This window comes from Sus scrofa, chromosome 1 (assembly GCF_000003025.6).
Source record: "Sus scrofa isolate TJ Tabasco breed Duroc chromosome 1, Sscrofa11.1, whole genome shotgun sequence".
Classification (NCBI taxonomy): domain Eukaryota; kingdom Metazoa; phylum Chordata; class Mammalia; order Artiodactyla; family Suidae; genus Sus; species Sus scrofa.
In genome coordinates, this window is record NC_010443.5 from 164927251 (window position 1) to 164988198 (window position 60948).

Consider the following 60948-nt stretch of genomic DNA (forward strand, 5'->3'; position numbering starts at 1 on the left):
AATGGCATCTGGGCTCAATGACCTCCTACCTGTGTGATGTTGGGCGAATTACAACCTCACTGTGGCTCAGTTTCCTTATCTGTAGACCAATGATTATAATAATTTCCTTGCTAGGTGGTTTTGAAAATTAGAGGTAATATATTTAGAGTCTGAGCTAAATGCCTGGCAGTAAACAGTTTTATTTATTCAGAAAAGCCCCACATATTAAAGATAGACAGGTAATATATTAATATATAGCTATTATATATATAATAGACAACCAACAAAGACCCTCTGTATAACACTATATTCAGTATCTTGTGATAACCTATAATGGAAAAGAATCTGAAAAAGAATATATATATGTATGTATGTGTGTGTGTATATATATATATATATCTATGTATATATATATATATCTATCTATGTATATATAACTAAATCACTTTGCTGTATACCTGAAACATTATAAAGCAACTATACTTTAATTTAAAAAAGGAAAGAAATTATAGGGAGTTCCCATGAACCTGACTAGTATCCATGAGGATGCAGGTTCGATCCCTGGCCTCGCTCAGTGGGTTGAGGATCTGGTGTTGCAGTGAGCTATGGTGTGGGTCACAGACATGGCTCGGATTCTGCGTGGCTGTGGCTGTGGCTGTGGCTGTGATACAGGCCAGTGGTACAGCTCCGATTCGACCCCTAGCCTGGGAACTTCTGTATGTCACAGGGGAGGCCCTAAAAAAAAAAAGGAGAGAAAGTATAGAATGGTCCAGACTTATGCTGGGGCCGAGGGGGCTACACAGGCCCTGTACTCAGGGAAGATAGAGTTGAGAGGTTCTATAAATCACAGCTCTCCGTAGTAATCACACTCCTGCTACTACTGCTAATAATAACCCAAATGCTAAGAAATTCTCTAGCCAGAGTGAATGAGCCAAGCCCCATGGAAGCCCGCCTGGGAAAACCAGGATATGAGAGAAGGGAACAGGGTGTGAAGAAAAAATACAGGAGTGACTGTGTGGTTTACTATAAACCGTCCTTTGATCTTTCTTTCATAGTTGGCTTAGATTTTTCCATTTAGCAGAATTCAAGAATTCTGTGACTAAAGTATTCATTCACTGAATGGGGAATTATTTGTGTGTGCGTGTGCGTGTGCACACACGTGTATTTACGTATATAAATTCAGGAGGGAGAGGTTCAGAGGTGAATTCGAGCCTCTGCCCTCAAGCAGCTTACAGGGAAATAAGATAACATACGAAAAATCCCATCACAAGGCAAACTTAACAGAGACACAGATGAAGGACAATGGGGATTCAGAGACAGAGCAGTAGGCTTCAGGGGGAGGTGGCATTTGAACAAACTGAAGGACATTTGAGTGAGAGAAGGAGGGAAGGAGTTTGATACCAGGAGAAAAGTATGAGCATGTAGTCAGACCATCTGTTTCCAGTCCCTGGCTTACAATTTGCACCTAGAAAAGTCAGTTTTCTCTGAGCCTTAGTTTTCTCATCTATAAAATGGGGATAGTACCTCTGCATTATTGTGATTATATGGTGTGGTCATCTTTACCGCTTCCTCCCCCCACCGGCCCTGTTCCCCCCACACAGAGGTTTCCAGGGAAAGGTCAGAGCCACAGGCCTGAAAAATACCTTCTGAGGTTCTGGTGAGCTCCCTTGCTAGCTCACCCTCACCACTGTCTTCCTTGCAGGGGGAAACTAGATTCCTTAGGCCTGGAGGGCATGTGGCTAATGATGGTGTTTGGTCAAAGTGGTGATGGCAGCAGTACCACATCCTGCCTGGCTTACTGGTCCACACCCTTCCACTTAATCCATCCGAGATAGAAATGGCACTTCCCAAAATCCCAGCTCACTCCCATTCCCAGTCACAGGACTTTTAGGAACCCTAGGCTGGGCCTAGCATCCAAGCCAGCATGAGCCAAGAGTCCAGGTTGCCAAAGATGCCAATAGGCTGAAGTCAGGCATGGCAGAGACTAGCTGTTCACCCACCCCACTTCCACGTTTTTCCTGGGCTCACAGCTGGACTTCATCCTTGTAGCTGGGCGAGGCCATGAAATGTAGTTCAAATCAATGAAAAGTGATAGATGTGTGCTCTTTCCAGGCCTGACCAATAAAACCCTTTCCTACTTTCTCTTGGTCAACTGATGGTGATCCTCTAGCATGAATTTGGAAGCTGGTTTTTTTGTTTGTTTGTTTTGTTTTTATTTATTTTTCTTAGGGCTGCCCCCTTGACATATGGAGGTTCACAGGCTAGGGGCCAAATCGGAGCTATAGCCGCTGGCCTACACCACACGCACAGCAATACCGATCCTTAACCCACTGATTGAGGCCAGGGATCGAACCTGTGTCCTCATGGATGCTAGTAGATTCGTTTCCACTGAGCCATGATGGGAACTCCTAGAAGCTGTTTTAAAGATGGCATGGCTGCCATCAGCCAGAGACTCTAACTGCAGTGGAGAAGGATGGTCCCCTTCCCCAGTCACCACCCTTGAACTCCAATCCAGGACTGCCCTGGACTCTTAGACATGAAATAAACTTCCTGTATGTTTATCTATTCTATGTTTGGGCCTGTTTTTACAGCAAAAATACTTAACTAATATAACAGCATAGGGCTATCCCACCCAAGGGGCCCGAAGCAGGATGGCCAAAGGAGCAGTTCTAAATCTTCCTTGTAGAATACAAGATGTTGTGATCAAGGTACATAACTATGAAATACAAGCTCTGTGGGGTGTGAATGGAGGGTTAGGAGCTTGGTAAAGTAAGGTCAGAAATAGAGGGAGATGGGTCACAGGGGACATTGAAAGCAGTGCACGGGGCCTCACTTGTTCTCATGAGTTGAGCCGACTTGAAGGTTGTAGCCATTGCTCTTGTAGCTGGGCCTGCCTCACACTTGGCTTTTACTTCCTGCTCTCGACCCAACCCCTGCCTCAAGCCCACAGCTTGGTAACTGGGATCCCCCTGGGCTCTGGGCCCTGACTGGTCCTCCCTATGCAGCCTGATGGCCCAATCTGTTTTGCACAGGAGGAAAAGCAGACCCAGAAAAATGAAGGGACTAATTCATAAAGCCCAAATTGATCTTTCCACCTGGTCTTGGCCAGGGAGCACAATTTCCAGCAAAGCCCTGCCTCTTGAATGCCCTGGCCAAAGCCTCCCCAAAGGACTGCTTCTGGCAAGCTAGATGTCCAAGCCTGGCCATTGAGAATGAAAAGAAGCTGGTGTCTTCTGGTCCCAAAGATAAACAAGCTAGTCAATTTTTTGTTGGTCCCAAGGCAGCTCTTCACTACCCTGGAGCCAAGCAGACACTAGGCAGTCTGTGTGCAGGGCTGAGGCTGCAGCACCCACAGGCTGTAATGGCTTCTTGGCTTCTCGACTTCTTGGAGGGAGCTGGCCTCAGCTCAGACGACTCGGTGGTGGGGAGAGGAAGCTGAAGACAACTGCGCTTCTTGTAAAGGTCTCGTCCTAAAAATAAAGATAGAGTTAACATAGTGAGTGTCTGTAGGGATGCTGGCCTGAATAGAGGAGTGGATTCGTCTGGATTCTCTAGATTAGTGGAACTAATAGAATATATATATATTAAATATATAATAGAATACATTATTATAGAATAATAGAATATGTTCTATTATTATACATGTTCTAATATATCCAATATATGTTACAGACTATATAGAATACATAATATATGGTCTAATATATATAGTCTATATAGAATATATTGTTATTTCTGTTTATATACATATATCTATATGTATGTGTTATAAATAATATACATATATATGCACTTATAACACATATGTATGGATATATTAGATATGTATATATATAACATGTAGCTCTAGAAGATGTGTATATATGGATATATGTTATATATGTACACACAGATGCATATATATAATAAGGGGTTGATTCACCTGGTGTGGAAGCTGAGAAGTCCCTTGAGCTGCATTCAGCAACCTGGACACCCCAGACAGCTTATGACACAATTCCAGTCCAAGGCCAAAGGCTTGAGAAGTGGGGGAGCCAGTGGTTTAAGCTCCAATTTGAGTCTGGGTCCAAAGGCAGGAGAAGACCAATGTCCCCCTTAAAGACAGGCAGAGAGAGCAAATTAGCCTCCTTTTTGTTCTGATCAGACCTCCAGTGGATTAGATGAGGTCCCCACATATCACATCAGGGAGGGCAGTCTCCTTTACTTGGTGTCTTGATTCAGATATTAATCTCATCTGGAAATATCTGCACGGAATAATGTTTAACCAAATAACTGGGCACCCCATGGCTGAGTCAAGTTGACACATAAAATTAACATCAGAGAAAGGGATGGAGTCACACTGAGGTTCCTGACCAGGGCAGCCAGACTGAGGAAAGAGTGCAAAGCAAGCCTTCTCCTAATATGATCTGCATCCTAAAGAGCTTCTGATCAGTCTGTTAGGTTAAGGAAGGTTCTAAGGAACTGAAAACTAGTCTCAAATCTAGTTAAACAATAAGAAGAATGTATCGGTTCTCCTACCTGAAAATTTGAGAACTATGAACTTCAGATAAAGCTTGATCCAGTGGCTCAAATATGTCACCAAGAATCCAATTTCTTTCTGTCTTTCCTCTCTCCCTTCCATGGAATCATTGGGTTGTCTGAGTTAGCAAGAAAAAAAAAATGCAGCCTGTCTAGCTAAATTTGAATTTCAGATTAACAAATTTTTTTTAGTATAAATATGTCTCGTGCAACATTTGGGACCTATTTATACAAAAAAATTATTTATTGTTTATCTGAAATTCAAATTCCTCAGGATGTCTTCTATTTTACCAGACAAACTGTCCTAAGCCTGGCCCTCTCTCTCTACTTGATAGCTTTTATAGATGATGCAGGGTGGGTATTCTATAGATGATGTGGGAGTTCTTTTCCAGAACTTCAAGCACACACCTCCTCCCTGTATCTTCTTGGCCTGAAATGCCTGTTTCTGTACCAGTTTCCTGGCTGGGGAATAAGATGACATGATTGGCTTAGCAAGGAGGCCAGAGGCCTTTTGGGAAAGGAGAAGAGGGAAAATGGATATTTGAGTGGCACCCAATAGACCTCTACTACAGTGGACTTTCCAATATCAGTCACAGAATCCAAGCTCCTCAAAGTTGGCTGAATCCTCCCCTCATATCCTCGTTTTTATGTTCATATCTCTATTGACAGAGAACTCACTTTGCTCCGAGAACTTCATTCCACCCATAGCTTTGACAGTTGAAAAATTCTAGGTAAAATCTTTCTTTTCTTGTATCTTCCATTCATTGGTGCCAGTGCTAACTAGAGTTACCTACAGGGCAGTTTCTAAACCACCTTGGGATGAAAGAGTACCTGGAATGCACCATGCACTTGGCTGTGTGCTTTTTCATGTCATCTCATTTCATCCGCTCACTACCCTGTGAAATAAGCTTGTCCCTTCTGATGGATACAGCAACTTGGGAGTTAAGCCCCCGGTTCTCATTACACAGCTAGTGGCCAAGCTGGATCCGAGCACATGTTGGTCTTGGTGTCCCACCCTCCCTGCCCTCTCCCACGCCTTGATGAGGAACCCACAGCCTTTCAAATATTTGATGACAGTGTCCCAGCTCCTTTGTTCTCTTAGGACCTCACTCTCAGGGGCCTTCACTCCATAAAGTTGGTATCCCAGACAGAACATGCTGCTCAGATGTGGTCAAGGGTGAAAGAATTGCGGAGGAGGAAAAGCAAGCGGTTCCAAGAGCTTCGTATACTAATCACTCAGCAGTTGATTTCATTCCCTTGTCAACAGAAATGGAGACACCATGGGAGTCCCTGAGGATGAGGACAGAAAGAGGGAGAGTGGGGGAGACAGAAAGCAAGAGAGAAGATAGAGTCTGTAGCAGGAAGGAACTAATGGCTCAGAAGGGAAAACAGATGAGAAATCAACAATTACAGTAGAATGTGATACATACATACTTGAATATATCGGCATGGACAGCATGATGTGAGTCTGGTCAAGGGGAGAAGCGCGCTCTGGGTGGGAAGAACAGCCTGGCAGAGTACAGAGTGGTGAGTTGCTGTATTCAGAGGATTGATGGAGAGCCTCGGTGGGAAGGTGCTTGGTTGAAAGATGGCTGTATACGTGTCCCAGTGGGATTCTAAAGACACGAAGGGATTTCCCATCGTGGTCCAGTGTTTAACAAATCCGACTAGGAACCATGAGGTTGCAGGTTTGATCCCTGGCCTTGCTCAGTGGATTAAGGATCCAGCATTGCCGTGAGCTGTGGTCTAGGTCGCAGACTCGGCTTGGATCCCACATTGCTGTGGCTGTGGTGTAGGCCGGCAGCTACAGCTTCAATTCGACCCCTAGCCTAGGAACCTCCATATGCCTCGGGTACAGCCCTAGAAAAGACAAAAATAAAAAAATAAATAAAGACACAAAGGATTTCTGCTTCCCAAGGCACTCCTGGCCTGGACCTTTCTTCTTGGAACCCCATAATACTGTTTCTGCTGAAATCACTCTCCATACATTTTAACAAATTGGAGATTTATTCCCACAGGGGAAACTGGTTTTTGGCATTGAAAAGCATCATAAATGGGCCAAGGACACAGGCAGTTCACACGAAAGGAAATATGGCTAGTAAACAAACAGGAGGAAACACAGTCCACCTGGCCAGTAGTCAAAGAAATGCAAATGGAACGACTGAGGTGCACATTTCCACCTATTAAATTAACAGCCATGACAAAAAAAGTTTTGGTGGTTTATACTCCATTCTGGTGAGTTCTAGGGGAAAGGACTGGCTTCTCCATTGTGGGATGCAGGACCAGCTACAAGATCTGCAGGGCTCCGTGCAGACCGAAAAGGCAGGGTCTCTTGTCCAAAAATTATTGAAAAGTTTGGGAGTTACCATTGTGGCTCAGTAGGTTATGAACCTGACTAGCATCTATGAGAACAAGGGTTCGATCCCTGGCCTCACTCAGTGGGTTAAGGATCCAGTGTTGCCGTGAGCTGTGATTGTGGTTGTAGACGCGGCTCAGACCCCATGTTGCTGTGGCTCTAGCTGTGGCTGGCAGCTGTAGCTCCAATTTGACCACTAGCCTGGGAACTTCCATATGCCATGGGTGTGGCCCTAAAAAGCCAAAAAAAAAAAAAGTCAAGAAGAAAAAAAATTAGTAATAATTTTAAGACAGCAACACCAGAACATTCAACCAAATGCTAGATTCTTTTAAGTCCTTTTTGGATCAATATCTAATGTGGTGTCCCTTGGTGTCCCTTCTCCCACCCAAAGTCAATCCTTTTACTTGTATTTCCAACCCCATCCCTTGCTTAGGGACTTTATTATCTGTTGTCACCCCTCTCTTCGAAGTCATTCTCTTGCTCACGATCAAGTTTTCCCACCAGCATTCAACATGCACCTAAGTCCTCCTTTTTGAAAAACAAAACCAAACAAAATCCAAAACACTTCCTTAAGTTTTCACCCTACCTTGTCCAGCTACTCTCCCAGTTCCCCATCCCAGCCATACTTCTGGAAAGCTCTGTATAGACATACTATCCCTGTGTCCTTATTTCCCATTCATTTATCTAGGCTGCTTCTCCCTCCACTACAGTTCTTGCCAAGGTCACCATCAACCTCAGTTCATTTGTTGGGACCTTTTGGTAGCATTAGACACTGGTGACACTCTCCTTCCTCTTTCACTCTTCCCTGGGCTTCTGTGACATCCAGTCTTCCCGGCTTTCCTCTTTCAGTCTCCTTGGCCAACTGTCTCCCTCCACCTGAAAGTGAAAGTTTCACCATCACCTGGTCTAGACTCTGCTCCCCCTCAGCTTTTCTCCTTAGACAAACTCATCCATGCCGGTGGCTTTAGTCACCATCTGCATATGGATGACTTCTAAGTTCCTGGCTGTAACCCAAGCTCTGGTCTGAGTTTCAGACCCACAGTCAAACTCCTCCCTTGAAAGCTCCTCTTGCCTATCTCAAAAACATCTTGACCTCCTTATGGTCAAAGTCACCCCAATACTGGTCCTCTTCCATCATTCTCTGGATCTGTGAAGGGCACCACTCTTCATCATTACAGCAGAAGTCTAGCAGTTGCCCTTCATACACCCTTGTCTTTCCTCTTTCCCCACATAACTGAAGTCAAATCTGATACCAAGACTTGTCAATTTTACTTCCTCAGTGTTTCCTAAGTGAGTCCACTTACCTCCATTTCTATCCCTACTCATGGCAATGAAGGAACTATCATTTTTCATCCTGACCACCATGACAGCTGCCCATTGGTACCCCCATCCCTTCTCAAATGCCCTCCCCTACATACTGTGGCCAGAGTGAGTGTTTCAAAGCCTGCAATCAGTGCAGGAGGGTCCCACTGCTCTCAGAATGAAGACCAACACCCGGAGTTCCTGTCGTGGCGCAGTGGTTAACAAATCCGACTAGGAACCATGAGGTTGCGGGTTCAATCCCTGCTCCTGTGGCTCTGGTGTAGGCTGGCAGCTACAGCTCCGATTAGACCCCTAGCCTGGGAAACTCCATATGCCGCGGAAGCGGCCCAAAGAAATAGCAAAAAGACAAAAAAAAAAAAGACCAACACCCTTCTCATGGTCCACGGGCCCTGCCTGCTCTTGCCTCATGATCTTCCAGTGACTTGTGCTATTGTGGTCTCCTTAGCTCTGCCGAAGGGCATTTGTAAATGCTGCTCCCTCTCTCTAGAATGCAGTTCTTTCCTCCCTTTGGGTCTAGTTAGCTCCTTGTCACCCTTATTCCACAGCTCAATCACTTTTTCCTTAGGAAATCCTTCCATTAACCACCAAGAAAAGCAGGGTTCCACCATGAAATGCGTTTTAGCTTCATGTCTCTCTCCTTAGTAATGCTTAGCATAGTTATAATGTTATCCATCTTTGCAATGACCTGACCGAGTCCATCTCCCCAACTAGAGGGTAGGGCCGGTGAACGTAGACTGTTTTTCCTCACCATTGTAACCGCAATGTTTAATCAGTGTCTGGCAAGAAGAAAGTGCTCACTAAATATTTGGTGAATGAATGAATGGAAATCTGTTTAATAATATATTTGGAGAGCTGTGGAAATGTTCATATGTTTTGATCCAGTAATCCCACTTCTAGGAATTTATCCCAAGGATATAATCCAAAAAAAGAGACCATTTTTAATACATGAAGATATTAGCGACATTCTTTTCTTAAGAGAACATCTTAAAAAGTCCTAGATGTCTGGCAATAAAGGCTGTGTTAAAGAGTAGTAGATCCACAAAGTAAACAACACGGTCATTTAAAAATAATTGTGAAGACTAGGTAGCATTATGGAAAACAGTTTATAATACTACAATTGTTTTTCAAAAGCAGAATGCAAAATTGGAGTGTTACAACTATGTAAAAATGTTTTATGCATGCAGACATGTACCAGATGGGAACAAGGAAAAATAAATGAGTTGATTTGTCAGAAAAAGTGGATCATGATTGAATTTTCTGTTTCATTTTGATTTCTCTTAGTGTAGTTATATTGTTTTTGCTCAAATAATACTTTAATGTATTCTGTCAGTTTTATGTACAATCATAGGCTGAATAAAACGGCCATGTTAAGCTGAGGATCCATCAAAGCACAAATGCTTAATAAATAGTGTTATTTTAGAACAACCTATTAGCCACATTTAAAATAGATCCCATGATAGTTATGCTTTATGTTTATAATATTTTATGGGTAGAAATATGCTTTTGTTTCCCTTGGGTAAATACTTAAAAGTAGATGAGATGCACTATGTGGTACGTGTATGTTTAACTTTTATTTTCCCCATTTCGTTGTGAACCAATTGTTGTTAGTATTACTCTTTGATTTTAAAATAACAGTTGTATATATGTAGGTGTACAACATGATTTGATATACATATACATACTAAAATGATGACTGCAGTCAAACTAAGTAACATGTCATCTCCTCACATAATTACCTTTTTTTTTTTTTGGTGGTTAAGAGCACATGAAATCTACTTTCTTGGCAAACCTCCAGTGTTCAATACAGTGTCAATGATACTCATTATCATGCTGTCCATTAGGTCTCTTAGGCTTATTCATCCTACATAAGTACAACTTTGTATCCTTTGACCATCTCACCATTTCCCTCTACACACCTACCCTGTCCCTGATAACCATTGTTTTACTGTCTGCTTCTATAAGTTTGACTTTTTAAGATCCCACATGTAAGTGAGATCCTTCAGTGTTTGTCTTTCTATGCCTTACTTATTTTCCGTACTTATTTTCCTTAGCATAATGTCCTCCAGGTTTATCCATGTTGTCACAAATGACAGTATTTCCTTCTTTTTTAAGGCTGAATAGTATTCCTATGTATGTGTGATCTTTATCCATTCCTCTGTTGATGGGCACTTATGTTGATTTCATGTCTTGGCTATTGTAAATAATGCTGCAGTGAACATGGGGGTGCAGATATCTTTTCGAGGTACTGATTTAATTTCCTTTGGTTATATACCCAGCAGTGGGATTGGTGGATCATAGTAGTTCTATTTGTTTGTTTGTTTGTCTTTTGTCTTTTTAGGGCCACACCTGCTGCATATGGAGGTTCCCAGCCTAGGCGTCAAATCAGAGCTGTAGCTGCTGGCCTATATGCCACAACCACAAGCAACGCCAGGTCTGAGTCATGTCTGTGACCTACCCAACAGATCACAACCCACTGAGCAAGGCCAGGGATTGAACCCGTGTCCTCATGGATACTAGTCAGATTTGTTTCCACGGAGCCATGACAGGAACTCTGGTAGCTCTATTTTTAATTTGGGGGAAACTTCCATGCTGTTTCCCATAGCTTACATTCCCACCAACAGTGTATTTTCCACATCTTCACCAACATTTGTTATCTTTATTTTTTTGATAATGGACATCTTGATAGTGATGAAGTGATAGCTCACTGTGGTTTTGACTTGCATTTCCCTGATGATTGGTGATGTTGAATATCTTTTCATGTACGTGTTGGCCATTTGTATGTCTTATTTTGAGAAATGTCTATTCAGATTCTTTGCTCATTTTAAAATCAGGATTTTTTTTTTTTTTTTTTTTTTTTTGCTATTGAGTTGACTGAGTTTGTTGTATATTTTGGATATTAACCTCTTAACAGATGTAGGGTTTGCAAAATTTTTTTCCATCATATAGGTTGTCTCTTTGCACTATTGGTTGTTTCATTTTCTGTGCTTAAGCTTTTTAGTTTAATGTAACCCCATTTGCCTCTTTTTCTTTTGTTTCCTGTGCTTTTGAAGTCATAACCAAAAAATCATTGTCCAGACCAATATCAGAAAATTTTTTCCCTTTATTTCTTTCTAGTAGTTTTATAGTTTCAGGTCTTACATATAAGTCTTTAATCCAGTTTGAGTTGATTTTTGTATATGGAGTGAGACAGTAAAATAGGGACAATTTAATTCTTTCACATATGGATAATCAGCTTTCCAATACTGTTTCTTGAAGAAACTGTCCTTTTCTCATGGTGTGTTCTTGCTATCTTTGTCAGTGCCTATTGACCATAAATATATGGATTTATTTCTGGGCTCCCTAGTATGTTCTGTTGATCTATATATCTCTTTCTGTCTGTTTTGATTGCTATAGTGTTGTATTATATTTTGAAACAGGCAGTGTGATGCCTCCAGCTTTGTTCTTTTTTGCTCAGGGTTGCTTTGGCTATTCACAGTCTTTTGTGCTTCCATATTAATTTTAGATTATTTTTTCCATTTTATGAAAAATGCCATTGAAATTATGATTAAATTACATTGATTCTGTAGATTGGTTTGGGTAATGTGAACATTTTAACAGTATTAGTTCTAATCCATGAACATGGGATGTCATAGAATTTATTTTTGTATTATTCAATTTCTTCCTTCCTTCCTTCCTTCCTCCCTCCCTCTCTCCCTCCTTCCCTCCTTCCTTCCCTCCTTTCTTCTCTCCCTTCTTTCCCTTTCTTTCTATGGCAGCATCTGCAGCATATGGAAATTCCCGGACCAGGGATGGAATTGAAGCTGCAGCTATGGCCTATAACACAGCTACAGCAATATTGGATCCAAGCCGCATCTATGACCTACGCCCCAGCTTGCAGCAATGCCGGATCCTTAACCCAGTGAGCAAGGAATTGAACCCACATCTTCACAGAGATAGTGTCAGGTCCTTAACCCATTGAGACACAACAGGAGCTCCTTACTCAATTTCTTTTATCAATGTCCTATAATTTTAATTGTATAACTCTTTCACCTCCTTGGTTAAATTTACTCTAAAGTATTTTCAATGCTATTGTAAATTGGATTGTTTTTTAATTTCTTTTTTGAAATGTCCCTTATTAGTATATAGAAACACAACTGATTTTTGTATGTTGATTTTATATCCTGCAATTTTACTGAATTCATTTCTTAGTTTGAGCAGTTGTTTTTGGTGAAGTCTTTAAACTTTTCTATATATAACATCATGTCATCTTGCAAACAGAGACAAATTTATTTCTTCCTTTACAATTTGGACGCCTTTAATTTTTTTTGCTTGCCTAATTGCTTTGGCTAGGCCTTCCAGTATTATGTTAAATAGAAGTGGCAGGAATGAGCATCTTGTCTTGTTCTTGCTCTTATAAGAAAAGCTCTCAGCTTTTTGCAATTGATTATGATTTTAGATGTGGGTTTGTCATACATGACACTTATTATGTTGAAGTATATTCCTTCTATACATAATTTCTTTTTTTTAAATTGAAGTGTAGTTGATTTACAATGTTGTGTTAATTTCTGCTATATAACAAAGTGATTCAGTTATGCATATATATTTTTAATATGCTTTTCCATTATGGCTTATCACAGGATATTTAATCCCTGTGCTGTACAGTAAGACTTCGTTGTTTATCCATCCTATACATAATAGTTTACATCTGCCAGCCCCAAACTCCCAATCCATCCCTTCCCCACTCTCTCCCCCATGGCAACCACAAGTCTGTTCCCTATGTCTGTGAGTCTGTTTCTGTTTCATAGATAAGCTCATTTGTGTCATATTTTAAATTCCACATGTAAATGATATCATATCACTTTCTCTCTCTGACTTATTTCACTTATTATAATCTTTAAGTCCATCCATGTTGCTGCAAATGGCATTATTTCATCCTTTTTTTATGGCTGAGTAGTATTGTTTATATGTACCCCATCTTCTTTATTCATTCATCCGTAAATGGATGTTTAGGTTGTTTCCATTCTTGGCTGTTGTGAATAGTGCTGCTATGAACATAGGGGTGCATTATCTTTTTGAATTATAGTTTTGTCTGGATATTTGCCCAGAAGTGGGATTGCCGGCACATATGGCAACTCTATTTTTAGTTTTTTGAGGAACCTCTGTACTGTTTTCCATAGTGGCTGCACCAACATACATTTCCATCAGCAGTATAGGAGGGTTCCCTTTTCTCCATATCCTTTCCAGCATTTGTTATTTGTAGACTTTAATGATGACCATTCTGACTGGCGTGAGGTAGTACCTCACTGTAGTTTTGATTTGCATTTCTCTAATAATTAGCAATGTTGAGCATTTTTCATATGCCTATTGGCCATCTGTATGTCCTCCTTGGGGAAAATCTCTGTTTGGATCTGCCCATTTATCCATTGAGTTGTGTGGGGTTTTGTTGTTGTTGTTGTTGTCATTGTTATTGAATTGTATGAGCTATTTATATATTTTGGAAATTAAGCCCTTGTCAGTCGCATCTTTTGCAAATATTTTCTTCCATTCTGGAGGTTGTCTTTTTATTTCATTTATGGTTTCCTTTGCTATGCAAAAGCTTAGAAGTTTGATTAGGTCCTGTTTGTTTATTATTGGTCTGATTTCTATTGCCTTGGGAGACTGACCTAAGAAAGCATTTTATACCTAATTTCTTGACCAAAAAAAAATTTTTTTTCTTTTTGGCTGTGCCTGGGGCATGTGGAAGTTCCTAGGTCAGGGATCAAACCCTCGCCACAGCTATGACCCCAGCCACTGAAGTGACAATGCTGGATGCTTAACTTCCTGAACGTTATGGGAGTGAATTGAAATTTCGAACATTTGACAATTGAAAATTTTTTCATAAAATAATGTTGAATTTTTTTTGGCTGAGCCCATAACATGTGGAAGTTCCTGGGTCAGGGATGGAACCCACACCCCAGCAGTGACCCAAGCCACAGTAGTTAACAGCACAGGATCCTTAACCCATTGAGCCACCAGGGAACGCCAAGAATGTTGAATTTTATCAGATGCCTTTCCTTGCATCTACTGAGAGATTTTATGCATTTTATCCTTTATTTGGTTATTGTGGTATATCACATCTGTTGATTTGCATATGTTGAAACATCCTTGCATTGCAGGGATAAATCCCACTTGATCATGGTGCATTATCCTTTTAATGTGATATTTAATCTAGTTTGCTCATCTTTTGTTGAAGATTTTTGCATCTATGTTCATCAGGGATATTGGCCTATAATTTTCTTTCCTTGTGATGTCCTTGTCTGGTTTTGGTGTATCGGTAATGCTGATCTCACAAGGAGGAAGTTTTTCTTCCTTTTCAATAGTTTGGAAGATTTTGAGAAGAACTGGCATTAATTCTTCTTTAAACGTTTGATAGAATTCACCAATGAAGCCATCTGGTCCTGAGCTTTTTTTGTTGGAAGGTTTTTGATTACTGATTCAATCTCTGTACTCATTGTTAATCTTTTCAGATTTTCTGTTTCTTCATGATTCAGTCTTGGCAGGTTATTTGTTTCTAGGAATTTATCTACATCTAGGTTATCCAAATTTTTGTTGTAAAAGTGTTCATAGTAGTGATTACTTTTTAAGTAACTGTCAAACTGTTTTCCAAAGTGATTTACCATATTATGTTCCTACAAACAGGGTATGAAGGTCGGTGGAATGTAAATGTTCCACATTTTTGGCAACACCTGGTGTGATCAGTCTTTTTAATTTTAGTCAATCTAATGAGTGTGTAGTAGTATCTCATTATGCTTTGAATATCCATTTCTCTAATGATCAGAGATGCTTAGTTGATATCTGTATATAACTTTGGTGATGTGTCTGTTCAGATCTTTGCCATTTTAAAAATTGAGTTGTTTTTCTTTCTTTCTTTTTTCTTTCTTTTGCTTTTTAGGGCCGCACTTGTGGCATATAGAAGTTCCCAGGCTAGGGGTTGAATCAGAGCTGCAGCCTCCAGCCTACGCCACAGCCACAGCAATGCAGGATTTGAGCCGCCTCTGTGACCTACACCACAGCTCAAGGCAACACCGGATCTTTAACCCAAGAGCGAGGCCAGGGATTGAAACTGTGTCCTCATACATACTAGTCTGATTCGTTACTGCTGAGCCACAATGGGAACTCCCTGTTTTTCTTTTTAATGTTGAATTATAAGTGCTATTTATATGTTCTGAATAAAAGTCTCTTATCAGATATATTTTGCAAATATTTTCTCCCAGTCCATAGTTTGCCTTTTTACTTTCTTAGCATAACATAGTAATTTGGGGAATTTTAAAAATTTTTGATGAAGCTCAATTCATCAATTTTGACTTTTATCACTTGTGTTTTCATAACTTAAGGCCACTATGATTTTTTTTCCCCTTCTATTTTATAGAATTTTTCTAGTTCTAGCTCTTACATTTAGGTTTATGGCCCATTTAGAGTCAGGTTTTGTATTTGGTATGATATAAGGGCCAAGGCTACTTTTTTTTTTCAAATGGATATTCAGTTGTTCCAACACTATTTATTGGATCTATCCATTCCTCACTGAACTGCCTTTGGCATCTTTGTAAAAAAATCAGTTGAGGAGTTCCCGTCGTGGCGCAGTGGCTAACGAATCCGACTAGGAACCATGAGATTGCGGGTTCGGTCCCTCCCCTTGCTCAGTGGGTTAATGAGCCGGTGTTTTCGTGAGCCGTGGTGTAGGTTGCAGACGTGGCTCGGATCCCGCGTTGCTGTGGCTCCGGCGTAGGCTGGTGGCTACAGCTCCGATTGGACCCCTAGCCTGGGAACCTCCATATGCCGCTGGAGCGACCCAAAGAAATAGCAAAAAGACAAAAAAAAAAAAAAAAAAAAAAATCAATTGACTTATTAGAGAAAGAATAGTTTTTTAAAAAACAAATAGTATTGGGACAACTAAATATCCACATGCAAAAGAATGAAGTTGGACCCACACTTATATGGTTCCAATAATATATATATACTATGTATATATATAAAACCATACGTATATATATTACGTAGAATATATATGGAAAAATATATGGACGAGCTAAAGCTTTAAAACTCCTAGAAGACAGCATAGCAATAAATCCTCATTACCTTTGGCTAGGTGATAGTTTCTTAGATACAAAAACTAAATCATAAGCAACAAAAGGAAAAAAAAAATAGATAAATTTGACCTTGTCAAAATTTAAACATTTTAGGAATTCCCGTCGTGGCACAGCAGAAATGAATCCGACTAGGAACATGAGGTTGCAGGTTTGATCCCTGGCCTTGCTCAGTGGGTTAAGGATCCGGCATTGCTGTGCGCTGTGGTGTAGGTTGCAGACGTGGCTTGGATCTGTCGTTGCTGTGGCTCTGGCACAGAAGCTCTAGGCCAGAAGCTATAGCTCTGATTGGACCCCTAGCCTGGGCACCTCCATATGCCACAGGTAAGGCCCTAAGAAGACAAAAGACAAAACAAAAACAAAACAAAACAAATTGAAACATTTTATGCTGCAAATGATAGCATCCAGATAATGAAAAGACAATTCACAGAATGGGAGAAAACATTTACAAATCACTTGTGTGATGAGGGTTTTATATCCAAAATACATTTTAAAATGCTTACAATTAAATAGTAAAAAAATTAATAACTGAATCAAAAAATAGGCAAAGGATTTGCAGACATTTCTGCTGAGAAGATATATAAATACCCATAAAGAACATAAAAGGATATCCAGTATCATTAGTCATTAAGGAAATGCAAATCAAACCACAGTAAGATACCACTTCACACATACTAGGATGGCTGCAATAAAAAAGATGGATCATAGGAAGTGCTGGTGAAAGTGGAGAAAGTGGAACTCTCATGCATTCCTGGTGGAAGTGGAAAATGGTGCAGCTGCTTTAGAAAACAGTTTGGGAGTTCCCGTCGTGGCTCAGTGGTAACAAATTTGACTAGTAACCATGAGGATGTGGGTTAGATCCCTTGTCTCACTCAGTGGGTTAAGGATCCAGTGTTGCCATGAGCTGTGGTATAGGTCACAGACACGGCTTTGATCCCGAGTTGCCATGGCTGTGGTGTAGGCTGGCAGCTGCAGCTCCAATTCAGTCCCTGGTCTGGGACCTTCCACACGCCTTGAGTGCAGCCCTAAAAAGAAAAAGAAAGGAAAGGAAAGAAAAGGAAGGAAGAAAACAGTTTGGCACTTTTTCAACAAGTTAAACATAGAGTTATCATATGACTCAGAAATTCTATTCCTAGGTGTAGGAGATGCTATAACAAGCTATCTGGGCATGGAGGTAACCCAGGTGCCAGTGTGAGACAAGGTCCTAGAGCTGTTAATTTGCGAGTGTCAAACCAGTGATACAAAGAGCTGAGAAGTGAAAAGGAGAGAGAGAGATTGCTATGGACTGAGAACACTTAAGAATTGAATAATTAAAATTAGAAGGGGTTTTTATGATCTTGTCCCATATCATCAACTTTGTTAGAGGAAGAAGCATGGAGAGGAAGCCACACAACTCATAGTGGCAGAGCTGGAGCCAGCACGGAAGTCTTCTGGTTCTTCCAACACAGAGTGGGTATGAGTACCTGCCCTCTGTGTACCAGCCTGGGCAGGGCCTGGTCAAAAGTAACTGGCATACTAATACTGTCAGAGAAGGGCTGAAACAATAATAAATGTTAATTCTATTTTTACACTTTTAGTTAGCATTTATTAAGCACTTACTATATGCTAGTCACAATTGTATGAAAGTCAGCCGTTTCTGACTAATGAAATTTTTGACAATTTCATGTAAATCAACCTAATACATTACTTTATTTAGTCACAATAAAACTCTGTGAAGTATATACTGTTCTTAGCCTGATTTTTAAAAAATTTATTGAAATATACTGGATTTACAATGTTATGTTAGATACAGGTGTACAGTAAAGTGATTCAGTTGTACATACATATATATATTCTTTTATATATATATATATTCCTTTATAATATTCTCTTCCACTGTAGATTATTACAAGATGTTGAGTATAGTTCCCTGTGCTATAAGTATGTCCTTATTGGTTATCTAGTTTATATACAGTAGTATGTATATTTTCACCCAAATCTCCTGATTTATCCCTCTGCCTGCCTCCCCTTTGGTAACCATAGTTTGTTTGCTATGTCTGTGAATCTGTTTCTGTTTTGTATATAAGTTTATTTGTATCCTTTTAAAAAATTCTGCATGTAAGTGGTCTTATATGATATTTGTCTTTCTCTGTCTGACTTCATTTAGTATGTAATCTCTAGGTCCATCAAAGTTGCTGCAAATGGTATTATTTCATTCTTTTTTATGGCTGAGTAATAGTCCATTACTTTATGGACTATTTATCCATTCCTCTGTTGATGGACGCTTGGGTTGCTTCCATGTCTTGGCTGTTGTAAATTGTGCTGCTATGAACATAGAGGTACATTTGTCTTTTTGAATTATAATTTTCTCTGATATATGCTCAGGAGTTAGATTTCAGGATCATATGGTAAGTTCTATTTTTAATTTTTTAAAGGAAACCTCATACCATTCTCCATAGTGGTTGTACCAACTTATATTCCCACCTGCAGTGTAGGAGGGTTACTTTTTCTCTCCACCCTCTCCAGCATTTATTGTTTGCAGACTTTTTGATGATGGACTTTCTGACCAGTGTGAGGTGGTACCTCATTGTACTTTTGATTTGTATTTCTCTAATAATTAGTGGTGTTGATCATCTTTTCATGTGCTTTTTGTCAATCTATATGTCTTCTTTGGAGAAATTTCTCTTTAGATCTTCTGGATTGGGTTGTGGGTGTTTTTTTATGCTGAGCTGCATGAGCTATTTTTATATTTTGAAGATTAATCCCTTGTCAGTCACATTGTTTAAAAATATTTTCCCACATTCTGTAGGACTGTCTTTTTGTTTTGTTTATGGTTTCCTTTGCTATGAAAAACTTTCAAGTTTAATTAGATCCCATTTGTTTTTGTTGTCCCCCCCCCCATTTCTTTAAGTAATGGATCCAAAAAGATATTGCTGCAGTTTATGTCAAAGAGTGTTCTACCTGTGTTTTCCTCTAGGAGTTTTATAGTATCTGGTCTTTAATCCATTTTGGATTTATTTTTGTGTATGGTGTTAGTGAATGACCTAATTTCATTCTTTTATATGTAGCTGTCCAGTTATCCCAGGACCACTTATTGAAGAGATTTTCTTTTCTCCAATGTGTATTCTTGCCTCCTCTGTGGTAGATTAATTGACCATAGATGCATGGGTTTATTTCTGGGCTTTCTATCCTGTTTCATTTATCTCTATTTGTTTTTGTGTCAGTACCATACTGTTTTGACTTTGAAGTAGTGTCTGAAGTCAGAGGGCCTGATTCCTCCAACTCCATTTTTATTTTTCTGGATCGCTTTGGCTATTTGGGGTCTTTTCATGTTTTCATCAAAATTTTAAGATGCTTTGTTCTAGGTAAAACAATGGTATATATACGCACTCAACATTGGAGCACCTCGGAGTTCCTGTCATGGCTCAGTGGTTAACAAACCCGACTAGTAACCATGAGGTTGTGGGTTTGATCCCTGGCCTTGCTCAGTGGGTTAAGGATCCAGCATTGCTGTGCACTGTAGTGTAGGTCACAGACATGGCTTGGATCTGTTGTTGCTGTGGCTCTGGCATAGGCCAGAAACTATAGCTCCGATCGAACCCTTAGCCTGGGAACCTCCGTATGCTGCAGTTATGGCCCTAAAAAGACAAAAAAAAATTTTTTTTAAACTAAAAAACATTGGAGCACCTCAAACTGTAAGGCAAATGTTGACAGACAAAAAAAAGAGAAAATGTCAGTAACACTATAATAGTGGGGGACTTTAACACCCCACTTATGACAATGGTGAGCTCATCCAAACAGAAAATCAATGAGGAAACACAGGCATTAAGTGACTCATTAGACCAGATGGACTTAAGTGATATTTATAGGGCATTTCATCCAAAAGCAGCAGAATACACATTCTTTTCAAAGTACACATGGAACATTCTCCAGAATAGATCACATGCTAAGCCTCAGTAAATTTAAGAAAATTGAAATCATATCAAGCATCTTTTCCACTACAATGCTATGAGATTAGGAATCAACTATAAGAAAAAAGTTGCAAAAAACACAAACACGTAGAGGCTAAACAATATGCTACTAAACAGCCAATGGATAGCTGAATAATTCAAAAAGGAAATAAAAGAATATCTAGAGACAAATGAAAGCAAAAACATGATGATCCAAAACCACTGAGATGCAGCAAAAGCAGTTCTAGGGTGGAAGTTTAAGGCAATACGAGGAAACAAGAAAAAGTCTAAAACAACCTATCATTACACCTAAAGCAACTAGAGAAAGAAGAACAAGCAAAACCTAAAGTTAGTAGGAGAGAAATTATAAGGATCAGGCAGAAATAAATGAAATAGAGACTTTAAAGGCAATAGAAAAGATCAATGAAATTGAAAGCTGGTTCTTTGACAAGATAAACAAGATTGATAAATCTTTAGCCAGATTCATCAAGAAAAAAAAGAGAGAGGGCACAAATCAATAAAATTGGAAGTGAAAAAAGAGAAATCACAACCGACAGCACAGAAATGCAAAGAGTCATAAGAGATTACTACAAGCAACTATATGCCAATAAAATGGACAACCTAGAAGAAATGGACAAATTGTTAAAAAGCTATCGTCTTCCAAGACAGAATGAAGAATAAATAGAAAATATGAACAAACCAATCACAAGCACTGAAATTGGAATTGTGATTAAAAAACCCCCAACAGGAGTTCCCATCGTGGGTCAGCGGAAGTGAATCTGACTAGTATCCATAAGTATTCAGGTTCGATCGATCCCTGGCCTCGCTCAAGAGGTTAAGGATCCAGCATTGCTGTGAGCTGTAGTGTAGGTTGCAGACATGGCTTGGATCTCACATTGCTGTGGCTCTGGTGTAGACCAGTGTTACAGCTCCACTTTGACCCCTAGCCTGCAGCTCTGAAAAGCAATACATACATACATACACACTCCCAACAAAGTCCAGAACCAGTTGGCTTCACAGGCAAATTCTAATAAACATTTAAAGTTAACACCTATCCTTCTGAAGCTGTTCCAAACAATTGTAGAAGGAAGACTTCCAAACTCATGCTGTGAGGCCAGCATCATCCTGTTAGCAAAACCAGACAAAGATACCACAAAAAAATGAAAATTACAGGTCAATATCACTGATGAACATAGACACAAAAATCCTCAGCATAATACTAGCCAACTGAATCCAACAATACATTCAAAGGATCATACACCATAATCAAGTAGGATTGATCCCAGGGATTTTTCAACATCTACAAATCAATCAGTGTGATATACCATATTAACAACTTGAAGAATTAAAACAATATGATCATCTCAATAGATGCAGAAAAACTTTTGACAAAATTAAACATACTATTTATGACAAAAAAAAAAAAACCTCTCCAGAAAGTGGACATAGAGGAAACCTATCTCAACATGAGAAAGGCCATATATGACAGTCTCATACTATACTCAATAGTGAAAGCAGAAAGCATTTCCTCTAAGATCAGGAACAAAACAAGGGTGCCTATTCTTGCCACTTTTATTCAACATAGTTTTGGAAATCCTAGCTATGGCAATCAGAGAAGAAAAAGAAATAAAAGTATTCCATATTAGAAAAGAAGAAATAAAACTGTCACTGTTTGCAGGTGACATGATACTATACCTAGAAAATCCTAAAGTCACAGCCAGAAAACTACTAGAGATCATCAATGAATTCGGTAAAGTTGCAGGATACAAAATTAATACACAGCAATCTGTTGCATTTTTAGACACAAACAATGAAAGATCAGAAAGAGGAACTGAGACAGTCCCGTTTACCATCAGAAAGAATAAAATACCTAAGAATAAAACTCGATAAGGAGGCAAAAGACCTGAACTCTGAAAACTATAAGAGGCTGATGAAAGAAAATGAAAATGACATAAATGGAATGATACACAGTATTCTTGGATTGGAAGAATCTATATTGTCAAAGTGACTATACTACCAGGCAAGCTGCAGATTCAATGTAATTCCTATAAAATTACCAATGGCATTGTTAAATAGAACTAGAAAAAAAATTCAAAATTCGTATAGCCTGATTTTACAGGTGAGGAGACAAAGGCACAGAAATTAAGTGACTTATCTAAAATCACATAGGTGGTAAGTGATAGAGCCAGTTTACAAATCCAGGAGGTCTGATTTCAGAGCCCATACTTGTCAATTCCTTTCTCCAGATACCAACATGAATGTGCCTGCAGTCTCAGGGGGCTGGTCCTGGTACCTGGACCCATTGATGACCCCCAGAGTCAGGGAACCAGCTACTCTTGGGGAATTAGATCAGCCCAACCTCCTGGGGCCTTATCAGAGAGAGCATGTGTTGGGCCAACCCTGTGATCTCACCCTGGCAGGGCTTCGAGACAATGGGACAACTTAGCATCACCGTGGAGACAATGTTCTTCTCCAAACACCAACCCCTAGAATAACAAACACTGCTGACTTCCACGGTACCGAGGTCTAAATATTGAAGTGGAGCATCCGTGCCTCACCACGTGCAATGATCTCTCAGTGGAAAAAAAAAAGTCAGCAGTTGCTATTGTCTGGATTCCCCAGGGGGAAGATCTGAAGCTGTTTCTCTAGTTCTGCAAGACTTTAGCCACCTCTCTTGTGCCCCTAGTCTGAAAGAGGGCTTGTTTGATGTGAGCCAGACTGAGGGACCCCCACCCATCATCCCACTGTGATCTAGAGCAAAACAAGCAAATGAGAACAATATGGAGAGCTTTTCCTAAAGGTTAAAGTCTTCCACTTTCAGAACCCTATTGCTGCACAGCATCCTTTCCCCATCTCCCATGCTCTCTACAGTGCCATCCTCCTCCCTGAGCTTTCCAGCTTCTCCTTCTAGTGCATACTCTGCAGTGCACAAGGCGCTAATGGTGCCTTCTCCAGGCCCAACTTGGCTTCATGACGTATCAGTCTCAGTTTCCCCTGCTCACTATCTCATCATCTTAATATTTCTTTCCTCACGTTTTCTAAAGAGAATCTGATTGATCTAACCTGCTTCTTTTACACCATTACACCAGACCATGTCATGTTCTGCTTGCTGGCCAACCCATTAGCTAGCTGCCTTTGGACCAAGTGGCTGACACTGGTTCAACCAACTGGCATGGCCTAAAACACAATTGCTCTTTGAGTAGATAGCAATAGTGGCCTGGTTCCCCTTGAAAGGTACTTAAAGGCAGGTGCTATGATTGATATGGCTGGCACAAAAGTCCAATTTGGAGATTTCACACCAAAATTGAATTTGCAATTCTCAGTTTAGGAAGGCTTCAGAATCATGACATGGAAAGGTCTACCTGAGACATGCAAAGGGTACCAGAGCAGTTAGCCAAGGGAAGTCTCACAACAAATGGGCAGAGTTCAACCCAAGGAGGTGGTTGCTGAGGCAGAGAGGAAGACAGAGATTCAGACATAGTTTGGAAGAAAACCTGTAAGCCTTGGTGAAAAAAATGGATATAAGGAATGAACTAGAAGGAGGTGAGATGGTGGCATCGTCTATGAGAACAAACGTAAAAGAACGAGTTTGAGAGGTGAAGGAGGAGTGGCCAGTTCCAGTCTGACAGGTTGAGATGTGAGACAACCTGCTAGATTTACCAATGAGAAGTTTGCTGTTCAAGTGCAACATTTAGGAGGGAAGTCTGGGTTGGAAGGGTAGATGTGCGCAGCTTCAGCATGTTGCTGGTTGAAACCAGGAAGAGGATGATTTCACCCTGGGAGAAGTGGAATGCATAATGGACACTTGACAAATGCTTGTTAGATGGGTGAATGAATGAGTGAATGAAGGAATGACTTGGCCACACCTTGGAATTTGCTCATGTTTCGCTCCTTCCCAAGTCACAAAGCCACTAGTTGAGAATTTGCCCTATGAAAAAACAGAATGCTGAATGGAAAGAATGAGGGCTTTGAGGGTAATACCAAGTTCAATGGCAGGGTCTGAAACTTACTAGCTGTGTGCCTTTGGGCTTAACCTCTTGCAGCCTTAGTTTCCTCATCTCAAAATGGGTGTAATGATATTTACCTCATCAGGCTGTTGTGAGTATTAAACGAGATAGACTAGAGCTTCAAGCATGGGGTTTGGTATATAGGGTAGGCGTTCAACAGAAATTACAGACTCCTGCCTCCCCTTGAAACAAGCTCTGAGTTACTGGAGAGCATTTTGGGTAAGAGCCTAACAGAGATTCTGAGAATGTCATACTCTTGGCCATTGGCATCTCAAAAGGAGCCATGATAAAGTAACTAATCTCATCTGGAGCTAATGTCAAGAGTCTACAGCCTGGAGCAAAGAACCCTCCTGCTTCCCACTCCTACCTCTTGCATGGGCTGTTTGTGCCAGGCCATGCCCATTCACATGCCCCAGCGGATGCCTCCCTCTTGCAGGACTCCCACGGGCCCCCAGAATCTGCCCCACCCACCCCCACGCCAGGAATCTTCCTCCCACTACCTGTAGCTGTCCCCACACCTGCCACACTCCAGCATGAGGGCCTGGTTTGCAGGTCATTGAAACCTTCCCAGCAGCCACAAGCTCCCATTCTGGCACATGCACCAGGCCTACACAGATGGCAATTACACAGAAAGGGTGTTCCCTTCATTTAACGTCGAGTATTCAGGACTTGGACATTAGTTTCCTTCAAGTCATAAGACTTCTTCTAAGAAGGTTATGGAACCCTATTGGGAGAAATAAAACAAGATCAAAATTAATAGAAAGCCCGCCTACTCCAGGCTAGAAGATGAAAGAGAGCAAAGGCAACAATTTTCCTTGGGTTTCTATATAGATTTAGTGCACTACATATTAAGGCTCCCAAAGGATACTTCCTAAGAGCTTGAGAAACACATAGTGATCAGTTCCTAGATTAAATGGTTAACAGGACTAAAGCTTCTTTTTAAAGGGTACAATAGTAAATTTAACTTACCAGATTTCACAACATATTACAAAGAGACAATTATCCAAACCATATGGCAGCAATGGGGGAAAAAAATTAGTGAAAGAGATTAAACCATCCAAAATTAACTCAGCACATAGTAAAACTAGAAATAATCCAACAATGAGGAAATTAGTATATAATATACATTTGGGAGAGAACCACAGGTAACAAAGAGAAAAGTTATACCTTATACAACTTTCTGCAAAAAGTTGCAGATGAGATTTTGTACACATCTAAAAAACAAACCATAAAAAAGACAAAGTGCGATTCCATGTTTATCATATTCAAAGAGAATCTATCACCAGAGACAAAAAAGATTTTCAAATTTAAAAATGGGAACCTTTGATTGAAGAAAATATAGGACAATTAATTACAAGAGGAAACTAATAGCCTGGAAAAAATAAACCATCAATCCATTTAAAATACATTAATTTTTGCTTTTTCACCAATAGCTAAAATCAGTGCCCAGATTCCACTCAGTAAGCAACAAAAGAGATGAACAGACAGTTTACACAGGAAGTACAGATGGTAAATCAAAACATGAAAAAGTACATAATTCTACCAGAAATGAGAGAAATGCAAACAAACCATCCATGAGGTATCAGCACATGCTTATCAAACTAGTCAAAATTAAATAAAATGGCAAAACCCTGTGTTGGTAGAGCTATGGGAAACAGGCAAGATAGTGTACAGATGTTCAGGGCATGGACTCTAGAATCAGTCTGCTATGTTAAATACTGGCTCCATCGTGGGCCACTTCTGAGACTGCCGCAAGTGGCTTAATCTCCCTGTGCCTTTGTTTCCTTGTTTGTCAGATGAGGTTTAAATTTTACATTATATATATGGCTTGGAACAATGCCAGTGACATAGCAAGTGCTACCTATGTGTTACCTGTAATTATTTGTAAATGGGGTGCCTTCCCCATCATTTTCTCTCAATAGTAGTAGAGAGGGCATGGACTTTGGAGCCAAAAAGATCATTTATTCAACCAATATTTACTGAATGCCAGATCCAGCTGCAGATCCCAGTTCCATTAATGATTAGTGATGTCACCTTGTGAACATTGCTTAGTGATATGGAATCTCAGTTTCTTCCACCTGTAAAATGGAATAACAAAATCTATTGCTTAGCCTGGCTTAGGGGGGGAATGAGATACTGCGAAAGAAAATACTTAGGTGGAAGAGTACTTAGAAGTCCTTAATCCACCTTTGATTGCTCACTTCTCCTCCTAGAACTTCCGCTCAGGTCACGTGCCTAGAACATATCTGTGGTCCTGGAATTTGCTCTCAGCTGCCTGCCAGTTAGACTAGATTAAGATCTTCAGATGGCCTCAACCCCTTAAGTTCACCATGCCACCTACCTCTAAAATGTGAATCAGCATAACATCTCCAACCCATAAAATAAAAGTTTGGTGTTCGAAGTGATACAACACTCATATGCTGCAAAGACAATCACGTATTTCTGTATTTTCTCTCTCATTCTTGCTTACTTTTTTGGTTCCCGATTGCTACTTGTCTCTCTCCTGTGGTTTAGCCAGCTTGGCGGGTAATCCTAGCCTGCTGCCAAATCATCCCTATGACATCAGGCCATAACGACTTCAGATTTCTCCCTCCCTGGGGGTATTTGCATTTTAGGTAGTGGGGAGCAAGAGCTCATGGGGACTGAAAGCTGGCACAGAAGGGGCACTCCATAAATATTTGTGGAATGAAAGGATGCATGGATATGCAAGATCTCTGGATGTTGGAATTTCAGCTGTGACAGGAGGCAGAGGAGGAGGTTCTGTTTAATGGATAGACAGTGACCAGAATTCCTCAGGTTGCCCTAGGCAGGCGCAGGGCTGATACTCAAAATATCTAGGAGTTCCCATCGTGGCCCAGCAGAAGTGAATCTGACTAGCATCCATGAGGATGCAGGTTCTATCCCTGGCCTGGCTCAGTGGGTTAAGGATCCGGCGTTGCAGTGAGCTGTGGTGTAGTTCGCAGATGCAGCTCAGATCTGGTGTTGTTGTGGCTGTGGTGTAGGCCTGCAGCTAGAGTTCCAATCGACCCCTAGCCTGGGAACCTCAATATGCCATGGGTGAGTCCCTAAAAAAGACCAAATAATAATAATAATAATAATAATAATAATAATAATGAGACAGGCAGAGCAGAATAAGTACTGACAGTGCACGTGGAGACCCCTGCTGGGCTAAGCATCACTTCTTTGCTCTGGGTAATGGGAGGCCAGGGGTCCCAAAGGGAAGGGCTGGGGAAAGAGGGGGTATCTAGGGGCTCCCAGCAGCTGTTATCCACCAATGGGTATGAAAGTAGTTCCGTGTTGCAACAACCAGCATGGCCATGTCACACACACACAGGGATAGAATGCCAGGCCCAGTTAGGAGGTTGCACAGGAATCAAGAGACTTCTGCCAGCTCCTTCCCTAGGCCCCAATTTTCCATCTATAAAGCAAAGAAGTCTGATTTTCTGATCTTTCTGATCCACTCCAACTCGATGGCCTGCAATTTCAACGTAATAGTACTACCAATTTTTAAAAGGCAGTGGTATAGTAAACACATGGTCTGAAGCTGGAAAACCCAGTTAGTTCAGATCCCAGCTATTTCTTACTGGGTGACTTGAGTCCAAATCAATTAACTTCTCTGAACCTCCACTTTTCATTAATTCAACAGCTACTGACTGAGCACTCTTTATGTGCCATATCCAGGGGAACACACTGGTGAACAAGACCTGGTCACTGCCATCATGGAATTCACTGTCTACTTAAACTTCCTTGGATGGAGGAGCCAGAAACAGAAACTGAGTCAAGCCAGCTTAGGCAAAACTAGATGCCTTATAAGGATGTAGGCAAATCTGGGGGCCACAGGGTGGGAAGCACCACCAGCCACTCTCCTGCCCCCAGCATACCTGATGCACCATTCATCTTCTTTTTCTTCTCCTTCTGGGTTTGATTCCTAGGAGCCTCAGTTAATAGGATGCCCCAATTCCAAATCTTAAAAAGGAGAATCTGCTTGTCCCAGCTTGGGTCATGTGTCTACTCCTAATCCAGTCATCTGTAACCATGGAGCAGGGCTGAGGTACAAATAGGGTCTCAGGGACTTGCTTATGTACATGAGGAACAGGTCCAGGCCCCAAAGAAAGAGGGGTTTGTGGATCCTGGTGTCCACTCCACAACCTCATAGGGTGGTTGTGAAATTAAACAAAATGCCATGGAAAGTGGCAGGTGCATAGCCTGGGCGTAAAGGGAGCCCTGTGACACCAGGCCATGTTCTGTTCCTAGCTGGTGCTTGACCACGAGGAATTACTTGTTTACAACAGTGTCTTTCATGTCTCTGGCTGCTTTGAGTCCATTTTCTCAGTGACTTCTTCCTTTTGCTTTGATCGTAGGCCCCACCTGACTGAGCTGACGTGTAAGTTAGCTGGGCGCAGGGGGTCCTCAGGCTGGCTCCACCCACTGCTCAACACCTGGCCCATACACCTGCTGGGTATCTGATATGCTACATGAATACATGAATGAATGTTCTCCCAGGCAGCCCTCAGTGCTCCACTGGGACAGGTGGCCAGCCAGGGAAAGGTGTGGGGGCTGGTCTTTGGATTTGGTCACCTTTCCACTCAGGTGTTTGTTGGAAGACGTTTCTTTCTCCCTTTGTTTATTATCCAAAGGGCCAGGAGCTCAGCATCTCTCATGAATTCTAGGAGGGATCAAGGACTGTGTTCAAGTCCTCCCACCTGAGTCTAGCTTGCCATTGACTTCACCTCTCTGGGCCTCGGTTTCTCCAGCAGTAAAAGGTATAGCTGTGGATTGGAGGACTGGCAGAGGTCAGAGATGGGAAATGGCTTTGACAAGCCCAGGCCAAGGCTTGGGCCCCCCTGCGGACTGGAGGGGAAGAGAGGCGAGGCCTTCCGCCCAGCTGCTCCTTGCCCTCGGGAGCACCCCTGCCGCCTGGCCCAGGACCGATGACTTCACCGGCTGTGTGGCTGAAACCTGAGCCCTCTCGTTAGGGGCTGAGCAGGAAGTTTTTTTCCTGCGGTGGGAGCTTTTGTTCTGTAAGCCTTGATCGCAGGGCAGAGGAATTTCCAGCCAGCTGACGTCAGCCCAGACTCGGGCCAAGCCCAGCAGACCTGCAGGGGGCCTGAGGGAGGGCTGTGGGCAGGTCAGAAGGTGCAGGGTTTCAGGCACTCAGAGGCTGTCCTCCTTCTTCTTCCTCCCCACTATCCAGCTGTGGCCTGGGGTCTGCTCCCAGCCATCAGTCAGGAGGAAACCCCAGGGGAAGCCCATTCACTTTGAAAGTAGAAAGAAAGGTGAGCGGAAAGTGGATTCTCATTCTGGTCCAGCCACTTACTGTTAGCTGAGTTCCCTGGCCCTTCAACTTCCTCATCTATCATACTGCCTCAGACCTCCTGGTTGGTGGTACTCAGTGTGAGGCACTAAAACTACTTGATACGTACAGTAATTTTGTTGTTATTATTGTCCAGTAAAGGAGAAAGGAGATGCCCTGTGGAGACAGCTAGCAAAGGGTGCAGCTCAAAAACAGGAAAACAGAGGCTCCCATACTCAGAAATCATTCTTCTTTTCTGCCACACGAATCTGGCTGTGCTTTCCTTCCCAGGACCACAAACTTCCACAAAGGAGACTAGGTTAGTTTCCAGGACAGAAGCATATGCTCACATCATTCTGGAGGCTAGAAGTCTGAAATCCAGATGTCACCAGGATCGGCTGTGAGGGGAGGGTCTGTTCAAGCCTCTGGGCTCTTTTTTTCCTGTTGTCTCTTCCGCGTCTTCTCTTTATGTGTATCTCTGTGTCCAAACCCCTTTTATCAGGATGCCAGTCATGTTGGACGTGTATCCACCTCCAAAGTCCTCATTTTAATGATTGCTCCTGTAAAGACCCGCCCTGTCTCCAAATGAGGTCACATTCTGAGGGGGTCAGGACCTCAATCAACATATGAAATTGGGGGCATACCCAATTCAACCCAGAGCAATGACTAGGGGGAAAGGGTAGTGCTTAACTGAAAGGTGGATTTCATATCTTTTTTTTTTTTTTTTTTGCTTTTTATTTATTTTTTATGTATTTTGTTTTTTTACAGAGGGGTAACCTTTTACTTGCCTGAAGATCAAAGTTAGTTTTTTGTGTCATCAAATTGATTGCAAATGTTCATCTGTAAAAACCACTCTTAGCCATCCATAAACAGACAGTGGACCAAATTGGCACCCAGGGCATCTGTGGATTTCATGTCTTTTAACACCAGAAGAGAGGAGATAATTTGGAGCAGAAAGACCTTCTTGAAGTCTGTCAAACCCTCCCTGGAACGTGGCTATAAAATCTATTTTTTTATTTTTTCTTTTCCTTTTTTTTTTTTTTGTCTTTTTAGGACCACACCCACAGCCCATGGAGGTTCCCAGGCTAGGGGTCCAATCGGAGCTGCAGTTGCCAGCCACAGCCACAGCCACAGCCACAGCAACACGGGATCTGAGCCACATCTGCCACCTATACCACAGTTCATGGCAACACCACATCCTTAACCCACTGAGTGAGGCCAGGGATCGAACCCAGAATCCTCATGGATGCTAGTTGGGTTCAGTAACTGCTGAGCCATAATGAGAACTCTAAATTCTAATAGTGTCATGTCTTAAAAGCATCAGAACCTAGTTGTGGAGCAGATGATTAAGTTATTTATTTTATATTCTAAACTTCCTGGTACCCTTTCCTAATTTCATCTGCCACAATCAAATGTGAAATCCAAGATCCTCTAAGAAAGCTATGCCATTCTTGCTTCCTGGCAACATAGTTGGGTAGAAAAAGCACTGGAAAGGAAGTTGACGGACCTCCAATTCTAGCTTAGATACTTGCTGTGTAATCTAGGGCATGTGACTTTCCTTCTCTGAGCCTCAGCCTCCTCAATTGTAAAATTGTGTGAGTGTGTGTGAGAGAGAGAGAGCACGCATGTATGTGCACACACAGGTATGGGGAGGTGGAAGCAGAGAACTTGAGCAGGACAAAGCTGGCACATCTTTCTTGAGTGTCAGTTTCACGTAGAATGTGATTTTAAAATTCTAAATCACCCAAGTATATTACAGAGGAGAATGCAAAATTGTATGGATTTTTAGGCTAAAACATGATGCTTTAGAGAAACTGAATAATTTCCAGACTTGCAGTTGCGATTCCATACTCCACTTTGACCCTTGATTTCTGGGGTAGGACTCTTTTCCCATGTGCCAGTAGGCATTCTTTACTGGAAAAGTTTGAGATCCTTTGAACCATTGTTGGCAAAAAAAATGTTCCAGTTTAGAGTCCATGGAGCACTGGATCTGAACTCCCTCCAGTGCACTGAGAACTCCAAGGCATCTTTCTTTCCCCCCAACTTTTGGCTGTCCCACAGCATATGAAGTTCCTAGGCCAGGGATGAGATCCGAGTCACAGTCTCGACCTAAGACGAAGCTGCGGCAATGCCGGATCCTTAGCCCAATGTGCCAGGCAGGTGAGGAACCCGCGTCCCAGTGCTCCCAAGAGGCTGCCAATCTCGTTGCACCACAGCAGGGGCTCCAACCCAGGGTACCTTTCATTCATCTCCTAGTTTGAGCCTCCTCTTCACTATGCACTTGATGGTTGATCCAGGTTGAGGGGTCTGTGCCAGATCAGAAAGATGGTGGCTGGGAGAAGAGGTGGGCCAGCACTGGGCACAGAGCAGAGGAAGTGGAATTAACCGCTGGAGGAAGCAGCCTCCGGCAGCTGTGTGGAGAAGCATCTCGGGGCTTCCCCGATCTTCCAGTTCCTCTGATGTTCAAGTGGCAGGAATTTGAAAGCGAGAGTGTGCGTTTCCCTCACCTCCAGCCCTCTCTTCTTTCCCTCACAGCAAGGCTTCTTGAAGGAGGAGTCAGTCTGCACTCACCTCCCACTCCTCCGCCTGTGTATTGTGGCTTCTGCCCCCAGCAGCCACCTGCACTTGCTCTTGATGAGGCCTTGAGTGCTTCTTTGTTGTTAAAGACCATTATTCACCTCGAGAGCCCCCTGGCAGGACAACTTTGGGGTCACTGCCTTCCCGGGGGCTTGCCCTTCCTTCTCCATCATCGCTGCAGTGCTTCCTTCCTCCTTCTGCACGCCCTCCCTGCACCACCTCACTTGTTCCTGCAGCTCAGTCCTTCTCCATCTCAACATCCTCCAATCTCCATCTCAGGCCCAGAGTTCTGTTGGAGCTTCCAGCCTGGCCACCTGGGTATCCCATGGGGCTTGCAAATCAGCAGGGCTGATGGAGTCGTTGCCTTCCCCTGGACTCCACCCTTCCACCTGTGTTCCTAAGCGCTGAAACCAACAGGGGATGTTGTCCATGGTACCTCCCTCCTTCCTCCTCTCATTTTAAAAAAATATTTATGTCAGTGCATGCGGTGTATGGGAGTTCCCAGGCCAAGGATTGAATCTGAGCCACAGCTGCAGCCTATGCTGCAGCCCAGGGCTCAGGACCAGCACATAACAAGGAAATCTAGCCTCTCCTCCTTGCTCTGCTGCTGCAGACTTTGGTCACCTGCCCAAGGGAATGTCCCATGTGCTCAGCCAGCCAGATCCCCCATCTGCGCCCCTCCCCTGTGATACATGAGCAGGAATTGGTTTGTTGAGCTGGCTTGCAAGCTGTGTTTGGGTAGTTTGTTTCCCTGAGTCCAACTGATTCTAGATGACCCGATCAGTGGGACTTTAAAAACTGAAAGCCAAAGCCCCTTGTGAGGATCCCCCTGGGAGATCTTGTGTGAGCAGCCACCTGAAGTGTCCCTCCTTAGAGGCATCTCAAATTCCACAGCTGGTGCCCCCAAGGTTGCTCTGGTAGGCAGGGCTTAGCTGTGAACTGGCCCTGGCTGCAGACCAGTGGTCCTCAATGGGGAGGGGATCTTACAATGTCAGAAAACACTTTGGGTTGTCACATCTTGGGTGAGGGAGGAGGTACCACTGACACCTAGAGGCCAGGGTTACTGCTAAACCTCCTACAATGCATAGGACAGCCCCCCCTCCACAGAGAATGATCCGAAGAACCTGTCCCAACACCATCAATAGTGCCAAGGCTGAGAAAGCTTCAAGTCAGACCACTTGGCTTCATCACCAGCTCTACCTGGAGCAACTCACCTACCTTCTAGCTGCCTGTTTCCTCAGCTTTAAAATGGGTATAGTATTGCATTCTCTTGGGGATCACAGCAGGTTAAGGATCCAGCCTTGTTGCTGCTGTGGCGCAGGTTTGATCCCTGGCCCAGCACCTTCCACATGCCATGGGAAAAAAAAAAAAAAAAAACTTCCACATGCCCCAGCCAAAATAAAATAAAATAAACTGGGTGTAGTATCCACACCTACCCATAGGGTTGTTGCAGAGAATAAGTGACTAACTTACATTAAGCACTTGGAGCCATGCTTGTTACGCAATAAAAACGCTCGGGAAGGTTTTATTGTTACTGTTAGTATTTGTGGGATAAGAGTCTCCACTGTGTAGCTGTTCGTATGAGTGTGGATGCCAATCCATTCACATAGAGTAACATTTGCACCTTGGCATCACGTGTGATGGAATCAGGAAGTCCCATGTCGCTGTGGGGCCTTGGCCTCTGCCAGAGGCACAGTGCCTCCCTGGCGGTAGCTTGCTGGTTTTTCGGTTGCCGAACTGTGTCTCTGAGCCCCACAGGGACCAGGAGCTCTGGCTGTCCACCTGGAGGGGGTTAGCAGCTCACCTTCCTGGGCTTGCCTCCCTTTCAGCCTCTCCAAACTCAGATCCTAAAGCTGCCGGCCCCCTCCTGGCAGACGCCCTGGCTGCTCAGACTCAGCTTTTGCTGGAGGACCCGGTTTGGGCTCCCTGCCTGCTCTCTGACTGGCGCTTCGGCCTCAGCTCACCCAGGTTTGCTGCTGGTTGCTTGAGGGGCCTCAGCCAGCCTTCTGTCCACCAAGGACACTGGCGAACACTGGGGAGTATATATTTCTTTTTTTTCCCCCCCGCAGCATGTTTGAAAGTTCCTGGGGGAGTTCCCACTGTGGCACAACAGGATCAGCATGTCTTGGGAATACTGGGACACAGATTTGATCCCCAGCCCAGCAGAGTGGGTTGAGGATCCCTCATTGCCACAGCTGTGGCATAGGTTGCAATTGCAGCTCAGATCTGATCCCTGGTCTGGGAACGGCCAAAAAGACAAAAAAAAGAAAAGAAAGTTCCTGGTCCAGGGATCAAACCTGCACCACAGCAGGAACCTGAGCCGCCATAGTGACAACGTGGGATCCTTAACCCACTGCACCACAGGGGAACTCCTATACATTTCTATTTTACTAGTTTTCAGCTATACCTGACCTCTACCTGGAATCTTCAGAACACTCAATGAACAAAGGTAGTAGTGGTGGAAGATTGTGAGAAGGAAAAGAGATTTTAAAATCTATGAATTATAAATATATATTACATTTATATATTATAAATACAATATATGAAATATATACATATATGCATTGTAGTGAAGTGAATTGGTTACCAAAATATAATGATCTCCCTCCTCCACCCCCCCCCAGCATTAGTTATTCAGGAAGAAAAGTTGGCAGGGGAGGTAAGGAGAGAGAAGAAGAATATCTTAAAAATCTAGAATTTTTACAAAAGGGAAACTAACACTTTCATGGAAGCATTAGCTAGGCTCTCCTTTTAAGGAAAAAGACTGGTCTTCAAAAGGAAGAGATTAAAAATGCACTATCACTTAGGGAACAATCAGCTTTAAAAAGGATCCCCAGAGGAACCCACTCCTGGGACTCTCGCGGTCGCAGGGTCAGCCGGCGTTCTCCCAGCCGGCTGCAGCTCTCAAGTGCTTGCCAGTCAAGTTCAGGGAGGGAGACATAGTCCTACTCCAAACCTGCTCCTCTGTTGGACAGACACACGGGAGGGTGCTGGGCTTGCCACCGCTGCTAGTCGTAAAAAACTGCCTGTTTCTTGCAAACTGACTGTTTCTCCCTTTAGGAAAATGGGCATTTGAAGGAGCTTCTCTCACCCCATTTGATTCTGATGACAGGGGCTAAGTGCCCATTTTCTCACTGGAAAGCCATTAGCATGATGTTCAAAATGCAGCCATCCGCTGCATGATAAATTGATGCTCTGTTTTATCAAACTGAGGTTTCAGAACAGCTGAGAGAGAAGAGGCTACACTTTCCTCTGTGAGATCATGCTTTGAAGATCCCAAGACCTTGGCCTTAGTGGGGTCAGGATGTTAGAAATGGGGTTGGCTCTTTAGACTCTAGGATAACAGGACTAAGCCCTCTTTACTGATTCTATTTGATTCATTCAGAGAATATTGATGGGGCATCTACTCTGTGTCCCCAGGCATTATACAGCCACTGGAGGTACAAGCAGAGAACAAAACAGAAAAAGTCCTCCCTTCATGGAGCTAGTATTTTAGTGGAGGGAGGAGACAAAGTGTCTGGGGAAGAGATGGTACCTTTTAGGAGGTTCTCGGAAGGGCCTCCCTGAGATGCTGATGTTTGAACAAAGACCTGAGAAGTGAGACGGTGCTGTACCAGGGAAAGAGTGCTCCAGGCAAGGCAAACAGCCGTGCAAAGGCCCTGAGGTTGCAGGGAGCCAGGTGTGTTTGGAAAACGGGTACAGCAGGGCAGGGTGGGAGATCAGGTCAGAGGGGCAGTGGGAGGGATGAGGCAGACCATGCAAGCTCCTGGGCCAGGGTGAGCCCTTTGGATTTTTCTCTGACTGAGATGGGGAGCCCTTGGAGAGTGTCAGGCAGGGGAATGACACCACACATTATATGAACCACCCTTAGCTCACTTCTAAGTTATTTGCTTGGCCCCATCTTAAAGGCGAGAAGACTGAGGTTCAGAAGGGTTAAGAGAGTTGCCCATGTGCCCATGGCACGAGCTGCCAAGACTCTAGGCCCGACCCCTCTCCCTTCTAATCCAGGGTTCTTTCCTCTCTTGGGTGTAAACCCCTGCTTCCACCTGAAAGAGTTGGGAGAGGGGCAGACAGGACTGCCTCTTTCTGCATCTGCCTCTGGGTGGATCGGGACCTGCTTCACAGCATCGTTTGAGGGCACATACAGAATGTGCTCTGCAAACGATCAACTATTGCTCATATGGTGATCCTAGCTAGCCATTCTTCCTGACCCATCCCCAGGGCCTGACAGTCCTCCTTTGAACACTGGGTTGAGCCTTGCTGGTAGCCTTTTTTCACCTAGAAAGGTTCCTGTGCCAGCTCCTGTTTCTACCTTTCCCACTCCTCCCATGTGGAGCTACTGGTTTCACCTCCAAGTCCTACCTTGCCTTGGTTCACAGACCAATCAGTGCGTATAAGGAGGCACTTAGACAGCAGGATATTGGGTCACCCTTCCCATTGGGGGGCCCAGCACTGTGCCTGGCACCCACCGAGGACTGCATACCCATTAGTTGACCTGAGCACCAGGCCTGGCCCTCCTGTGTGGCCCACAGCTGCCGGCCCCTGCAGCTGAGTCTACTCTGCTCATCCTGTGAGGGCTGGGGCCTGGCCCAGAGCTGCTCTGGCTCAAGGCCACTGGGTCCTGCCGGAAGTACACAGCAGTCATAACACATCCAGGAAACAGGCTCATGGAAGGAGTGTGAAGGGCACAGCTATGGTTTGGGGTGCTCACGTCCAGTTTTGTTGCCAGCAGGCTTGCAGGGAAGGGGGTGGGGGCAGCAGCTGGTCCAGTGGAGGGAAACCCCTGTGCACCCTGCGAAGACGGTCCACTCTTCTCTGTGGGTCAGCTCCTCATGATATCTTCACCAGAGGATTTTCTTCCCCGTATGGATTTCACAGAAGGTAGACGGACTTGTACTCACAAATGCAGAGTGGCCAGAGTTTTGAAGGCCTTCAGTACCCTTGGGCCATACCCTCAAAGAAAAAGATGGGGAGAAGCAAAATTGGAAGAGAAGAAAGACTGTAAAAGTTAAACAAAACCACCCACAAATAGCCTGGAAGGAAAAAAGACTGTACCATATCATGGCAATTGTGGACAGTTTGGCAGCTGAGCCAGTGATGACTCATTCCTAGACTCTGGTTGCATAATCCTCCCCAGCCCAGGCAGGAGAATGAAACTAGGAAACTAACGCAGTGACATTTAGTAGCAAAAAGGAAGCCCACACAACATTTGTGCAAGGCCATCCAAAAATAGCGGGCTCCTCCATGCTTGGGCTGAAAACTATGCATTTCACTTGAAATGCCTGAGTCGTGGCACATTTTTCCTGGACCACCCACACCATCCAGTTCATTTCAATTTAGCACACATTTATGGCGGGCCTACTGTGTGCCAAGCCTGGTGTCGTGGATTTAGGGCTGGGAAATCCAGGGATGCAGGAGACTGGATGAGGAAAATGTGGGAGGAGGAAGGAATGGGTTTTGGAGCCAGAGAGTGATGGAATCAACCCCCAGCTTGGTCCCGTAGCAGCTCTGAACCTTGCTTTTTCCTTGTCTGTGGCGTGGGAATAGCAATGCCCACCGCATTCAATTAAGTGAAGGTTCAGTGAGTTAAGGTATGTCAGTCCCCAGCATGCTCATTAGCATATATAGTAGGGCTTCACCATATGGCAGCTCCTCTTGCACCCTCTGGAAGGATCCTCAGAGTGCATGCATGTGTGTGTGTGTGTGTGTGTGTGTGTGTGTGTGTGTGTGTGTGTGTGTACTTGGGCATGTGGGCACTGCAAGACCACAAATGCCACTGGAGGGAATTCCCATCATGGCTCAGCAGTAACGAACCCAGCTAGGATCCATGAGGACGTGGGTTCAATCCCTGGCCTACTTGGTGGGTTAAGGATCCAGCATTGTGGTGAGCTGTAGGTCACAGACCCGGCTCAGATCCCATGTTGCTGTGGCTGTGGTGTAGGCCGTCAGCTGTAGCTCCAATTCAGCCCCTTGCCTGGGAACTTCCATATGCCACAGGTGCCGCCCTAAAAAAAAAAAAAAGCCACTGGAAAAGTGTAAAGCCATAAGGGGCCTCAATGAAAGGAACTCTCAAATCTGGTCGGAGTGATTCAGAGAGGAAGAAACCTTTGAAATGAGCTTTGACTCATTTATGCTGAGCTGAATGAACTGCCCAGAATGAACAGTGGCAGTTTTTTTCCCTTCAGTGCTCCCTGGGTGTCCAGCCTGGAGCCAGGCCCTGGATGCAAGGACAAAGGAAACAAATCTATCATCACTTTTTAATAATCATAATGATAAAAATAGAAATAATAATACAGGGAAGCGGATTGGCATAATAGTTGTGGGTGCTGGTTCTGCAGACAGATTCCCTGTGTACAAACCTCGGCCCTTTTGCTTCTAGCTGTGTGGCTGTAGCACATCGTCTCACCTGTCTCTGCCTTAGTTTCCCTTTCTATAAAATGGGGGTGGCAAATGGCAACTTCCTTGTATGGTTGTAAAAATTAACTGAAAAACGCTTGTGAAGCACTTAACGTGTGCCTAGTGCATAACACGATGTTGGTATATAAGTCCTGCCACCTTCATCGCTATCACTGTCACCCTTATCACCGTCACACATCCCAGAAGAGAGGGTGGTACACAGCCCTCCAGAAGCAGGGGAGAACTTGGTGGGGGCGGGGGATGGGGGGTGGGCAGGGAAGGCCAGAGAAAGGAAGTGAGTTTTGAAGGACATGCAGGAGTTTGCCAGGGGGATTCTGGAAGGAAGAAGTATTCCAGGCAGAGGATGATAGGAGAAAAAAGCATGAATGTGCGAGAGATAAATGTTCAGGCAACAGGAAACAGGAAACGACTTAGGCAGAAAGCCCGGCTTAGGGGATGACCTGAACAGGGAGAAGGAGAGCAGGCGGGAAGGGAGTGAAAAGCCTTCCTTTCCTGGCGCAGGTCAGGCAGTCAGGAAGCTCGGGGCCTGGATGGGAGCACTGGCTCTCCCTTAGAGCCCTTTGGCTTCTTTCCAGGAGATGTCAGATGCAGGCTCACAGAGAAGGCAGCCATGGTAACTGTCCCATTTTTATTGAAAATACTATCCCTTATCTTGCTCAGAGCTCTTTGCAAAAGGAAACCTCAAGACACATTAATCTTAGAATTTAGGAGTTCCTGCTGTGGCACATTGGGATTGTCAGTGTCTCTGGATCAATCCCTGGCCCAGCACAGTTGGTTAAGGCTCCAGCGTTGCCACAGATGTGGTGTAGATCACAACTGAGGCTCAGGTCTGATCCCTGGCATGGGAGCTTCCACATGCCACAGAGTGGCCAAACAAGAAAAAAAGGAAGAAGAGAGAGGGAGAGTAAGAGAGAGAAAGAGAGGGAGGGAAGAAAGGAAGGAAGGAAGGAAAGAATGAATGAATGAATTCAGCCAGGAAAAAGTATTGGTCAAAGTGATTTCTAACTTTCATTGGAAGTTTCCAATGTGTAAGGCTCTGAGTGCTTCACACACATTAGTTCATTTAATTCTCACCACAACCATATGAAGTTGGCACTGCTATTTTTCCTGTTTTATAAGTAGAGGAATGAATCAAAAAGAGGTTAACTCATTTGCCAAAGCAACACTGCTATTTAAATATCAGAGCCAGGACTCAAATCATGGGAGCCAGGCTCCAGAGCACATGTGCTCTTCATTCCTTTGTAACATGGAAACCTCTTTTCCTTTTCTGTGTTTCTCTTTTTGCCTTGGCTACCAGGAGCCTCAGCTAAGTCTTGTGATAGAGTGTAGTATCTTCCTTTAGCCCAGTTTTCTGGCATATTTTTTTTTTTCCTTGAAGACCCTCTAGTCTCCAGATTCAAGCAACCAACCCAGATTTTCTTCCCATTATATTCCTCTTTGTCATTTGCACACCTGCTTCTCTGGACTTCTCACTTTTTCCAGACTCGCTTTGCATTGTCATCCCTTCATGCCTTTGTTCGTGCCAGTCTTCCTACCTGGGACGACTTTCTTTCTCTTTTTATTTCTATTTGAAAGACAAGGACATTTCTTAATTTGGTGAGGGGAAAAATGTAAGTTACAAAACTATACATATTGACATACAGTAAGTTCCCATCTTTAGTAAATAACCATCAAAACATATATATGAAAACAACCCCAGAGAGTTATGCATTAAAATCACATTATTTAGGAGTTCCTGCTGTGGCATAATGGGATCATTGGCATCTCTGCAGCACCGGGATGCAGGTTCAATCCCTGGCCCAGCACAGTGAGTTAAAGGATCTGGTGTTACTGCAGCTACAGTGTAGGTTGCAACTGTGGTAGGGATCTGATACCTGGCCTGGGAACTCTATATGCCTTGAGGTCACAAAAAATGAAAATAAAAATAGTGACATCATTTATATCGGAATGGTGGAATAACAAATTATTTTGATTTTTTGCTTCATAATCTCTGTTTTCTTGATGTTTACAGAAAACATATAGCACTAGAATAAGCTGTTATTTTTAAGAAAATTGTACATTACATTTTTATATTATATTTATTTATTTATTTTTGTCTTGTTTTTAGGGCTGCACCAATGGCATATGGAGGTTCCCAGGCTAGGGATTGAATTTGAGCTGTAGCCACTGGCCTCCACCACAGCCACAGCAATGCCAGATCTGAGCCACATCTGCAACCTACACCACAGCTCGTGGCAAAGCCGGATTCTTAACCCACTGAGCGAGGCCAGGGATCGAACGTGCATCCTCATGGATACTGGCCAGATTCATTTCCACTGAGCCATGACGGGAACTCCTAAATTTTTATTTTTAATTTTACAAAATCTCAATTAGCATTTCAGCCATACATAAGCATACAGTTCTATGGCATTAAGCACATTTACACTGTTGTGCAACCATCTGGGTGACTCTTTAACCTCATTCTCAGCTTAACCACATACACTGTCTCCCCAGGGCCAGAGCAATCTTCATCTGGCATTGAAAGCTTTCCCCGTCTTCTTCCTCAGCCACGCCCCCAGCAGAAATGGTGGCTCCTCCCCCCGCACATCCTTATTGTAGGTCCCTCATGTCATTCTGCAGTAGAGGTCAAGTGAACAGGCTCTAGTGCCTTCATAGCATGCTGGCTGTGTGACTTGGGGCAGGTCAGTTAACTTGTGTGGGCCTCGGTTTCCTCGCCTTTCAGAAGAGACACTGTTATAGAGAACAGACTGGCGGTTGCCAAGGGGGCGGGGAGGGATGGGCTGGGAGTGTGGGGTCCACAGACGCAAACTATTGTATATGGAATGGATACGCAACAAGGTCCTGCTGTGTAGCACAGGAGTCATATGCAGTGTCCTGTGATAAACCATAATGGAAAAGAATATGGAAAAATATGTATGTGCGTGTGTGTGTGTATATAACTAAATCACTTTCCTGTACAGTAGAAACTAACACCACATTATGGATCAACTACACTTCAATAAAATAATTTTTTTTTTTTTGCCTTTTTTCTTTAGGGCCGCACCACGGCATATGGAGGTTCCCGGGCTAGGGGTCCAGTTGGAGCTACAGCTGCCGGCCTACACTAGAGCCACAGCAACGCTAGATCCGAGCCATGTCTGTGACCTACACCACAGCTCATGGCAACACCCAATCCTAACCCACTGAGCGAGTCCAGGGACCGAACCTGCAACCTCATGGCTCCTAGTCAGATTTGTTTCCGCTGAGCCAAGACAGGAACTCCTAAAATAATTTTTTTAAAAAAATAAACATTGTTAGTCCCATTTCATACATGAGGATATCAAATCTTATAAAAGTTAAGAAGTTTACCCAAGATCCTAAAGCTGGTAAGTGGTAGAGCACATTTAAAGCCCTAGAGTACACATGCTGAGTCACAGCCTCTCTAGGTAATAACACTGCCAATTATGGACCACTTATTATGTGGCAGGCTCCCCACTAGGCACTTGATATGATAACCCATCAATTCCTAACCAGTAGACCCATGAGAAAGGTTACTATGATCCCATTTTACAGAGGCAGAAACAGGGGCCCAGAAAGGTGGCATCATTGGCCTAAATCCCTCAGCAGAGCCAGGATTTGGTAACTGTAAAGAATGCCTTCTTTTTCACCATACTATGCAAAAATTATTTCTAAAGTGTATAGTTAAGGACTAAATGAGGGGTGCAAATAATTGTACTTCGGACAAAAAAGGGTATGGCATGAAGTGTTCAGAGAAGAGGACTCAGCGAGAAACTCAAGAGTATGGAGGCTTCACGGTGAGGCGAAGCTGTTCTGAGCCCTGGAGACCAGTGGTGGAGGGCCTGTCCTACTGGGTACCCGTGGTAAGGCTACTGGTCCCTGTAAGCAGTCAGCTCCAAGTGGAAACTAGTGAAGCTGAAAGGGGCCTGGGCCTGGGTCTGCTGCCCTGGAGAGGAGGCTCAAGGCCAAGGCCCAGCCTGAGATGGCCAGTGCTAAAGATGAGCTCCATCCAGGAGATGCCCAATTAGAGTGAGGGGGACTCTCGGGTCTGGATCCAGAAGTCACCCACAGGCATCTGACCAGCTGGACAGGTGTGGGAACAGGGAGAGCAGGGGACGATCCCACAGGGGACTCCCGAGGAACCTCCTTCCATGGTCATAAGGCTCCTTTCCTGAAAGCCACAGCCCCCAGGTCTCCAGCAGCCTTTGTGACTCAGGTTCCAACAGCATGAAATAAAGGGATGCATTCTGGGGGGTCTAGGCTGAGAGGTGAGCAGAGGCGTCATGTAGAGACTGAAAGATGTAGACAGAAGGGAAGAACCAGGCAGAGTGCAGAACGTGCATGAGGAAAGACACCTGGAAGCCGCTGTTTGTTAACGATTGAGGCCCTAGGAAGCCAGCATTATCTCTCCTTAAAGCCACTCTTCCAGGCCCCACTTGTCAAAGCCTTGCTGGTTTTGCCCAGTCATGTGCTGGAAAGAAGTGACTGCCCTTCCGAGGAAGTACTTGGGAACTGGGACCCTTGGCACATAAAGCCTGGCCTTCCCCTTGCTGTCCTCCCAGGCACTGGCTGGGTCCCATGTTATGCTCGCTGAATACCTGGCCCTGCATGTTGGTCTTATTCCCAAGGAAAGAGGGTTAATCGTGAATATGAGCATGTACTTCCACAGCGTTTTGAGCCTTACTCTGTTCTAGGGCTGGCCTCAACTACCTCTCCCAACAATCCCATGGAGTAGGTATGGTTATTAACTCATTTTATAGATACTCTTGGGTCGCACAGCTAAAAACTGGCCAAGCTGGAGTTCCCGTCGTGGCGCAGTGGTTAACGAATCTGACTAGGAACCATGAGGTTGGGTGTTCGATCTCTGGCTTGCCCAGTGGGTTAAGGATCCGGCATTGCCATGAGCTGTGGTGTAGGTCACAGATGCGGCTCGGATCCAGCATTGCTATGGCTCTGGTGTAGGCCGGCGGCTACAGCTCTGATTGGACCCCTAGCCTGGGAACCTCCATGTGCCGTGGGAGCAGCCCTAGAAATGGCAAAAAGACAAAAAAAAAAAAAAAAAAAAAAAAAAAAACCCAAAAAACAAAAAACAACTGGCCAACCTGGGGGAGTTCCCATTGCGGCTCAGCGGTAGGAACCCTGACTAGTATCCATGAGGATGCAGGATCAATCCCTGGCCTCACTCATTGAGTTAAGGATCTGGCATTGCCCTGAGCTGTGGTGTAGGTCACACATGCAGCTTGGATCCCAGGTTGTTGTGGCTGTGGTGTAGGCTGGCAGCTATAGCTCTGATTCAACCCCTAGTCTGGGAACTTCCATATGCCACAGGTGTACCCCCCTCCCCCCAAAAAAAGAACTTGCCAAACTGGGATTTAAGCCCAGGTTTGACTGACTCTGAATCTGTTGCTCCCAAGTCCTCTCTGGGGGTTTGGGGGAGGGGGGAGAGATGGGGCATCATGCCAAAATCACCACTTATAATTTATCCCATCATTCTCTTTGTGTACTTTTTCAATAGAAGTATAGTTTATAATGTGTTAGTTTCAAGTATATAGCAAAGTGATTCATTTTACACATATATATACATATATGTATATATTCTTTACATACAGATTCTTTTTCAGATTCTTTTTATTATAAACCATTACAAGATATTGAGTATAATTCCCTGTGCTATATAGTAGGTCCTTGTTGTTTACCTATTTTATACTTTGTATTTTAAGCCATAAACTTTATGAAATCTAGAAATAGAAGCCAAAAAAATAGATGAACTCAATGCCACGTGGTGACAGGATGTTATGAGGACTCTCAAGAGGGTACCTGGCCCAGAGTGAGGAGAGGCTTTTAGAGGTTTCCTGAAGGATGGAACATTTAAGCTGAAATGCAGGAGTAGGAGTTAACCAAGTAGAGGAAATGGATTTAGGTAGAGAAAAGAGTTTGGAGTTCAGGAGAGAGGTCTGATCGCAGAGGAAAGTTTGGGAGCCCTTGGCATAGATGATGTTTGAGGCCTTGGGACGAGTGGGATGCCCTAGGGAGTGAGTGTTGTCATTTTACTTTACTTCTGAAGTGGGGTAACAAGAGAATAGGATTCCTCAGAGGACTGTTGTAGGGATAGAGTGCGATGATGCTGAGACATCTGATCCACGGCCAGATCCAACGGGAGCATGTCAGGCAGGGGAACAAAAAGCCCCCAGCAGTCAGAAGCAAGGGAACCACCAGACAGTAGCTGGAGTAATGTGAGCATGAGGCAAGCAGGGTCTGGGTTTTGTCTTGACATGGCTGGGCCGTCCAGCCCTCCCTCTAACTGGGTGCTGGCTGCATGGAGGACTCAGCAGTGAAACAGCCTGGATTAAAGGATCAGAGTCCAGAGGGCTCCTGAGGATCTGATCTCTGTAGAGACAGCAACCCCCTCTACCAGGATTGGAGGGTTTAGGGTCTACCAGGAATAATGTGTGTTTAGTCTACCCTTCTCAAGATTTTTGCCACTGACCACAGTGACCCTCATTCCCTGAGCCTCCCTATATCCATCTGTGTATTAGCGAGGTATCAGACGCTGGGCACCTCAAGCTGTCAGGTGAAGCATCTCACATTCATCAACCCTCCCATCCCATTACCCCATTTCACTCTCTGAGGACTTTATATATCATCTATACTGAGAGCTTCCAAATTTCTCTCTCCAATCAGACGTCTCTTCTGAACCTGCAGCTCATATAGCCAACTGTCTTCTTAGAAGTCCTACTTGGTGGTCCAATAAGGACCATAGTCAAAATATGTCCAAAATGGAACTTCTGATCTTCACTGCCTCAACCTGTGTCACCCACATGTCCCCCATCTCAGTTAAGGACAACTCAGCATAACTGTTTAGGTTAAAAAACAAACAAAAAAACCCACATTACTCCAGATTCCCCTGGAGCCCTCATGCCCCAAGTGCAGTCAGCCTCCCCTTCTAGCCATGGTTGTGCTTTTTTTTAAAAGAGCCCCGAATGAGGTCTCAGGGGTTGGGGGACAATCTTCTGGGAAGACAGGGCAGGAGTAACTATGAAGGGATATTTCTCTTCCCGCAGGGCCTCAGAAATCAGCGATTCCACAACAAGAAGGGCAAAATGGGGCAGGGATTTGCCAGTTCCCTCCCTGGGGAGAATCCTTATGGGAGCCCGGAGCCACAGAACCTTAATGGAGGGACCCTGGAAAGAGGGAGAACCAGAGAAATCAAGAATTTAGAACAAAACAGGGCAAGAAACGACAGCTCGGCTTCCAAAGATGTTTTCCCTAGAGAAGTGCGCACTCAGTGGGCTGCAGGGCACAATCGCCTATTCTTCATTGCGCTACCCCTGGAAGATAGGCCCTGAGCGCCCCGGGGCTCGTGACCCCTGTCTGGATGGTTGCAGAGTGCCCCACCTCCCTGCAGGTTCGGTGCCTCTGGCGTCTCCCTCTGCAACATCAGGACTGACGTCACAGATGGCCTTGCTGCTTGTGATAAAAGGCCATCTGCTGGCTGGGGACCCTGAGCCCTCTAATTTCTTGGCAGAACAGGGTGGCCTCTCTCCATCCTTGAGACTCAAAAAGGGCAGAGGGTCCTGCTTGCTTTCCGCCTAGGCATGGAGCTGGAGAAAAGCTGCAGCATGGATGTTGGGCCACCTGGCTTCCGGTCCCACTGTCTCTCACTTGCTGTGTGACCTCAGACCAGTCACTCAACATCTCAGATATCCTAACTTTAAAGCGAGCACTGTTAGATAAAATGATTCCTACCAGTTCCTTCAAAATGGGGTTTGTGTCTTCTTTATTGTTTCCCATGGTCTGTGAATTGAGAGGCGAGAGAGTGCATTCAGTTTAAGAGTGACCGCCTCTATTGTAATGTGTTCCTGTTGGGGGTGCGTGTATGTTATTTGAACCAGATGTTTTCATTCCATGTGCAAAGTTATAAATGGCCCCCATTGTCCTGCAGCTGGGGACGCAGAGCAGAGATTTTACACAGATGCCAAATGTGTCTTAAGGTTCTGTTAAACTCCAAGCTCAAGGGACTAAACCACAACCCTCTTGGCCAAAATTTAGCTCCCTCCAAGTTCTATTTCCCGAAAACTTCCCTGCACCTTTGAGGAGCAATGATGTCCCAGAATTATGGATCTGTCCCAACACCTTCCTGAGAACGGCTGAGGTTCAAGGTCAAAGGCTTGGGGAGTGAAGAGGAGCCGTGTGGGAGTCAGAGTGCACTTGAGTGAGGTCTGGTTCTAAAGACAAGGTCTACGCAGTGGTGGGGGTGGTGAGAGGGGGTAGATTTTCAGAGCCTTCGGTGGAAAACAGTGCACTTCGCTGCTCCAGCTGCATCTGCCTTTGTAAGTGCCTCTCCAGTGCCAGGCATTGTCCCATATGGGGGTCCTATTGAGCTCACTGCTGTGGGCAAAGGGGCTCAACTCAGTTGAAACCTCCTGAGAAGCATCCAGAAGGCCTCTCAGATTTGTCTGAAAGTAAAGTTCAGGGAAGTTGCAGAGCTTGGCCCGGGGCACACAGCTGGTGAGGGAGTCAGCCCAGCAGGGATTAGAACCCTCTGCTTTCAGAGCCTGTGCTTCTCTGATCATACTTTGGAGAGGCTGGTTAGGGCTCTGACTTGCCAGGACACTTGGGGTGCATCGTCTGACCTCTCCCCAGAAGTGACTTGGTTTCTCATCCTGTCAGAGGCGTGATGAAGATATCTGTCTGCTTGCCCGCCAGAGATGTCCTGAGGACCCAGGGTGCAGAAGCAACGGAGGTTCTCCCAGTGTCACAAGGTGTGCGCCGGGCAAGGGGCGGGGAGTAGGGTCCTCCTGGGTGCGGAGAGTGGGAGCAGGATGGGGAGCCTGCCTAAAGAGAGACTGAGAGGCCAGCTGCCCACCTCACTTCCCTCGCCTCTCCCCCAGGCCCCCTTCCCTCCAACCTGGAAACACTGACACCTGGCTTTCATCAGGAAATCCCTGTCATGGAGACTTACTCCCAGTTACATAGGCCTTTACAGCTTCCCAGGTATTTCCCATCACTTTAATTTTGATCTCAACGCACCTCCCTGAGGTGAGCATGAAAGACATTATTAGCCCTATTGTACAGCTGCTTGGAAGGGACCCCACAGACCACAGCCCAGCCCCCTCCCTTTACAGAGCCAGATAATGAGGCCCAGAGAGAAGCCGCTGGCCCAGGGCCACACAGGTAATGAACAGCAGATCAGGACAAGAAATGCCCTCTTCCAGTTCACGGGGCATTGCTCTTCCTAATACGTGATTGAGCCGGGGTGTCCAGACCCTTAGGACCTGCCCTGGAAGTTGCCCTTTAAAATAACTCCCCCAACATCCATCTTTCCCTCGGGAAAGTCAGGGGAAGATGAGGCAAGAGACAGGATTGTGCCACGATCCTGACCCTCTGTCCTCTGCCGGGTGATGTGAGGGGAAGAGGCTGACGGAGGGGGCCACGGGGGATGTGGCAGCAGCTGGCTTTCAGTTTCCGTGGTGCCCTGCTGCCACGTGGTCAGGGGTGGCTGACCTCTGCCCTCCTCCTTTTTCAACCCTTTCTCTGGCCCCGGCCTGTGGTTATTGATGACCACACCACTCCTCTGTGGCCGCAAGAACCCTCTTCAGCAAGAATCCACTTAATCACAATCGCAGGGCAGAAAAAGTGACTCAGACATTTTTTTTAATAACTCGCAGCCAGAAAGAAGACGGAACCAAATTGAGTTCTATCAACAGATCCTTCTATTACTCAGAAAATTTCTTTTCCCCCACCCCCCACTCCCTGAGTGTTCTGGTTAATAGAATATTGACTGAAACATACATTTCTGAAGTCTGGTGTGAGAGGACTGAAAGGGGAAAAACCCAAATGATGAGAAATGCAAAAGACCTCTTCCAGAAATGCAAGCAACCTTGCTGAAATTTTACTCCCCCTGATAGATTTGGGAAGGATGCCGGAAAAAAAAAAACAGATTAATTAGGCTGAGGTCCAGCCTGAAGCCAAAGTTTTGTGGATGAGCATTCATTATAAATGAATGTTAAGTGTCTAAGGGTTTATCAGGGAAAACCCAGCAGAATTTTAACCAGCAACTCACATGGGTGCTGCTCAGATTCCACGGTATGTGCCAGATCTGGGTATCAGCTTGGTCTTGGTTTCTAGCAAGGAGAGCGTGTCCTTGCTGTCTAACCCAGCTGAGAAATTCCTCTTTCACTTTATAATTTGAAATCTTTAATAGTTCACTCCCTTCCTTCCTCTCTCCCTCCCACCCACCAAATTAGCCACATGTGTGAATGGACTTCATAACCAACTCATCATGTCAATACCATATCAGGGACTCTTTGTTTGTTTGTTTTTGTCTTTTGTCTTTTTAGGGCTGCACCCGTGGCATATCGAGGTTCCCAGGCTAGGGGTCTAATTGGAGCTGTAGCCACAGGCCTATGCCACAGCCACAGCAACACCAGATCTGAGCCTTGTCTGTGACCTACACCATAGCTCATGGCAATGCCATATCCTTAACCTAGTGAGCAAGGCCAGGGATCGAACCCACAACCTCATGGTTCCTAGTTGATTTATTTCCACTGTGCCATGACGATAACTCCCCATATCAGTGATCTTAACTACTGTCTTTGGAGTAAGTAGGCAACCATATTGAGCCAAGTCTTCCTCCTCAATGTGATCCTGAGCATTCAATAGCTCCCTGTTGCCTTTAAGGAAAAGGCTTCTTTGCATGACCTCTCAGATCCTCCAAACTGGTACCCAAGGTATCTCTCTAGCTTCATCTCCAACAACTCCACGTCATACACCATCGGCCCCAGCTAAACTATCTTGGCCTCGACCACCTTCCCACCTATCTATTCTTCCCAGAACGTGTGAGGATCAGACAATAAGATAATCAGTCTCAATGAAACTCCTTTCCTTCCCCTGAACACAGTGATACTTTCCTGCCCTGCCTGCAGCATGATTCTCTGTGGGCCTTGTTTGACCATATGTAATTATAATGTGACCAACTTAATCCATTATCTGTATATATCTTATTTCTTCAACCATGTGGTAAAAATCATGAATTTTCTGAGTGAATGAATGAATGCATTTGCAATTAGCCCTTCACAAATGCTCCATGGCAAGGCAGGAACAGAATGATTTGCTCAAGGCATCTTCAGTTTAATGTTCCATACACAGAAAGGCAGACTGTCGTAGCAATCTATTAGTAGCCTAAAGGTTAGCTCATTTAACTGAGCAACTTCATTAGGGGTTGTTAGCACATCAAAGCAGTGTTTATTGAACTTGGAAAAGTGCCCAGTTGTGCCGAGGTTCCTCAAACTTCTCCAGAGCTAGGTGATAACATCTGCTTTCTTTTCAGGAGAAAAATAGTTTCCTTTCCCTGAACACATAATATCTTTGTTCCTTCTGTTGACTAAGATGTCAAGCTGCCTTGAGTTATTTAAAGAGACAGAAAATGTCTTTGTTCTTCAGTGATATTCCCCTTGGATTCCTTTCACTGACAATAAACAGCTTCACTATTATGTCTCTGCTTGCTTTTAAAAGGATACCACTCTATCCATCTCCACTCCATTTTCTGGTTGCTATCTTCATGTGGAGTTGCTCTGGCCCCTTGAAAGTCTTTCTCTGAGTATCATACTTCTTTAATGTCGATATAAAAGACCCCTAGCTTCATGTCCTACCTCCCCTTTTTTAAGGCTAATAATCCCATTTTGCAAACATGCCATTTCAGCTCCAGTAGTCGTAACCCAAGAATAAGGCCTCTTCGATTAAACAGATAAATGGGGTGGCTGCCCTGGTTACCGTGGAGACAAGAGCACTTCCCAGGATAACGAGGGCCACCTCTGGGAGTCTCAGACTCTCGCCCCTTCCCCCTTGCTGAGGCCTCTTGCTTTCTGTTCCAGTAGGAGTGGAGGAAAAATAGCTTCTACTACTGACTTTTGACTTTGGGTGGGGGTCTAAGTGGGGAGCAGAGATAGGGAAGAACCAATCTAAGACCTGTCTGGACCTGTGGCTGGGGCTCTGCAGGTCCACACTCCGAACCCCAACTCAACCAGCTGTTTGGTGACCAGGAACAAATCCCCTTCTCTCTGGGCCTCAGTTTCCCCAGCTATAAATGGAGGGAGGTTCGTCAACTGTCTTGATTTGGGTTCCCCCTGCAGCTGACCTTGAGTCAAGGATTCAAGTGTGAGTAGTTCACTTGGGAGGTGATTCCCAGAAACCAAGATTGGAGGCTGTGGAAGTGAGACCGAGGGAAGGATGTCAATAGAAGATGTGATGTGGAACAGGCCCTCACCATGGCAGCTGGGACTCCATCCAGCTGAGAAGCTGTGGGAGACTGAGTCGGATGCACACCTGAGAGTTCCCCTGCCCAAGCTGGGGATTAATCCATCCCATCCACATCTCTCTTAAGAGAAGGCCATCTCCAGGAACATTCGTTCTTGGGCCCTTCAGAGTTTGCCCCACGATGGCCCACCATGCTTACAGGTATAGGAAGCAAGCAGCCTGCCGTGTCAGGGTGAGTGCTGAGAAGACAGAGGGAAGGCCCTAACAGCAGTTCTGTAATAACTGACCTTCAGATCTTCTCCAGCCCTGGAAAGCTGTAGGCACATGCTTGGGCAAAGGAGGTGAATTTAGGGCCTTGGTATGATGTGTTAAGGACGGATCATCTGCCATCAGTGATGTCCCTCCCTCCTTCCCCATGATTCTAGAACCTCTAGACTGTTCCTCGAGGCTGATACCAGAGTACATCTCTAATCAGAGCGGTGAGCTCATCCACCAGCCAGAGGAGGAGGGGATATTCTTATGGACTGCATTCCACCTTCTGCTCTGTTGCATCTAGGATATTAACTCCACCCCCCACCCCCACCCCAGATTCCAAAGCTTTTCATGTTCTGCTTCCAAGCCATCTTTTTTTTTTTTTTTTTTTTTAGGGCCACACCCATAGCACAGGGAAGTTCCCGGGCCAGGGGTCCAATCAGAGCTACAGCTGCCGACCTCTGCCACAGCCTCAGCAACTCGGGATCTGAGCTGCGTCTGCGACCTACACCACAGCTCATGTGGCAACGCTGGATCACAGACCCACTGAGCAAGGCCTGGGATAGAACTGCATCCTCATGGGTATAGTTGGATTCCTTTCGCTGTGCCACAAGAGGAACTCCCAAAGATACCTTATTTTCCAAAACAAACCCTCAATGCTGCTAGGATTTCCCCCTCCCCACTTCTGAATAGGCCATTCCCACAGATACCCTGAGAGTACCATTCATTGAATGGATCTTTCAGAATTCAGAGCCCAGCCCAAAAGTCACCTCCTCCAGGAAGTGCTTCGTGACCATCCTAGGGCTGGAAATCTCCCTCTCTTCTAAGAATGTACTGCCTCTGACATCATCTAACCCCATCACACAAGACTCTGGCATTTCACTGAGACACACCTAACTTTCCTCAAACGGAGAATGTTCTTCTTTCCACCATTTGGCTCTCGATCTTCGAGGGCCTGGCTAGTGTCAGAGACGGGCAATATTAATGTGAAGAGCGAGACAAATAATTGTGCTCGGCAGATATTGATTGAACACCTCAGTATACAGACACTGTCCAAGGAGCTACGGGGTAACTCAAAGATAAGTAAGATGCCGTTGTGACTGTAGAATTTCAGAGTCAAAGTTGTCTAAGGTAATAGAAAGTCAGAATGTCTAAGGATGGCTCTTGGAGGTCACCAAGTCCAAACCCCTTTTTTCCCAGATGGGGCATCAGAAAAGAAAAGTGACTTACCCTAAGGTCACGTAGTTAATGACTAGCTTCACATGTATTTATTCACAATGGAGGGTCTTAGACATTTTATCTTATCATATGTACAGGTTCAGCGACAGTCTTTTTTTCCCTTTGTCTTTTATTCTCCCACGTGGAAGGAAATGAAATCTAACAGCTTCTCTTTCTAAAGAGAAGGGGCAAAGAATAAAAATATCAGTTATACAACAGTCATTTGCCTTAGTCATGCAGCCCCGCCAGAGTGCCGTTGGAACAGAAAGATGATTAAGTTAAACACTGCATATTTATTCCCCTGCGGTCACCCTAATTGGCTCTGCCACTGTAATTGATTTGACAGGTTATTTTTACTCAGAACGAGCTGGATTCTTCTGCTGGCTTGTAGATTTGCTATTGTTCGCAGCGTCCAAGGTGGCAATTGTCCAGATGCCCAGATGTGCAAATGTGGGCTGGCTGCCACTTGGGGATGGGTGGTGGGGGGATCCCCAGCTTAACCAGGGGGAAACAGAGCTGACAGCATACAAGTTGGAGAGTGTTTAGGGGCTGCCAGGGGAGAGAAGCTTAGTGTAATACTTCAAGGGATCAAATGGAGGGATCTAGGAAAAAATTTAACGTGACATGAAATGATGTCAAGAACTTTATTGTCAGGGGAGAGAGAATCTTACAGAGATTGGGGCAGAGGAGTGGGGACAGTTTTTGCCTATGAAGCCTTCCGTACTTTTTGTCTCTTCCAAGCAGCCACCTCGTCCCACCCCTGCAAACTTCTCCCCAGATACCGAGCACATAGAACCAGCATTCCCTGGTAGCCTGCAGCACCAGCCACCTACAGAACCTTCTCCATCTTTGCACATGGCTCAATGCCTCCTGCTGAGGGGGGGCTGTGATGGGAGAGTGTGTTGGCAAATGATCAGAAACCCCTGGGGGACCTCCCAGGGTGAAAGGGGACCCTTGGGGGAGCTAGCAGTGTTCGGAGACACAGGCCAGGGATTAGGGCCATTTCTCTGACTCTGGAGATCATCTAACCTTTGAACTTCAGAGTCCTAATCATCTGTCAACAAGGAGTAACCACAATCTGTTCCACCCCCTCACTGGTCTGGGATAAGGGTAATCACAGGTGATAATTAATTATCAACGAGGACCTACTGTGTAGCACAGGGAACAATACTCAATATGTTGTAGTAACCTATAAGGAAAAAAAAAAATGTATGTATATAATTGAATCACTTTGCTGTATACCCGAAACTAACACAACATTGTAGATCAACTAAAACTTCAGTTTTTAAAATTACTGAACACATACAGCACACCAAGCTCTGGACTGGCACTTCCCACGCGTTCTTACATGTCATCTTTACGATGCATGGAGAAGGTGCTTTTATTTTTTTCTTGGCCCCACCTAAAGCATGCAGACATTCCTGAGCGAGGGATCGAACCTGCGCCACAGCAGCGACCTGAGTCACTGCAGTGATGATGCCAGATCCTTAACCTGCTTCACTGAAAACTCTGGGAAGGTGCTGTTATTATTATTATTATTCCTTACAAATAAGGAAACGGAGGTTCAGAGAAGTTAAGTAACTCCTTTACAGGTACACAGCTCCCAAGAGGTGGAGCTCAGGCAGGCTGACCCCAGCCCTTGTCTCTTTAACACTGCAGGACTCCATTCAATATTCCATGCCAGAAAAACAATTTTGAATTTACAGCTGCTGAGAAGCATGTTAGTGTGAGAACGGTACCATATCCAGAATCGCATAATGCTGTGGAAAGAACGTGGAAAATGCAACCCTGCCACTTGCTAGTTTTCTAACTTTGGGGACCTCTCTCCTCTTCTGTAAGGTTTGAAAAACTATCCACGTCACATGGCTGTTGTCAGGAGTGTAGGACAGCCCACATCAGGCACCCAGCCCAAGGAAGTGTCAAATAAATGGCAGCTCCTTTCCTCCCTTCTACCTTATCCAAAAGCTGAGCCAGTAGAACACCCTCCAGCCCCAGCTCTCCTGGAACGAGGTGTTTGCTCTGTGCATTTGATTTTGAACAAGGGCGCGGTGTGTGACTCTCTAGAGCAGGGAGCAGGTGATGGCCGTGGCCTCCCTAAGCCAGCTGGGCAGCCCGTGGGGGTCTGAGCCAGAGCTGAGCCCTGTGTCCCCACAGCATCCACATTGGAGCGGGCTGAGGAAGTGAGATCATGGCCTCTGACAGCAATTCGGAAGTTGGGAGAGGCCTGCCAGCCCCTGCCAGGCGTGGGGCCTTCACAGAGCAGTTGTTTCTTGGTTCAGCTGGAATTTCAGGCAGGAATGTTCGGCAGACGGCAGAGGGGCAAGTGTAAATTCCTGAGGCTGAGGCAACATTTGCAGACGAGTTTTACTGCTCTCAGCCTCCAGTCTTGAGCAAGGCCTTCCTAGGAAGGGGAAGCACCTCCAGGGCTGGAACAGAGCCAAGGGGGCCTTGGAATCAGCTTTTCCCAGGGTCCAGGGGAGATGGGTGGTGCAGCTTGTGTGCCAGCACTTTACACAGATGTGACCGTTTTATGGTTCCACCTGGACTCAATATGCAAACAGAAGTCAACTTCACTTTTTCCCTGTCTTTTGGGGCTGTTCTCTTTCTTCCTATCCCTAAATAAAATCTCAAGCAGGTCTTGTAGTTCTTCTGGGCCTTTTTTGTCTCTGAGACAGTTTCATTTCAGTAAACTGAAATTCTAGTGTAGTTGAATATCAAAACTTCAAGCTCTGGTTCCTCAAAAGACTAAAAATAGAAGTACCAGATGATCCAGCAGTTCCACTGCTGGTATATATCCAAAGAAAATGAAAACTTTAATTTGAAAATATACATGCTTCCCAGTGTTCATAGCATCATTGCTTACTATAGACAAGATATGGAAGCAACCCAAGTGTCCAATGACAGATAAATGGATAAAGATGTCGTATACTTCTACAATGGAATATTACTCAGCCATAAAAAAGAATGAAATTCTGCCATTTGCAATGACATGGATGGACCATAATACTCTTATTAGTGAAGTAAGACAGACAGTAAAGGACAAATATGCTATGTTATTACTTATATGTGGAATATAAAAAATAGCAAAATGGAAACAGACTCACAAATATAGAGAAAAAACTAGTGGTTACCAGAGGGGAGAGGGAAGGAAGGAGAGACAAGATAGGGGTCAGGGATTAAGAAATACAAACTACTATGTCTAAAATAAATAAGCTGCAGGATATACTGTATAGCCCAGGGAATATAGCCATTATTTTATAATAACTTTAATTGGAATACAATCTATAACAATATTAAATCACTGTTATACACCTGAAGCTAATATAACATGTACATCACCTATACTTCAATAAAAAAAAGAACAAAATAAGGAGTTCCTGCTGTGGTGCAATGGGATCGGTGGTTTCTCTGCAGCGCCAAGGACACAGGTTCAGTTCTGGGCCTGGCACAGTGGACTTTGCTATAGCTATGGCATAGGTCTGCAACTGTGACTCGGATCTGATCCCTGGCCTGGGAACTCCAGGTGTCTCGGGGAGGCCAAAAAAGAAAATAAAGATATTAATAATTCTAAGCGTTGATCTAATTAAAGCCTTTCTCATCCCGTAGGTCAGCCCTACGCTGGGCTTCAGATATGGCAGTGGAAGCCACGGTCACTACTTGGCTTTCTTTACTCCACCTCTGTCCCTCTGGCTACTGCTTTGGCCCCTGCAGGGCAGGCACTGGGGTGGAGGAGAGCCTAGGGGCAGAAAGGAATGACCCTGGTCCCAATCGTATTCTTTAAGGTTCAGTTAAAGGCCCACCTTGTCCTTGAAGCACAAGAAACACTTGTGAATACTATCCTAAACTTAGTAATTTTCATTCCCATATATGTCTTTATGTTTTGTAAGTTTTTAATCAATGCATCTCTTGCTTTAAGTACACGAGTCTTAAGTGTACAGTTTGATGAATTTTACAGGTGGACATGCTTGTGTCGCTACCACTGGGAGGAAGGAATTCTGGAAGTACCCCAGACCCCTTCACAGGCAGCACCTCGCCAAAGCACCACTAGTCTGACCTCTATCACATAGGTGCATTTTGCTGGCTTTTGGTCCTCACATGCATGACACACAGTATATCCTCTCTTATACCTGGTTTATTTCACCTGTAAGATTCACCTATACGATTGTTGTGCATAGCAGTACTTCTTTCTTTTACTATTGCTTAGTATTTCATTGTGTGGATACACCATAATTTATCCATTCTATTAGTGATGGACATTTGGGTTGTTTTCAGTTTGAGGATACTGTGATTACATGACATTCTCGTACATGACTTTTGATGGACCTAATTACCCATTTCTGGTCAGTATGTAATCGGGGATAGCATCTCTGGGGGATGTTTACCTTCATTCAATAGTATATATTGTTGGTTTTCTAAAGTGGTTTCACCAATTTACTTTCCCACCAGCAATGTATGGGAGCTCTGGTTGGTCCACATCCTTGGTATTACTTGGTGTCATCAGTCTTTAAAATTGTAGCTACTTAATGTGGTGGTATGGCATTACCTTTTAATTTGCATTTTCCTATTAACTGATGCCAAACACTTTTTTTATATGCTTTGTGGTCTTTGGATAGCCTCTTTTCTAAACTGCCTGTTCAAGTTAGATTTTTTAGTAATCGAATTGTATTTTACTTGGTGACTTGTAGCAGCTCATTATGAATGCTGGATATGGTCCTTAGAGATACCTATCGCAAATCTCTTTTCCTACTCTCTGTGTTGCTTTTTAAATTGTGTGGCTTTTTTGTTTCTCATCATTGTCTCTTTTCATGCTGTTCTTAGTTTTTTTTAACGAAGTCCGTTTAGTCAACCTGTTTAAGGATAGTGTTATTTGTGCCCTAAGAAGTCTTTGCCCACGCCCAGGTCATGAAGTTATTCACCTTTGTTATCCTCTGGATGCTTCATTATTTCCCATGCACATTGTCATACTCTAACATGTTTACATATCATAAGCATATATGATACTATTTTGTGTATTTTTAGGTTTCATATAAATGATGTATATAACAACATATATTGATAGCATATGATAATACCACATTATAAAACAGTAAACTAAAAATATTCAGCAACTTGCTTTTTGCATGCAGTAGTACATTTATGAGATTAATCTTTGTTGATATGTGTTATCTTTCACTCACTCCCTTTCCCTGGAGCAGAGTTAATTACTGTATACATATAACGCCATCTGTTTGCCTTCTCTCCTGCTGATGGATGCTTGCTTGCCTCCAACGTTCATCACCACAAATAATGCTTCCATGAATCCGAATGCAGGTGCCTCCTTGTGTGAGAGTGTCTGTGGGGTGCATGCATACCTCCCGTGGTTGTGGTTTTAGAGCTGTAGAAACTCTGCACTCAGAGGAGGCGCCTCAAGGCTGCCAAGGAGCAGGACTTGGGGGGAGAGATGCGTGGGTGGATGGGGTGGGTGCTGGCTAGTCCTGGCTCTGGGCCCCCACCTGTTTCAGCCAGGACAGATTTGCTTTCAGGGGTTAGGGCCTAGGGTTTTATTTCACACTTTGTTTGAAAAATGGATTCTGCTTTAAGAAAACAAAAGTAGTGTGAAAACAAGTAACTGAGTTAAGGCACTGTTCACAAAGTGTTACAGGGGCCATTGGACTGTGTTAGCCGTGAGGAGCTGAATGCTCCCTCCTGCAGCCCAAGCCAGGCTGCTCTTCGCTGCTACTTTGCTCCGCACTGTTACTAACTCCTCATGTGCAGCCCTCCTTTTTATTCTTTCCAACTAGACTTTTTTTTCTATAACCTCAGGGTCCAGCTCAGTAAGCATTTGCTAATGGATTGATCGATGGGTAATTTTTTTTTCTTTTTTTGTCTTTTTAGGGCTGCATCTGCAGCATATGGAGGTTCTCAGAGTAGGGGTCCAGTCAGAGCTGTACCTGCTGGCCTACACCACAGCCACGGCAACACAGGATCTCAGCCGTGTCTGTGACCTACACCACAGCTCACAGTGGTGCCAGATCCTTAATCCCCTGAGCAAGGCCAGGAATCGAACCTATGTCCTCATGGATACTAGTCAGATTTGTTTCTGCTGAGTCACGACAGGAACACCTTGATGGATAAACGTTTGAATAACTTGGCACCCTGGGCATCTCATATTTGTCCATTTTGCAGTTCACAAACAAACCCCTTTTATATCTATCTTGCCCTTCAGATCAGCCTAGTCAGAGCTTTCAGGATTACACTGTGGAGGACTGACTATTCCCACTTCACAGAGGTGAATACTGAGGCTCAGGGAAGTGAAGAGACTTGAGGTCACGTGATTGGTGGGTGGCAGATTCCAGGCTTGGACCCAGGCCTTCGAATCCTGGCCTTAGGCCCGTTCCACTGGCATGTGGGGCCTGTAAACATGGCCTTCATCCAGACCTAAGTTAATAAGCAACCTGTGCATTACCCTTCCCTTCTACGGTCTCTGTGAATCTCCACAGCCCTTCGGTGGGGGGATATGCAACCTACCTGTTTTCAAAGGGGTGCTCAGGGGGTGGAGGTGTCTTACCCAAGGCCACATACCATGGAGTGACTGAGCTTCATTCAGAGTCCAGCTGCAGCTTCCCTGGCCCCTCTACCCCTTCCGTTGCCTTTACACCCTGGTGCAGGCCCTGGAGGCATCTGGGGACAGGCCAGCTTCTCAGCGGCCCTCCAAGCCCAGCCTCCTGCAGCTGAAGGCCTCACCCTCCCTGGCAGGCCCAGGAAACGGGGTTGGCTCTGAGCTGCTGAGCGGCTCCTCCCATGAGGCCTGGGGTTGTTTTTCTTATCTAAATAAACTCTGCACAAACATGGCCACATTACTCATGAGTAAGTTATTTGCGATAGCCGAGCCCAGAGATGGGGAAATTAGTTCACCCTGGAACCTAACCTGGTCAAAATGAATGGGGAAGAGGAATTTTAGACCCACGTCAGTGAAATCCAAAACCTCCTTTTTTGGGGCACCCCACCCTCCACCTCAAGCCTGGAGAACACTTTTGTCCCTGGTCCCATGCCCCATGGGCCCCACTGGAGGATAGGCTGAAGCCATCTGTGCCTGGGGAGGAGGGCAGGTGAGCTCCAGAGGCCTAGACTCTGTCTTGCACCGCCTCCACCTCTTCCCACTGGCTTCTTGAGGGAAGAGGAAGAAGGAAGCTCTGCTTTGTCTTCAGGCTTTTTATAAAATGCCTGCTGCAATCAACACCTGGTTTAACTAAATTCCATCCGCTTCGGTTGTGGGTTCTTTCACAGGAAGGCCCTGGGATCGGCGAGGGGCTTCGGAATGTCAGTGTCAATGAGGACCCACAGAACTTAATGCCTAGCACAGCACCCTCGTTGTTAAGACTGTCTTAGAAACACAGGTGCGGGAAAGAGGGACGATGCTAAAAGCAGTTTATCTTGGCCCACCAGCACCAGCACTACCAGTGGCATCACCACGGAGCTGCTCGAAGGCCTGCCCATCTACTCCTGCAGGTGTGTGGATTACCTCATCCTATAGGTGAGGACCTGGCTCTCAGAGACGCTCTGATGTGCTGGAGGTAGCAATAGCGAGTGGATCAAAAGTGACAGACAGTGGGGTTGGTGTTTGCAAAGGACTCTCAGACATGAGATCTAACTGGAAGTCCTGGCAGAGCTGGGAAAGGAACCTTAGTCCCTGACTCCCAGCTCAGCAGATCCTAGTTTCACAGAATATTTCTCAGATGCCACCTTTAGTCCCGGAGGCGATCGTGCTGCTCCCCAGGACCATGGGAACTATATTCGGCTTCTGTCCCAGGCTCTGGAACTGGAGTGCCTGAGTTGTGTGGTCACGGGGATCCCTTGGTCTTCTCGATCAGCTTTAGAACGGTGGGGTGGAGCCAGGAGAGGCTGTGGTTATTCATTGTGGCGGGGGGTGGGGGGGGGTGGGGGCTTGCCCTGGAGGCCTCGGCCTGGAACAAGCTGCTGAAATGCCCTGAGAGATTCGGCCTCCTCATGCAATGGAAACAAAAACAGTCTAAACCTGATGATGTGCCTTCTATCCATGTATGCTGAACTCAAAAGAACTTTTTTCTAGGGAGTTCCCTTTGTGGCTCAGTGGTAATGAACCCAACTAGTATCCTAGAGGATGAGGGTTTGATCACTGGCCTCGCTCAGTGGGTTAAGGATCTGGCATTGCCATGAGCTGTGGTATAGGTCACAGATGTGACTAGGATTCCACATTGCTGTGGCTGTGGTGTAGGCCGGCAGCTACAGCACCGATTCAACCCCTAGCCTGGGAACTTCCAAATAGAGATTCTAATGGCAAAATCCTGGATGAATGCAAGGAAGTTGGCCAAGGGTGGGGCAGGAGGGACAGGGAGCCTAAGCCCCTTCTTGCTCTGCCTCCTGGGTCCCCCATTCTGCCAAGGGGGCCTTGCACATAACAGGTGCTCAGCCCCTGTCTTCTAAGTGGGTGGAGGTGTGCCCACTTCCCCAAAAGAGGATGAAAATCCAAGCAGGACTGTGTAGGGGGTGGGCAGGGAATCCAAGTCAGCCCAGGGATGAGCACACACACCCTCTCTCATGTATATACACACACACAAACACACACACACACACACACACACACACAGAGGGGGTGTGAGGGAAGAACCTTCCTTAGTACCAGCTTAAAGGGACAGCAAAATAAAAACATCTTGTTCCCTCTCAAAATTGATATCTGAGTTTGGGACTTTCACACCTGCCCAAGAGTGGA

General features: G+C 44.6%; 1 long non-coding RNA gene across 1 annotated transcript; it reads right to left on the bottom strand.

Annotated features, from left to right (window-relative positions):
- LOC110261941 lies at positions 34662 to 55020 on the bottom strand. Its single transcript, XR_002346356.1, has 3 exons — positions 52233 to 55020; positions 39951 to 40062; positions 34662 to 37034 (listed from the first exon to the last, which is right to left on the bottom strand). It is a non-coding gene; the product is annotated as an uncharacterized LOC110261941 (long non-coding RNA).